At 47.8% G+C, this 71,025-nt stretch overlaps 2 protein-coding genes across 4 annotated transcripts in view; both read left to right on the forward strand.

The window, feature by feature from the left end:
* Window positions 1–2,935: 2,935 nt before the first annotated feature.
* On the forward strand, window positions 2,936–46,264 carry LOC129330648 (interleukin-6 receptor subunit beta-like). Of its 3 annotated transcripts, none has more exons than XM_054980776.1 (15): window positions 2,936–3,265; window positions 6,041–6,096; window positions 20,474–20,594; window positions 21,395–21,576; window positions 22,757–22,911; window positions 23,804–23,984; window positions 24,701–24,783; window positions 28,346–28,565; window positions 29,559–29,744; window positions 30,985–31,086; window positions 34,591–34,737; window positions 41,269–41,412; window positions 42,113–42,206; window positions 43,133–43,214; window positions 45,086–46,264. In XM_054980776.1, the coding sequence occupies exons 2-15, from the start codon at window positions 6,042–6,044 to the stop codon at window positions 45,629–45,631; spliced, it is 2,298 nt and encodes a 765-aa protein (XP_054836751.1). In that variant the 5' UTR covers window positions 2,936–3,265; window position 6,041; the 3' UTR covers window positions 45,632–46,264. The 3 variants fall into 3 exon arrangements, with proteins under 3 accessions (XP_054836751.1, XP_054836752.1, XP_054836753.1); XM_054980777.1 differs by having other exon boundaries at window positions 41,272–41,412; XM_054980778.1 differs by lacking the exons at window positions 2,936–3,265; window positions 6,041–6,096; window positions 20,474–20,594 and having other exon boundaries at window positions 21,523–21,576; window positions 22,347–22,911.
* A 20,682-nt stretch (window positions 46,265–66,946) lies between these two features.
* Window positions 66,947–71,025, forward strand: part of PLPP2 (phospholipid phosphatase 2) — a 21,122-nt gene continuing 17,043 nt past the window's right edge. Inside the window, exon 1 of the mRNA XM_054980123.1 lies at window positions 66,947–67,079. Coding sequence (XP_054836098.1) covers window positions 67,028–67,079 — 52 coding nt within the window. The 5' untranslated portion in view covers window positions 66,947–67,027. The remainder of the gene's footprint in view (window positions 67,080–71,025) is intronic.

A 71,025-nucleotide genomic window follows, 5' to 3' on the forward strand; every position in this document is an offset into this window, starting at 1 on the left:
GAGGCCTGAGCACTGCCTGGGATGAGAGCTGCTGTAGCAGAGTGGTCAAGTGGTTGGGTTGAGAATCAGCACTCTGCTGGTTTGACTCCCATGACTGCCATGAGCTCAGCAGTGGCCCTGGGTAAGCCATTCTCAGCCCAGCTGTATTGTGGGGATAATAACAACACTGACTTGGTTCACAGCTCTGAGTGGAGCACTAATCTGTCTAGAAGAGCAGTATATAAGCACAGATGGTTCTAAGGGTGCTCCTGTAGCATAATGGTTAAGTGGTTGGGTTGCGAATCAGCACTGCTGGTTCGACTCCCATGAGCTTGGCAGGCACACAGGGTATGCGCCGCCTCTCAGCCCCAGCTCCACTGCAGTATTGTGGGGATAACAACACTGACTCTTCACCACTCGGAGTGGGGCACTAATCTGTCTAGAAGAGCAGTACATAAGTGCTGTTATAATCATTGCTGAAGGATCTCAGGCTTTTCCCAACACAGCCTCTGCATGGGGAGTCTTGGGCATGTCTCTCAGCCCTGCCCAGTCAGGAGGTGGGCTTTCCCACTGGTTAGAACAAAGCATGTTCCTGGCCCACGCTAGGCCCCTCCATGCATGTGGGGAAGAGGGGAGGTGACGACGACACTTCCCAGAGTGGAATCCATTGGGGCTTGTGAAGTGGGTGCCTGGCAGGGCCCAGAGGGCCTCTCCATCCTCCTCGCAGATGCCAGAGGGCCCTGTGGGGGTTAGCTCCATTAATATTACCTCCTGTCCCATCAGCGGAGGCTGAGGGATGGAACTTTCTGGCCAGGGATCGTGCTTCTGGGATCCCTCGGTGCTTCTCAGCGGTAGTGAGGGGGGGCACCGCAGAACCCCACTATGCCTTTGCAGTGCTGTACGTGGAGTGGGCACTGCCTGCATCCATCATGGTGGCTCACATTGTCAGGGTGTTCTTCAGCCCTCGTGCCACACCTTTCTGCCTCCAGGCGGGCAGTTTGGGAGGCATAGAATTCTGCCAGTGAATTGGGATTAGTTATTGATTTGCATGTTACACTTTGCCTGTTAGCAGGAGGTGTGCAATACTCTGAAACCACTCCTAAGCTGAATGCGTTTTTGTTTTATCTCTTGGGATCCCATGAAAAAACCCTCTTGGGGGCTCCTTTCGGCACAAGATCCAAGATGTGCCGCTTACTATTTGGGGTGCCACGTAACGGCTGAGAAGAGTCACAGAGATTCCTAGAGGAAAAGCAGTGAAGGGGGCATAATTATTTTTTGCAGGTACGACAAAACAGCCTCCAGGGTCGTCACTGATGTTGCTACTCAGGCCCTTGGTTCTGATGCACACGTCTTCTCTCTTTTAACTCAGCCGAGTGTTTTCAAAGAAGGTCAAAGTCCACCGTTTGAGTGAACCCAAAAGGATGACAACTATTGACAAAATACGGTAAATCCAGTGAGAAAACACAGGAAAAAACCCTCCTACACCTTTTCTTGCTTTTGAAGCCTCACCCCCCCCCCCTTTACCCCAGCCCATTTAGCACTAGCCCTCCCATTTTGGGCTGTGCCCCTTCTTTAAAGATGTTATGGGGAAGGTGCCCTCTGAGCACAGACAGAGTGCCTTTAGCACTCAGCCACTGGCACCCTAAGTCCTTGGGGTGGGGAACAAATCGAAGCTGTCAGTCAGGTTTGTGAGCGAGACCTTGGTAACATTGATTCCTTACTGCATGCATATGTATGTATGCATGCACACACACATAACCCGCCTCCTCTTGGTGACTCCTTTGCAAAAAGTGCTTGAAGGAGGGTGGAAGAGTCATGCTTGGCTCCTCCCTCATCCAGAAGTGGCTGGAGGAGGCATAGAGAGAGAGAGAGAGAGAGAGAGAGGAGCATGCACTCCTCCAAGGCTCATGCTGTTGGTGCGGGAATCAGGCACTGGCATCTCATGCCCTGCAGTTGGCTTGGCAAGGAGCCCCGCTGAAGTTTCGGGACCCAGATAACTGCCTAATCACACCAACCTCTGCTGCCGTCCTTGTTGCCACATGTTTTACACGTTTTACATCTAGCATCCACATGTTTTCACATCTAGCAAATGCAGCGTATTGCATGACGTCCTCCGTGTGGCATTCATAACCTGCGAGCAGGACGAAGGTGGAGAAATGTGGTGAGACCAGACTACGCCTTCCTTTTTCTGGAGAGGCACTGACAACTGGATGCAGAGCTGGATGCACCCTCTTGTTAGAAATTAAGGGTGGGCCCACATCTCCCGTGGCAGCCTTACAGGAACATGGGCCAAACTTGAAAAACGTTTTCAAAATGTTGTTCTCAAATTGCTACTGAGCCATAGGATTGAACCAAGTGATGAATCTTACCGTTCATCAACTGATACTTCTGCCCTGCTCCTCTAAAAAGCTCAAAGCTACTTCCATGGATTGAGGAAGAGCAAATGTTCCTGATTTTTAAAAAATATATGGGGGGGGTGGGGGTTTAATGATTGCTGCCCACCACTGCTGTCGGTTTTGTCGATTCGTTTATGTTACAGATGCACCCCGTATGGTCTTTAAGCAGTATTTACGCATACATCATTTATATCTACAATGATGTTCATCTAGTGAAGACAGCACTGGGAAGATTTGATGCAACAAAAGAAAAAAACAGCAAGAACATTAAGCTTAATGACTTTAGTTTGCACAAGAGAATCTACACTGAAATAAGGATTTTCAGGTCAAAATGGCAGAGATGAGAGATTCAAAATCAACTTCGAAGTACATCCTTTGCTGATCTCCCATACAGGCTTCCCTCTGCTATGGTATCAGGTATCCTTCCAGCAATTAGACCCTGGGGCTCCTCCTCCTTCCTCCTGATTGGCCACAGGCCATAGGCCACTCCCTTTCACAATGCAACTAGTGAGTCTACCTTTCCCGTTCTCTCCCACTCACCTGTGGGCTTCATCCTTGGGCACTTCTGGAGTGCAGGCTGAAGGGACTTATCCTGCAAAGCCAAATTAGAACAGAGTATCCTCCTTAGCTTTATTAGTCCCAACAGAGATAGTCCCAGTGTCTGGTTCCAAGCCAACCTAGATGAAAATACTTCTGAGCAGATGCAGAGTGCATTTCCCATACTTCTAAGGAACTACAGAGAGCCCCCCTTGGGGATTAAAGGGGACGGTCACCAGATCAGAGATTCCCAGCAGGCTTGAGTCCTAGGAACTCTTTGTCTAGGTAGTAAGGACTATTGGAAGGGCAAGTGAGAAACTCATTCAGAAGGTCAACAGGAGCTCGTCTTGGAGGTGAGTGCTGGCTTTTGAACTGTCCAACTGTGGTGGGAAAAGTGGAATTGATGGTAGGAAGGAAAGGAGACGCTAGAGACAGCAGCTTTGCTTTTGGAGAGAAATCAGCAGGAGCAAGGCATTTGTTTCCTGCAATGACCTTGCATTTCTGTTATTCTTACTGTCATCTCTAGTCAAATAGATTGTGTAGGTTTGTTTTCAGAGACCCTGCAAGATCTGTTTTCCAAAGACGGCTACGGAGAAGCCTGGGGCACCTTTATAACTTTGCAGAAAAACTGTGTGTCGCCTGTTGATTGACAGAATGAAAGCAGAAATCATGAAATGTGTCTGTGTGTAGGGATCAGGAAGAAGGAGCACAGGGTTCTCCCCACTTCCATTTTTCTCACAACAACCCTGTGAAGTAGACTAGGCTGATTCAGAGTGACTAGCAAAGGATCACACAGCGCGCTTTACAGCTGAGCGTAGAACTGAACCTGCTTCTGCCAAGTCCTATTCCAATACTCTAACCACTACACCATGCTGCCGTGCACTCTGTTCTAGAGCCAACAAAAGCAGCACCTTTTAAAAAAACCTCAGGACTCCTTTGGTCTGAAAAATTTTTTCCTGTTGAGTGTCTTGCCAGTCGTTGAGCTGTTAAAAGGGCTGCTAGTGGGAAAAAACCTCTAGGTGGCAAGCAGCAGCCTAGAGGAAGGCGAGTAAAAGATATGGAGCAAAGCTGGAGCAGTGGCGAATTCAGCAGGGCTCTCCAGGCGGGGTGCAGCGCCTGGTGTACAGGAGCCTGCTCTAGTCCCCCTTCAAATGAGGAAAAACGGGCTTAGGATCTCTTCTGACTGGGTGATTTCCCCACTAAACAAGCAGACGAGGGCAACCACAACTGCAGGGATTTCTTCCTCAGCTACAGAGGTTCGTGGGCACCTAAGCAGCCGGTGGGCTGGATGATATCCTTTGCATTGTGAATGCCTCTGTCCCTTCCCTCGAATCATTTTCATTTCAGGCTTACTAGATCCTTAAGTTTGCAATTAGGAGGATTGCAAACCAGTACCAAAAGACTGGATTGATCCACTTGCACTGGTGATCAAGAGCCCCGTGGTGCAGAGTGGTAAGCTGCAGTAGCCTAAGCTCTGCTCAGGACCTGAGTTCGATTCTGGGGGAAGCCAGGTTCAGGTAGCTGGCTCAAGGTTGACTCAGCCTTCCATCCTTCCGAGGTTGGTAAAATGAGTACCCAGTTTCCTGGAGGTAAAGTGTAGATGACCGGGGAAGGCAATGGCAAACCACCCCGTAAAAAGTCTGCCAAGAAAACATGATGTGACATCCCCCCATGGGTCAGTAATGACTTGGTACTTGCACAAGGGACTTTACCTTTACCTTTTACTTTACTGGTGATCAGCAAATCAGGAGAGATTAGTCCGGATGAGTTATATAATCCAGGTTAATTATTGTGAAGTAACAGCTGCATGATCATTCTGCTTACTGGAGTTGGAAAAGACGCTTGTAGCCTGGCTGGTTCTTGATTGACGTGCTATTAGATAAGCCGTGCAGTGTATGAGCCTGCACACGCTGGTGGGTGGGTGCCTGGCATGTGCCTGCTACATTTGGAGCAGAACTTGAAGTTTAACTAACTGGAGAGACGGAATAGGAGGGGAAAGGATGAAAGAATTTGCCCAACTTTATTTCTGCCTGGTTCTTCCTTTTAACGGCTAGTCCTCATGAAAATGGTGAAGGCACAAAAGCTGGTGTCGGAAATGAACACACACACATAGCTAGCTATCATTTGCAATAGGTAGCTGATAGGTGAAGTAAATGGAAAGTTGGATGGGTGTCTATGTTTAGAATCTGTATGTTTGGCAGAGAGCCAAAGATGAGTGAGAAACAGAAAAGGGGTTGCCTGACTCCAAATCGAACACCACACCTTTAACAATGGATGTGCAGGAGTGGAGAGTTCCCTGGTGCTGCGTCTGCTGCCCTTTGCCTTCCTAGGCAATCATCCCCCTGTTTGATATGCAAAAGATCCTACCTTCAATCTCTGGCACCTCCCGTTAGAAGTATCTTGAGTCCCAGGGCTACGACAGGCTCCTACCTTTGTGCTCCATTCTTTCCTGAGTCCACTAGGGTGAAGTCACCAAGTCTCAGGTCAGCAGCCAAGGTAAAACTGAGCTGGCGCTGTCCTTCAGCTCGGGAGCAGGAGACTAGGTGTCTCCAGCAGAGGCAGGGAGCACCTGGAAAGCTGGTGTCCCTGCAGGAGAGAGCTGTCCAGACCAAGTGGGTTTGTTGGAGATGTTGCATCAGCAAAAGTTTTTTTATAGAGAGAGAGAGAAATTTTTATCTTTTTATCCTGCATTTTATCTTTTTATCTTTGCATTGAGTTACCTTAATTTATCTTAATTTTAACTTAAGTAGTCAAAGAAATCCTTCAATTCTTCCCAAAATTCAGCTATTGGTCTATTATGTACTTAAGTAGTTAATTTGGCCATTGATGCATATTCATAGATCTTACCTCTCCACGCTGACACATCAGGGCACGTATCTGTTTTCCATTTCGGTGCATATAACACTCTTGCTGCTGTCACCATGTAACGAAAGAGGTCTCCGTGTTCTTTTGTTACATTATTTGGTAAAATGTTTAATAGCATGTTTTTTGGATTTAGCGCAAACCTGAGCTTGAAAATAACATTTACCTAACGCCTTCCTCCTCTCCCCACACACTTCTTAAGGGGAAAAAAAATCAGAAGACTTTTTCTTGCCTCTATCCAACCTGATGCGCTTTGTGACTTTCAGAATGCAGCTGATTCTGGGGTGGATCATGGCTCTCCTTGAACCCATCTCCTGCTCAGGTAAGAGTGGAAAGGAAGAGAGTTTTTAAACTCGGAAGGGATCTATCCATGAAAGTATTTTTAAAAAGTAAGCCAGAGTCGCTCACTCTTGGCAGCTTAAAGGCTGATGTTGAATTGATCGACACCACAGAAAGCCATTCTCTTGTTCTTTGGGCATATTTTGCAACTAAACACTTTCCAATTAAGCATTGCAGCAACAGTATATTAGTAAATGTGTTTATGTCTTGCACTCTCCTGAAATTCCGCCCAGGTGGTAAGAATGCAAAAAAATCCAGAGCGGCAGCAGTGTGAGTAATCAACGGGAAGGCCCTTCTTCTTTATAGATCGGCACAATGATCCTAGATTTCCGTTGTGAACATCTGGAGGTGGCAAAGCAGGAAAATATTAGCAGGTTGGGTGAGGCACAGTCTATGGGACAAACTTTCTTCTAGGGTGAAACTCTAACCAGACCAACAGGTCTCAAAGTACCCTGCTCTCCCATTGAGACCCGTTTTGGGGGGCGGGGGGTAGAGAGGGAATACTTTGGAGAAGTGGGCAGTTGTGAACAGGATGCAATTCAACCTAGATAAGTGCACAGTATTACATCTGGGCCACAAAAATGGGAAGCACAAATACTGGATGGGGGATACACTTCTGGGCAGTAGTATATGTGAAAGGGATCTTGGGGTAAGAGTGGACTGTAAACTGAATATGAGCAGTCAGTGTGATGCGGTGGCAAAAAAAGGCAAACTCGGTCTTGGGTTGTATCAAAAGGGCCATTGCATCGAAATCGCAGGAGGTCATAGTCCCTCTCTGTACTGCCTTGGTCAGGCCGCACCTGGAGTATTGTGTGCAGTTCTGGAGGCCTGACTTCAAAAAGGATGTGGACAAAGTCGAGAGGGTGCAGAGGAGAGCAACAAGGATGATCAGGGGTCTGGAGACTGAGCCCTACGAGGAAAGGCTGAGGGCCTTGGGAATGTTTAGTTTGGAGAAGAGGAGATTGAGGGGGGACACGATTGCTCTCTTTAAATATTTGAAAGGCTGTCATTTGGAGGAGGGCAAGGAGCTGTTCCAGTTGGCAGCAGAGGGTAGGACTCGATGCAACGGGCTTAAATTACCTGCAGAAAGGTACCAGCTGGATATTAGGAAAAACTTCTTCACGGTCAGAGTAGTACAAAGGTGGACTCAGCTGCCTAGGGAGGTGGTGAGCTCCCCCTCACTGGCAGTTTTCAAGAAGAGGCTGGAGATGCTTTAGGCTCATCCTGCATTGGGCAGTGGGTTGGACTGGAAGGTCTGTACGGCCCCTTCCAACTCCGTGATTCTGTGACCACCAGAAACAGTGAGGTGGAGGGCAATGTAGCAGGAGGTGCTTGGGGAATCTGTCCCCAAGGACAGAGTGAAACTGCAGAGAGAAATTCTCCCACTTTGCGGGCAGCGGAGAAGTCCTTTTTTATTCTTGAGCTGCTTTGTTTGAGGCAAAATGACTCAAACTGATGTATAAAAAATGTAGCACAGAAACAGTCCTTATATCAGGAACTAAGGACGCCTCCCACCCACCCCCCAGATATAAAATAAATCCGCACAACTTGGCCAGCCATAGCTACAATGTAGCATTCTGCAAACCCAGGAGAACCTCCAGGCTTAAACAGCAGAAAGATTTGTAAGAAAACACAGGGAGAGATGAGAGCAAAACAAAATTAAATGGTGCAGACAAAGAAGAGGCAGTGCGTACCGTTCAGTGTTGGAATATTTACAGAAATTTGTGCTGGGATGTGTTGATACTATACACCTCCCTAAATGAAGGGATAGCTGGGAGTAAATGATTGGGCAGAGTGTAAGTTGTGCATGGTTAAATTTTACTGGAAGTACTTCTTTCTGACATTGGCAGCCACAATACCAATCCTTGCTTCCTTCTCTCCCCTGTTTGCGTGTCCAGCAACCAATGCCACCACACAAAGGTTGTCATACTACAGAACTGGAAGCAAAAGCTCAAGGGCAAACTTGGGAAGCATAGTGATGGAGGGTACCAGATGCAACTGAGTGGCAGTGTAACTTTTGACAAATAGGCAGGATGAAAAATCTAGATGACAGAAAGAATGGAGGAAATGGGGGCCGAACAGATGAAAGATGAGTGAAGCCCCCAGGGAAGTGAAGCTGAGACTGGGAAACCTCCCATGAGACTGCGGCTCTTTTTACAGAGCATTTCCTTAAGCATATGAACATGCTCATCCTCTAAGAATTGCATCAGAGGCTCTGTTGTGACTCCTGCCAACTTTATAGATTATCTGGTTAATGATAATCTATCATTATGGGCTTTTCTCAGTGGTAACACCACTGTTGTTAGAATGTACTCTCTAAGGATACATTGTCAGTTCCTTTATGACATCAGCAGCCATGACATCAAAATGCATTCTCAGCACCTCTTTCCATGCTCAGCGACCAAGGCTAAGACATAACAAAGGCTGCCATACTTGATGAACCTCGAAGCAAACGGCCCTAAGAAAACTTGGGGTGTATTGAGACCAGCCACAACCAACACAGTGTGGTGTAATGGTTGGACCAGAGTGTGGGAGATGTGGTTTCAAATCCCCATCCTGCCATGAAGGTCACTGGGCGATGATGGGCCCAGCCTGCTTCACAGGGTTGTTTTTCTGAGAACAATGCACAGTTCTCTGAGTTTCTTGGAGAAAGGGCAGAATAAAAGTGTAGCAGATAGTTTTAAAAATATACTGTACTAGCTACAGAGCCCATTTTTTAAAAAATGGACCCTAGAAATCCCAGGGATGCTGGGCTTGCTGTGGCGGTGGCTCCCTGTGGAGGGGCAGGTGGGTGGGCTCACCTGGCCATCCTGCAGCGGTGGCTCCCTCCGGAGGCTGCATTGGCTAGGGTGCACTTTTTATCCTGGTGCTCCTGCGCAGGCACACCAGAATAAATGTGCATTGTTGGAAACACGGTTTCCCTTTTATATTGAACGATATATGTACCATTAGGTGTTAGGTGAAGAGAAGATATAGATTTCTTGGTTGCATTTGCCTCCTATACATACCTTTATTACTCTTTTTATAGGGTTTTAAAAACTAAGGCTCCATCCACATGGACAGACTTCTCTGTTTCATGTTCATTGCTACTGATAATGTAGATGGTGCTGCCACACAGCATTTTTTCCCTACCACACTACCAGAGCCAGGGCTTTTTTTCAGATGGAACGCGGTGGAACGGAGTTCCAGAACCTCTTGAAAATGGACACATGGCTGGTGGCCCCGCCCCCTGATCTCCAGACAGAGGGGAGTTGAGATTGCCCTCCATGCCGCTCCGCGGAGGGCAATCTGAACTCCTCTCTGTCTGGAGATCTGAGGTGGGGCCACCAGCCATGTGTCCATTATCTCCGAGGGCAACCCACTGAGTTCCACCATCTCTTTCCCCAGAAAAAAAAGCCCTGACCAGAGGGCTTTAAAAAAATTATTACTATTGTGTTATAGTTTCAGTTTCAGTTTATTGGACTGCAAGCAGGCTCAGGGTGGGTCACACAGCACGAGTCTATAATACAATAATTGAATAAAGCTTCAAACATATGGTAAATATGAATAAAACATAAACAACAATGCAACCTAGTTTAAAACCAAATCGTCATAGATGCTGCATTCGTAATTCCTCAGACTATATATCCAGTCACCCAAATACCATGGGGTGCGACACGGCAGGTTGACCAGATCAATTGGCAAAGAAGGGCAGGCCAAAGGAAGCCCCAGCAGGAAGGCTGGCCAGATAGCTCATCTACACCTCAACCACAACCATAGGCCTGGTGGAACATCTCTGACTTACAGGCCCAGCGGAACTGTAACAAGTCCTGCAGGGCCCGCGTCTCAACAGAGAGAGAGTTCCACCGGGCCAGTGCCAGGGCCGAGAAGGTTAAAAAGGCCCCAGCCCTGGTTGAGTCCAAACAAACATCCTTTGGGCCTGGGATTGCCAGTAAATGTTTATCAGCTGAACAGAGCATCCTCCGGGGAACTTAGGGTGAGATTGATACAGCAATTACAGATTTCTTAGAAAAGCTCTAAAAAAAAAACCTCTGGCAGTGTGGCAAAGGAAATGGTATCCCCATGGCTGACGGAAGGAAAATAGCACCAGTGTGGGCTGGGTAGGATGCTGAAAAATGCATACCTTCCCATCCAGACTGTGTGATGAAACACTTAGCATGCGCTCGTCCCAAAAACATTGCAATGAAGCAAGTTCTGGCATATGTGTCTGGAGGATAGGAAAAAGATAAACGGAGCACCCTGTTGTATTTATTTTTATTTAAGTATTCATTCTATTTGTAGCCCACCTTTCTCACTGAGACCAGTAGCTGATAACACAGTGCAAGTCAATAAGAACAACTGCTGGGACATTTAGTGAACAAATACAATACGATCAAAAGCTAGAAGGTAGCGCATGGGTTGCAGAAACCTGAAAGGGGCCTAAACCAGAAACGAAGGGATGAACCGTTGCTGAAACAAAGTGTAAGTAATGCACATGACATCTTGAATGACTTGGAAACTACCTAGTAGGAGCATATTTGCATCAACGAATAGAGCAGCCTGCAGACTCTGCCCCTGCCCAAGAATCCGTTCTTAACAGCGCAGTCCTATTAGCTGAGTAAAAAAGCCTCCTGGAATAATTCAGATCTGCATAGTTTGTAGGAAAACAGCAGGAGTTTTCCTGACCTCTTCTTCAGGCAGGCCGTTCCAGAAGGTGCGGGGGGGGGATACCACAGAGAAAGCAGATGTGCGGGCAGCTGTTGATTTTTCCCAGCTGCAAGGTGGTATCCACAGAGGGTCCTGCTCAGACGGGCCAAGTTGCCATGGTAGAGCAGGGGGAAGATGCTACCTTGCAGATATGAGTGGCTGAGGCCAAGAGGGACTTTGTGTGTGATAGCCAGAACCTTGAATTGAGCCTGGGAAGCCAGTGGAGTGGCTGCAGAAGGAGAGCAATATGCATGCTCTGCCCAGCCCCTGCTAATAACTAGGCAATGGTGTTCTGCACCAGTGGGGTCTCTGAGCTGACTTTGAGGGGAGACCTTTATACAGCGCATTGCAGTAGTCTAGCCTAGATGTTACCGTGGCATGAATCCAGGTGGCCAGAGTTGCCATGTCAAGGCAGGGGGCCATCTTCCAGGCTAGAACCACATCCCATAGAGCCCTAAAAGATGAGGCTCGAAGGTCGGATTTTGAACAGTTGTGTGTTTACCAAAGGCAGGGAAGTAGCTCCCCCCTGCCCCAGCCTCCTTTCACAAGGCCTTGCAATCCAGGAGTTGATAACGCAAGAGGGGGGGGGGAATCGCCTGGTATCTGATGCTGGACGACAGAGGCGGAAATGGATGTTTCTTGGAATCAAACATTTTGCACCACCCAAAAGAGAGCAAGTTGCAAGCAGTGCTGGGGGAGGAGGCAAAGAAGGCTTGTGGGTTCTTCAAGCTCAGGTGGCTGCCACCGCCTCCCTCCCCACCAGGGTGAAGATGCCCCTTTGCCCTGCCCCTGGCAGGCTGCACAGCTTGGCTGCTCTCTGGGTGCCCTCCTCCAAACCTGGCATGTTTGTGGTGACTTATTTTTCTCCTCTCAAGCCGTGATAGGTGTTCCATATTGCAGAATTGTTTTTTTCCTCACTGAAGCAGAGAGAACATTGTGTCCAGAAGCTGAAAATTGCTGGAAAGAGGCCAGCTTTTCTCTCTGGTTCTTTGGGGAGCTGTGTTTCATCAGCCCCCTCCCTCCAGGGGTTCCAACTGGCTTTGTGGAAGCGAAGTTTGAGATGGGGAGGGATAAACGGGCAGAAACAGCTGGGCTTAACTGCTCATCTATTGATGAGCAGAGAACGTCTGCTGAAGCCATGTGAACAGTTGTTCCCTGACAGACTACAAGAAGCAAACGGATGGAATAATTGAAACTACCAGTGGAAGAAGCTGCCCACTGTGTCTATGCACGAGTCTCTGCTCTATCAGTTTATGATTGATCTCCGTTTCCCAGCCTTTTCCCACGGATAGCTTATCCTCCTCTTTCATTTTAGCCTCACAACCACCCTGTGAGGTAGGTTAGAGTGAAAGAGAGAGAGTGACTGGCTCAGAGCGAGTTTCGTGACTGACTGGGGCTTTAGACTTGGGTCTCCACAACGCTGTTCAGGTTGAGATGGCCTTTCCTCCTCAAGTTCTGCTGTGGGCAAATAACTTTGCCAGCATTTGGGGACACCTGAGTTATTCTGTCTCTCCTAATATGAACATGCAACTGAATTGGGAGAGGCTACCTGTTGTATCTCTGCATGAACTGTGGCTCTGGAGTGGCCAGTCAAGTGACATGCCCAGAAGTGGGACTTGTATAAAAATTCAGGAGGATGGGTGTCTGTTAAATCAAATAATTCCTCCTGTAAAGTGAAACCCTGTTGCGTGTAACATAAAGCATGCACCCTCTTTTAATTTGGGTGGGTGGGGGGAGTGGCTATCAGATGTTTGGGACATGAAGTCGTAAGAAAAGGCACAGACCTTCCTGTCCTGAACCTAGAAATACATATTGATCGGAGTGTCAGACTAAGATCTGGAAGTCGCAGGTTCAAATCCCCACTCTGCCATGGAAGCCCGCTGGATGATCTTGGACCCGTCACATGCTCTCAGCCTACTTCACAGCGTCATTGTGTGGATAAAACATAGACGAGGGAACCATTGTCTGAGCAAAATATACTAGATACAAAGATGTACAGGCTGTTGGGGAAGCAGCTGAAGAGTTTTTGGAAGGCAATTCATTTGATGCTTCTAATTCTGGTGTGGTATAGCATCAAAATAGGAGTTTTCAGTCCAACAAGCCCTTGGTTCAAATCTTGCCTCCAAATCTGAAGACAGAACCTTAGTTGGGGTCTTGTCTTTCAATCACAGCCCTCATCCAAATCTGCAATAATGAAATCAGAATACTGCCCTACCTTACAGCACTATTGTGAAATTTACAGTGCATGAAATACATTGCCAATTGCTTTGAGCTCTTGAGTCATACTCTGTGTCGATGCTAAGAATTATAATTTATTGGATTACAGTTGAGGGGTTCTAAGGTCCACCTGTGTCCTATAAGCTACACAGATTGCAGGCTTATGGGAGTCTCTGCAAAGGATCTCAAGTAGCTGGAAACATCAGTGGCTGCCCAACTGAGAGACAGGGCTGTGTGCAAACAGTTCTAATAGGAAGTAGATAAAATACCTTTATAAAAATCTGTCACACCTTAATGTGACCAAGACAAGGAGCCCAGGTCAAGGCAAGGCGACAAAGGGGTTGCCTCAATTCCCCTTACCCTGATGTGGGTAGCCCAGGCAAGGCCGATCTCGCCAGACATCGAAAGCTAAGAAGGATCAGCCTTGACTAGGAATTAGATGGGAGCTCTCCGAAGAAGCCCAGGGTTGCAGAGACAGACAATGCCAAACCACCTCTGCTATTCTCTTGCCTTGAAAACCCCACCAGGGGTAGTTGTAAGTCTGCTACCCTTAGAGCTCAAGCACATCTGGCCATTATAAAATATTGGATAAAGAATAAAAATCTTAGACATGATTCACTTAGTCAACAATCTTTCAATTTTTTGATGGCCAATAATCAGCAGCTCTGCTCTGCCTAATGAGATATTCTTAAGGTACTCTATCCCTGACGATCTTATAGGGTCTCTGGCTACCTATCCCCAACTTAGGGACTGGATTTTTAACTCTGATGCGTTGATCGATCACTCTCAGGGCCAAGCTACAAGTGATGAATGACACTTGAATGGCAAGTGAACAGGCTCATGCGTATTCCTCCCTGTTCACTTGCCATTCACTTGCGCTCCACGTGACCACATAGTGATCAAGTGGAGCGCAAGTGAACAGGGAGGAATACACGTGAGCCTGTTCACTTGCCATTCAAGTGTAATTTGTCACTTGTAGCTTGGCTCTCAGATTCTAAACTTCAAAGCAGTACCGTGGTTCAAATTTATTAAATTTGATCACATCCGCACTCCTTATCTTGTTAACATTTCTAATCATAATCTTAGAGAGCATCCTTTACCCTATTGCAATTCCAATCTATGCCCTCAGCAATATCATCTGGTCGTTATTCTCAAACACCTATAGCACAAATGCTCTGTATTTGTGGATCTCACACACTAGAGGATTTACCTCATTAAATCCTTTTATACCTTTTATATTCTGATCCCAGATCTAAGTTTTTGGTGGGAATTATATCCAGTTTAAACTTATATACAGACATGGAGAAAATCTCATTGTTGCTCTCTGATATTGATGTGTATATTTCATACAGAGTTTCACTTTTTGACTTTGCTGCTATGAAGATAAAGTCTAATGCAGCAAAGAAAGAGGTTGTTGCAGCTGCAGTTAATCGATTGATTTCTGGTTTTAATTGACTTCTGTTTTAGTGGAATTCTCCCCATGTTTTGGTAAATCTGTATTGTATACATAATTGTATTTTGCTTAATTTTTAATTTACTTAATTTTTAATTTGCTTATTGTGGTCTTTGTAATCCTGTGATGGCCTACGGCTATACCCAATAAACTCTGACTTACTACTAAGCAGGGGTTTTTTTTTCAGCGGGAACGCGGTGGAACGGAGTTCCGGAACCTCTTGAAAATGGTCACATGGCTGGTGGCCCCGCCCCCCGATCTCCAGACAGAGGGGAGTTGAGATTGCCCTCCGCGCCGCTCGGCGGCGCGGAGGGCAATCTCAACTCCCCTCTGTCTGGAGATCGGGGGCGGGGCCACCAGCCATGTGACCATTTTCTCCGAGGGCAACCCACTGGGTTCCACCACTTCTTTTCCCAGGAAAAAAAGCCCTGCTACTAAGTCAGCTATAACTTGATGGCATTTCCGCTGCCACCAATTCCCATTAAGTTCTGTGGGCTGTGGCCGACCAATCTGGAGGAGGAAGAGCAAAACTAGTTCTTATGCCTCAAGAAATCGGCCAATACGTTCCTTCTCAGTCTGTGAATGGGGGTGCAAAGAAGGCAACGGCAGCTCTGCTTTAATCTCCTCCGTGGTAGTTTTAGGAATTTTGCGCAAGTGGGGTACTTGACTGCTGGAGCCAACACAGCAGAACCTCCCCTTCTACTGCATGTGTCTTGTGCTGGCCTCGAGTTGACAACTGGACACACCTGCCCTCCTCACACACCCCCTAATGACAAGGCACCTTGTTCTGCTCGTGTGCAATTGTTGGCGAGGGGGGAAGCAGTTTGTCTGTGCAAATCAGCATGCCTCCTCCAATCTGTTGCTTTCCCCCCCTGCCAAGACAGCTGCTGCCGAGGGTGACCGTAAATGTCCCAATCTCACCCTCCGCTTTGGTGCCCCAAGGAACACCACAGAGAACACTGACATTTCCCCCGGAGCAATCGCCAGTCTCCACTAATCCTCCCATCTGTCTGCCTCCCTGGCAGAATCTCTGCCACCTCTCCAATTCAGTATTAATTGTCCTTTTACAAAAACAGGCTATGTTATTTGCTGTGATTGTTGTATTACTCTTGGCAGTGATCTTGGGCAGGAGTTTGTTAAAAGCCTGTTGAAAATGGCAAGCACAGAGGATCTCAAGTATGGCTGGACCTCCTCTTGAAAGGAACAATTGAGCTCCAGTCCCCACCAGAGTGAGGCCTCCGACTCTGATTGGCTGAGCAAGTGTGAGGGTGCAGGATGTTCAGAAACATTACAACTGCTCAGAAAGCACAGGTGTCAGAATGCTTGCAATCTGTTTTCTGGGATGGAAGAGGAAGTTATCAGCTTGGCTGGCATTAAAACTCACACCAATGGACAGGAGAGCATTGTGGAGGGACAAGTCAAGAGGTCTTAGGAACCCAAAAGCAAGCTGGTTCTCTTTTTAATTTGTTTTGACTTTTGGGGCTCATGACTGCAGTGCTACAGGTTGATATACTGGGGGCTGGAAGAGGTCAAGATCCAGGAAATGAGCAGTGGGGCGGGGGGCGGGGGACAAGGTGAAGGAGGGAATGTAGATGCTTTGATTCTCTTCTCCTTTCTCACAGTTAGACAGGGAGGCAGTCTCTTCCAGGTAGCCTCGCAACCCACCTGCAAGAGAGTTCTGACCCATTTGTGGGTGATAGGGTTGCCAGCGTCCAAATGGTGGCTAGAGATCTCCTGGAATTACAACTGATCTCCAGGCCACAGAGATCAGTTCCCCTGGAGAAAATGGCTGCTTTGGAGGATGGACTCTATGGCATTATACACCATTGAGGCCCCTCCCCTCCCTAAACTCCACTCATTCCAGGCTCCACCCCCAAAATCTCCAGGAATTTCCCAACCTGGACCTGGCAACCCTAGCAGGTGATGATCCACAGTTGAAAGCCAGTGGTGCAGACGTTTGAAACATAAAGTGACAGGAAGGACAGAAAGTGGTGTTCTGATTTTTAAAAAGGTAAAACTGAAACGAGAAGATCCTCTTAAGCGATTCATTAAAGCACTTTAGACCCAATAAGGGTCTGATTACACAAGATGTAAATGTGTGAACACACTCACCTTCAAAATGGTGTGCAGGAGGGGAAATGCACGAGGGGGGCATAGAGAAGGCTGTTTGTCTTACTGCTGGGGACACGTTTGTCCTGGGCAGACATCTGGAGTGGGCAGTCCACCCTCCAGGGCCCTTTTCTGTCTGCAAAAGCACTCTGGAAATTTTAGGGTTACCAGCTCCAAGTTGGGAAATTCCTGGAGATTTGGGGGGTGGAGCCTGGAGAAAATGGGGTTTGAGGAGGGGAAAAACCTCAGCAAAGTATAATTCCTTAGAGTCCACCCTCCAAAGCGGCCATTTTCTCCAAGTGAACTGATCTCTGTGGCCTGGAGATCAGTTGTAATTCCAGGAGATCTCCAGCCACCACCTGGAGGCTGGCAACCCTACGCTGGATGGAAAGTGTAGAGATGGATCAATAAAGCATCTCTTGCCTACACATCCCTGCTCTAGGGCACATCTCCCCCACAACCCCACATAATTTTTTGGGTTAGTACAGTCACAGGTTGAGCCAGAGTTGTTGGGTTTTCCCCCCATCCTAACTTGCGTATGTGTTAACTAGAAAGAACGCAGATTGTTCCCTTGACTTGTCTCCTCTTCCACCCACTTCCATAACCTTGTATCGTTTTTTTTTTAATTTAGTAAATTTTTATCCTGCCCTTCCTACTGGGAAGCCAGAGCAGCATGCATGGTTCTCCCCTCGTCCGTTTATCTTCACAACTCCCCTGTGAGGTAGGTGATGCTGAGAGACAGTAACTGGCCAAAGGTCAGTGAGGATTTGAACTTGGGACTCCCAGATTCTTGTCTAGTCACTACACCGTGCTCTTTGGAGCTGGGACCGGTTTTGTACTCTCTAATGCACGTTGATTACTACTGTATTACTACTACTACTAATAAAAGTACTCCATTCTTACATGGAGGAGGGAGACAGGAATAGCTAGAGGAAGAGGAGCAGAGAAGGCAGTAGGCTCAGCCCACGAGGACTCCATGTAGGGGGAGCAAAGAGAAAATGGTAACTGGGAAACCCCTACAGAGGATCTAGGGACAGACAGACAGAGCTGGAGGAAGGCCTGCTGGGAGGTGGGAACCATGGGGATAAAAGTCTGGGGATTGTGGTTATAAAGTTGTCAAGTTTGGGTTACGACATTCCTGCAGATTTGGGTTGGAGCCCAGGGAAGGTGTGGTTTGGATTGGAGACCTTAGCAGGGTATAATGCCGCGGAGTCCACCCTCCAAAGTAGCCATTTTCTCCAGGGGGATGGATTTCTGTCATCTGGAGATCTCCAGGTCCCATCTGGAAGCTGGCAACCATGCCTGGTTAGTGTGGAGGCCTATGAAGCAAGCAAATCATGGAATTTGCTTTTGATGTGATGGGTTGAGCTTGGGTGGTTTGAGAGGGGAGCTGAAAGAATAAGTAGATGGCTGCTCTCAGTAGTTCTGCCCCAGCTCAAATTTACTGTCCTTACAATGTTGACAACTTTGAGGAAGCAGTAAGAGTCTCTCTACACAACAAGATATCTGACATGTGAAGAACACCTGTCAAGAGATGCAATGGTAGCCAGGAATGGTAGTTTAAAAAGACAGAGCCAATGGCAGGGCAAAGGCTTTACACTGGAGCTGTGTGAAGGGGCTGTGAAATGCCAGAAGGGAAACTTCAGCCCATTATAACTTCTCCAGATCCAAGCCCAGCTCTGGAAGGCAGCTCCAGCCCATTTCCATTCCTCGCTGTCCTCTGGTTGTGATCCCACACAGTTTTAGACTGGAGAGATTAAATTGACAGAGCCTTGAAGGAGGCGAAGACGAAATTAACAAACCTCTGGAGAGTAATCTCAGCCTGCTCTGTCTTTTAAAACTATGCTTCCCAGCTAACATTGCATCTCGCTACACTTGACGAACACGCTCGGAGGCATCTCATGTAGAGAGGCTCTGAGAGGTAAGCTGGGGCAGGATTACATTTCCCTGTTTGAGCCAAACCCCAGAGAAGATGGCCTCTGTCCTGAGACAGCAGGACAGAGAATCGCTAGCCTGATCTACACATGAATGAGTTTGGAATGAGGTGGTAGTACAGTCCTGAACAGACTGTACTTTTTTGGACTGTGGGTGGCAGTATCATTTTTCTAATGCTTCCCCCCACCACCACCACGTAAATAAAACTCCCCACAGGTAGAAAATTATGACATCAGGGAGTGGGCTGAGTTAAGACCTTTTTCCTTGACACATTCCTCTCTTCTTGAAGTGAGTTTGTTTCAACATGAAAGAGCTTCTGCTGCATAGGGGATAGGCTTCCCAAGGATAAACCGTGCCCCCCACCAACTCGAGCAGACTTTGACATGGCATCGCCAGGGCCCTGCTCCACTAGCCAGCCAGATGATAAAAGGGAGAAAATATAAAGTTTAAAACTCATAGTGTCTTTCTATACTGATTGGCCACAGCTGGTGAAGTCAAATTCAGAGCTCTGGCTAAGGAGTGAATCAGACCCAGAAATGATGAACTGGGATAGCATTGTGCACAAAGCCTCCTGAGGATCCCCTAGCGTTCTCTCTTGCTGACGTTTCCCTGGTTTGCTTCTTGGCCCCGGGAGCACGTTCAAAGCGAATTCTGCTAAGCCGTGAATAGCAATCAGCCTTCTGGCAATGTGTGAGCACAAGGATAAGAGCGGAGCAGATTGTGCCACAGGCAGGGCCCGGGCCCAAAAGCACACTCCAGCATCTGGGGGGAAATCTGTTGTCCCCCTTGCAGGTTATAAATAAACCCTGGCAGGTTGTGTTGTTTTGTGCAAAGGCGTAGTTTTCCAGTTACAGAAACAGGATGCGTTGTCTGCTTCGTACCTTGGCCATGAAGTGCTTGTCTGCTACATCTGGCCTGTAGGTACTGCCCCCTTCCCACCAGCAAGGCTGGGACCAGAGGCAAGTTTGGTGAGCTGAGGCAGTGCTTGGAGGCTGAGAAGTGAATGAACACCATTTGTTTATCAAGGACTGGACGCCATTTATTTATCAAGGCTAGTCTTCTCTGACTGGCCACAGCTCTCTAGGCTCTCAGGTGGAGGTCTTTCACATCCCCCACCACCTGAGCCTTTCAGCTGGAGATGCCCGGGAATTGAACCTGGGACTTTCAGCATGCCAAGTAGATGCTTTACCATAGAAACTCCCTGTGGGTCAAGCCAGGACAGAGAGGGGATGTGAACGGGTGCCTTGTGGGTAGATCTTGGCTGATTCCAGGGCTTTTTTTCAGCGGGAACGTGGTGGAATGGAGTTCCGGAACCTCTTGAAAATGGTCACATGGCTGGTGGCCCCACCCCCTGATCTCCAGACAGAGGGGGGTTTAGGCAATCTCAACTCCCCTCTGTCTGGAGATCAGGGGGTGGGGCCACCAGCCATGTGACCATTTTCTCCGAGGGCAACCCACTAAGTTCCACCACCTCTTTTCCCAGAAAAAAAGCCCTGGCTGATTCCAACAGAAATTGTTGGCACTGGAATATTAACAAGGTGCTTCATCGGTCAGGAAGGTAAAAGGTTAATTTGACTGGTGGAAACCTTACAAAGCACTCGGAGAAAGGATGGATTGTGTGTTGTTGTCAGGAAAGGGGATGGAATCCAGGGTAGGACTCTGGTGGGTACGGAGAGCCGAGGAGGAGGTAAGATCAAAGTCAGGATGACAGAAGGGGACGGGGCAAACTTAGCATGGAATGTGGAGGAGGGAATTCTGTGAAGGAGCTCAAGGGAAGAACCAGCTGATCTTGGCCAGTGTCAACAGTCATCTAAATGCCTCCAAGAAGGGCACGAAGACAATGGATCTTGCATGGTGTTTGTTCCCAGTATTTGATAACCAAAGATAGACTGCCATTATACATGGAGGTTCTGTTTAGCTATCTTAACCACAAATTTCTCCGCTTCTCTGTTTCTTTAAGTGGCTCCAAGAGACCTGAAGATCAAGTACTGTGTCAGCTTTTGGGCCAAAAACATCACTTGCTACTGGGATCTCGTGCCAGAGACATCTCTCCTAACTACGTACACCCTCCATATCACAGAGTAAGTTCTTTGGTTGGGCAGCGGAAGGTGGTTGCTGGGCAAAATTTCATCTCTGGATGCACTTCCCCCAAGGTACCACAGAGAAGTCTGCAGAGCTGCCATTTTGGCTGCTGAACACTCACCCAGAATCTCTCAGTTGGGGACTTCCTGCCAGTCAACTTGGAGGCCCCTTTTGGCCATCAAAGCTCATCAACAATGATAAACCCAGCCCCCATAAATCTGTCCAAACCCCATTTTGAATTTCATCTAAGCCAGGATCCGTCACCATATCTTGTAGCAGTGAGTTCTGCAAGTAAACTGCCCATTGTACTAGTAGTAATAATCAGGGCTTTTTTTCAGTGGGAATGTGGGGGAACGGAGTTCCGGAACCTCTTGAAAATGGTCACATGGCTGGTGGCCCCGCCCCCTGATCTCCAGACAGAGGGGAGTTGAGATTGCCCTCCGCGCCACGGAGCAGCACAGAGGGCAATCTCAACTCCCCTCTGTCTGGAGATCAGGGGGCGGGGCCACCAGCCATGTGACCATTTTCTCTGAGGGCAACCCACTGAGTTCCGCCACCTCTTTTCCCAGAAAAAAGCCCTGCTAATAATAATAATAGTAGTAGTAAAAATAATAATAATAATTAACATTGCACTTATATACAGCTCTTCTAGACAGATGAGTGCCTCACTCAGAGTGGTGAACAACGTCATTGTATTATTACCCCCACAATACAGCTGGGGAGCTGGCCCAAGAGCTGCTGCTTCTTCAAGGCTGCCTGCTGAGCTCAGGGCAGGAATCAGGGTGTGTTTCCATTTCAGGGAAGCCGGGCGCTGCCGATGGGATTTTGGCGGTGCCAGGAGCTGCATCGCCGCCCAGGGAGACCGGTCTTGTGGCATTCCAGTGGAGAACCTCTTTGCCTTTTACAAAATCATATTGACTGCAGAGAATGAGCTAGGCCAGACTACCCAGGAGGAGAAGTGCATTCATGGATTGAGCATTGGTAAGCGTGGAGGTGCCCTGACCTAGAGAGCCCAGGTTAGCTCTTTTTCATTAGACTTTGAAAGCAAAGCAGGGGCGGCCATGGTTAATAATTGGATAGGAAACCACCAAGGAAGAAGAGGGTTGCTACGCAGAGGCAGGCAATGGCCAACCACTCTTTTTAAAGTCTCTTGCCTTGAAAGCCCCAGCCAGTTATGACTTGACAGCCCTTTCCACTACCAAGCATGGGGGCAAGTCTGGCAACATTCAAATAACACCATGATTTTTTGTTTTATATAATCTGACAAACAGCTGACAAATGAGACATCTTACACAGGGATGCTCAAGTGTAAGGAGATGCAATGTTAGCAGGAAAGCATAGTTTAAAAAGACAAAGGCTCTGTCAATTTCACCTCCCCTTCTGGAGGCGAAGATGAAATTAACAAACCTTCTGAGCGATCTCTGCCAGTTCTGTCTTTTAAAACTACCCTTGTGTAGAGAGGTGGAATTTGACAGAGCCTTTGGCTCTGTCTTTTTAAACTACACTTCCTGGCTAACATTGCGCCTCCCCACACTTGAGCGTCCCCATGTAAGATATCTCGTGTAGAGAGACTAAGGTGGCTCTTTTTAAAGTGTGGCGCTTTGGTTACTGGTGGGAGAGTGCTTTCCAGAAATCTCTGTTACATATATGGCGTGTGTCACTCTATTATACACAAAGAGGTAGGAAAGGTGGAGGGCCCAGTGCTCCAGACCAGTGAAAAGCATGAAGCAACTGAACAAGGGTTCCCACAGGAAAAGGGATGAAGGTAAGAAGTGACACCTTTACAGAAGACGACTGATGATGTAGCCAGGATGAGAAGAGCCATCCACAAGGAGGTAACTACCAAGCTAGGTGTGAAGAAGATGTACCCGGTCTAGATGCTTCTGGATCTTACTGACGTGGGGGAGGTAGACTGTGTGGGAGGATGTGTTTCACAGGTGGGGCAGTCAGGGCTTGGCACCAATCATGCACAGATTGCATTTCATGGAAAATGGAGTAACCACCTCCAAGAAATGGTGTGTGGACGAGGGTTCACAAGGCATTGTGCGCCATCACCCATCTCTTTAGAAATCAACGGGCATGCACTGTGCATCTGTGTTGCAAAAGATCTCTGGTGACAGATCCCCACACGCAGTCTTCTTCCTCCCGTTCCACATCCCAGTCAAACTGCATCCACCTGAGATCTACAACCTTGTTGCAAACCAAAGCCATTGCTTCCAGCTGGAATGGCGTCTCTCGGGGGATGAAGTCCTGTTGGCAGCTGAGGCCCAGTATCAGATTGGATACCATGACCTGGCAGAGACCGCCTGGACGCAGGTGAGTCGAGTGGGGCTGGTAGCAGGGATACTGGGGAGGCTGGTTGGAACGAGACTGCTGGTGGTTAAGGATAGTAATTTATTTATTAAACTGCTCATGTTGCCCTGCACGCTGTGCGGGAAAGGAAACTGGCAGGCTAACAAATTTATTTTATATTGACTATAATCAATCTTTTTTGCAATGTGGTTTTGCGAATTTTGATTATATTGATTATGTGATTCCTTTATCTAATAGCCAAAGGTCGCCTCCTCTTGGTATGGATTGGTGAATCTTAACTCTGGGGCCAATCACTGCTATGATTTTAGAGTTCAGGGGCATCTTGTGTTATTTATGAATTTGTTACTTGTAAGGTTATTTGACAAATTTACATAAACGTATTCACCAATTGGTATCTGGCTGCCTTTTTCCTCTGGCTGAGTCAGAAATAAGAACAAACTTGATTCAGCAAAATGGAGGCTCAGGTTTTGAGACCATTTAATTTAAGTTGCTTTGGAAACTCCTTTTCAACTGTGGTTGTTGTAGATTCTCCGGGCTGTATAGCCGTGGTCTTTTCAACTGTCCAATTTTCTTTTGCTTTCTCTTTTTGGGGGGCAGCAGGAAAAAATAAGTTATAAATGAAAATATACTTACTTTCCTTTTTTGGAAATTGCCTTGTTATACTTTGTGACTTGTGACATTTGGTGGTGACCAAATAAGCTCCTACCTAACTAAAGCTCACTGGGTATCTCTTAACATTTCTTGCATGGGCAATCCACATGCACACACACACACACACCGTACCCACGTTCCTTTGAAAATACTTTTAGCTAAAATTTCGTCAGCAACTCAACTAAAATGCGGATGAATGTGAGAACATGTGCTAAACATGCTGCCCATCTTTCTTCTGCCCAAGGTGAATTTTACAGCGACCGAGAATGTGCCAGCTTCAGCAACCATTTGTGGGGCATCCCCCTTCACCAACTATTCTGTCCGGGTGCGAGCAAAATATCTCCCCAGTTCTTCCCTCCAAAGTGAAGAGACTCCCTTCTGGAGTGAGTGGAGTACAGAGAGATTTGTGAGAACCCTTCCTACAGGTAGGGAATTGGAGCCGTATTTAGAGGAGAAATCCATCTATTCATGCCCTGCCTTTCCCTCTGAAAAGCAGGCTCGTGTTACCTACAATGTATAAACATGCATAAAATTGACAAAGGTTAGCAGCAACCAGATATAGACATAGTCTTAGAGGAACTGTCCACTGTCCATCAAAAACCTAGGTTTAGTCAAAAAACTGTTTGCAATGCTTTCTGAAATGCAGATGTTCTCCTCCAGTAGTCTGTTTTTCAAGATGGCTGGGATGGAAAGCCTACGATTGGGCAGCAGGTGAGCACGCCATCCTACGAAATGGTACCATGAGCAAGGACCAGAGAGAAGAATGAAGCTTTGGCCAGCTGGGTTTTAGTATGGTCAGTTCCAGGGCTTTTTTTCCACTGGAACATGGTGGAACGGAGTTCTGGCACCTCTTGAGAATGGTCACATGGCTGGTGGCCCCACCCCCTGATCTCCAGACAGAGGGGAGTTGAGATTGCCCTGCGCACCAGCGGAGGGCAATCTCAACTCCCCTCTGTCTGGAGATCAGGGGGCGGGGCCACCAGCCATGTGACCGTTTTCTCCGAGGGCAACCCACTGAGTTCCACCACCTCTTTCCCCAGAAAAAAAGCCCTGGTCAGTTCCATAAGGGAAACAACGAAAAACTACTCACTTCATAAGCTTTTGGTGAGTTTGTCGTCTCGTTCTATGTCTTCCATCTCAGCTCCATCCAGAGGCCCAGCTCTTTGGAGGAAAGTAGGACCACCTGGTAGTGATGGGAAGAGAGAAATTGTCCTAATGTGGAAGGTAGGAGTGCTTACCCGTATAGTTTCTTGACGGTCTGTGGGGGGAAATGTGGGGGGAGCATTTTTCCTGCATTGATCCCCCACCCCACCCCCCACCCCGTGGACTGTTTAAATGTTTGAATTCTTTCAACAGAAAAACAGGACATTTGGGGGACTGCTAAAAAAAAACCCTCCTGTGAACTATTTTGTTTTTTGGAATGAGTGAAATCCTTTTTAAGACAGTTTTACTCGCTTAAAATGTATAAAATGAACATTTTAATGTAAGAATATCTATGGTATTAAATCATGATAATTGTTGTGTGTTTGTGTGTTTTTAGCTTGGGAACCGTTTTATGAAATTCGTTTTATGCCCCTGAGTGTTTTGTGCCGTTGTATGATCTGGATGGGTTTATAATTATTAGTCTGTATTGTGTTATCTTTTTATTATGCTTAATTTTGTAAGCCACTTGGGAGCAAGTCTCCTTAAGAGGCGGCATAGTAATTTTCTAAATCAATAAACATAAATACCCCCACCCCAATTTCTGTTTTGTTTTTGGGAAAAAACCCTCCCCTCAAACTTCAAAATTTCTAGAACTGTTGCATATCTATATCTACATCCTTCCCACCAACTGCAGAGGGATGGCAGAATGTCCCTGCCCTAACAGCTAAGAGGAGAACACCCCAAGTCTTGACTTCCTCAAGAGCCAGCGCTGCATTCTCGATTTCATCAGGGCATTCAGCAGAGGCCCATACTCTGTACTGTTAGGCTGGAGACAGACAGTATTATCTGACTCTGCCATGAGGATCTCAGAGGGTGGTCCTGGATCAGTCTCCCTCTCTCTTTCTCTCAGTCCAACCTACCTTACAGGAATGCTGTGAGGCTAAAATGGGGAAGGAAGGTCTTGTTATGTTGCTCTGAGCTCTCTGCGGAGGACTCGGATAGAATGCTGATACCCTCAGCCTCCTCCATGCTCATATTCCCTGCAGAGTTTCCAGGGAATCCTTGCTTGAAGCCTGCCGAGATTTCAGTGCTCCCTACAAGGCTACATGCCCTGACCTGGATAGCCCAGGTGAGCCTGATACCATCCGATCTCAGAAGCTAAGCAGGGTCGGCCTTGGTTAGTAATTGGATGGGAGACCTCCAAGGAAGATGAGGGTTGCAGAGGCAGGCAATGGCGAACCACCTCTGTTACTCTCTTGCCGTGGAAACCCCACCAGGGGGTCGCCGTAAGTCAACTCTAACATGAGGGCACTAGTCCCTACCACCACCACACAACTACACAAGGTTATACAAACATGCACCCTGCTCTTCCTTCCTCCCCACATGACATCTGGGTCTGTTGTCTAGGAAACATGATGAGTTGTGAACGATCCCTGACTGGTTTGGGAACCTCTCCTTCATTCCCCGGTGGCTCAGATCCACTCCTGTACACCTGTGTGACCAGAGACTATTGTGGGACAGAAGAAAGGAGCAGTGTGCCATTTTTAAAACTTTCTTTAATGCTACTGGGCTGTATCCTGCCACTCTGCTCCGCTGAGGCAAGAGGCTCTTCTACTGGTAGCTGGAGGGATGTCAGAGGCGGATGCCACCTTTCGCTGAGCAGAGAGAGAGAATGCAGTCCTTTGTCTCCTGCCACGAATGAGTGTCACAAGCCCTCCAAAGGGTCTACAACAACCATTCATCCTGCACCAAGAAAATCTGAAGTCACTTCAGTCTCTGATTAGTTGACATTCAAGCAGTGAATAGGAAATTAGAAGAATACATGCAGCCTCTTGGTGAAATCAGGAGCCTTGGCGGCATGGCTTTTTTTTTTTTTTTTTGTGCTAGGGTATGTGATCATGTCGGCAGCAGAAGCAGAGTGCACTGTTCTATAGAGAAACCCATTGACCTGCGTCTGCCCCAGGGGAATACAGATAAAACTTAGAACAAAGGCAAATTCCACAAAATTCTTCTCGAGTGCTCGCGTATTTGCTGACTGTTGGCCAAACACTTGCATTTAGAATCATAGAATTATAGGACTGGAAGGGACTTCTAGAGTAATCTAGTCCAACCCCCTGCAGAATGCAAGAAATTCACAACTATCCCCCCACGACTGTTCCAGTGACCCCTGCTCCATGCCCAGAAGATGGCAAAACACCTCCAGGATCCCTAGCCAAAGTGGCCTGTAGAAAAACTGCTAACTGACCCCCAAGGTGGTGATCGGCATTACCCTGGGCATGTAAGAAGGGCCATGAGAACTAAGCACTGATGCAACCCCTTCTGCCCTCCCCCTCATGGTTCACAGAATCAGCATTGCTGTCAGATGGCTATCCAGCTTCTGCTTAAAAACCTCCAAAGAAGGAGAGCCCACCACCTCCCGAGGAAGCCTGTTCCACTGAGGGACTGCTCTAACTGTCAGGAAGTTCTTCCTAATGTTTAGCCGAAAGTTCTTTTGATTTAATTTCAAGCTGTTGGTTCTGGTCCGACCTTCTGGGGCAATGGAAAACAACTCCACGATATCCTCCATATGACAGCCCTTCAATACTTGAAGCTGGTTATTGTATCACCTCTTAGTCGTCTCCTCTCCAGGCTAAACAAACCAAGCTCCTTCAACGTTTCCTCATAGGACTTGGTCTCCAGACCCCTCACCATCTTCGTTGCCCTCCTCTGGACACGTTCCAGCTTGTCTATATTCTTCTTAAATTGCGGTGCCCCAAACTGCACACAATACTCCAGGTATTGCTTTAGCCTGCTGCTGTCAACTCTGCCGGCTGAGGGTGAGCAGATCAGCTCTTGCCACCTGGAATTGCTTGGCTCAGCTGGCAGCTGCACAGGAGAGCCGAAGTCTCTCACCACACAATTTTTTTTTACCCTCATGAGGTGCAAACCATCTCTTGATAGAAGAGCTTCATCTTGAAAGTGTAAGCCATGGTCCAAAAAACCAAACTGCTCCTGATGACACCGTCTACGTAGACAGTCATTTATTTGCAGCATTCTTCTTTCCCTTCCTAAACCATGGCCTATGACAGGAAGGACTGATGAAGACACAACCTGGGCTCCCAGGTCCTTAATCTTTTTACCCAGAGCCACATAGTCTCTTTTAATGCGTTCTGGACTGTGCCGGGCGATATCATTTGTTCCCACATGCATCGGGAGGAAGGGATGATAATCTGTGGGTTTGATAAGTCTTCCTCCCCTTTCTGTCACCTCCTGGATGCGTACAGCTGGTAGACAGCATACCTTTCAAGAGGACAAGTCTAGTCAGCACACTTTACCCTCTACCCCTTTCAGTAGGGAGTCCCCAATTACCAGCACACGCCTTCTCCTATACTGAGGAATGAAAGCTCGAGTCTTCACATCCTGAGAAGCTCGAGTCTTCACATCCTGAGAAGCTCGAGTCTTCACATCCTGAGAAGCTCGAGTCTTCACATCCTGAGAAGCTCGAGTCTTCACATCCTTTCTCAGGGGCCTGAGAAATTTCTTTTAAGGTTCGAGGAGTCTGGGGAAGTAGCTCTTGATCCAGTGGTCCAGAAATCAATATCTATGGGGAGATCCTGGAACTGATTGCTTAGCAACAGATGATTAACCCCTCTTTCCCCCACAGCCCTTGAAACCCAAGGAAGCCAATGGCGAGATCCTAGCCTACAGCCTCCATTCGCAGAGAGAGGGGCAGCCTGCTATCCCACAATGCTTCACTCAAGACTTGCAATGCACACTCTTCCTCCAGGCTGGGGAGGGGTTTACCTTCTTTGTTACAGCCAGCAATGCCATGGGCACGTCTCCCTCAACCAAGCTTGTGGTACCACCATCTGGAGGCCAAGAAGGTGAGTGAGGTTCAGAGTGTAAGTTCTATAGACCAGTAGTGGATATGGTGTTGGATCCATTCCACTCATGGCCCTTTCTTCAGCTAGTACAGGAGGGCTTAGTGAGCTTCTTCGTTGCGGGGAAGGTTCTTTGTGCTGGAGGAAAGAGCCACCACTAACAGAATGGATCTGCAGGATCTGACCCCATATATTTGCTAAGACCAGATATTCATCATTTCCACACACTCTTTTAGGGGTGGCCCGCTCATGGAGCGCTGGCAGCTTTCCCCCAGGAATCCAGATGTCTCTGTTTTCAAAACTGGTTTGTGCTGCTTGGCTTCGGTTTGTTCAGTGCCTTTTCTAGGAATTCATTTTCCACCAATCCAAAAAGGGTGCCAAAAAAATGGAAGCCAAACAGCCCGCAATCATTTTGAAAACAGAGACGTCTGGATTCCTAGGAGAAAGCTGCCAGCTTTCCTTGAGTGGGCCGTCCCTATACGAGCATGTGGAAACAGCCCTCGTTGTCTTTACCCACTGAACTGGAAACAAATGTAGAACCACAAGGGAACGTGGATGATCCGACACACCTCTGGTTGAATGCCTGGAATTGCCAAGTCACTTTACTGGACATTAGAAAATCTTAAGTGTTTTCAGACATTTACCAGACACTTGGGGGGTTCTCAATACCTTCCTGCATTTTGGATATTCATATTGATATATAGGCTGGTTAATTTTGACTGACAAATGCTGCTGCTGCCACTGCTGCCACTTTTTAAACTCCTTGGATCCAGGCTGCTGATTGTGAGCTGTCGGCGGCTGCTAGCTATATCAGCTCCTCACCCTGGTCCTGGTCCTATCCCTCAGCCCCCCTACCTTCCCTGATTTTCTGCTTCTTCTCCCTCTTCTTCCAAAGCCTTGTGTGAAGTTGCACTGATTTTATACTTTTCATTCTATAGCTCGCCCTTTCTCTTCAGCAGCGCAGAATATTTGTGAACATTCCATTTTCTCTCCTAGCACCACCTTCTCAGCTGCCGCTCCTGGTATCACCAGCAAGTGACCACAGCCTCCTCTTACAGTGGTCCTTCCTCAGGTTCCCAAGGATGAGCTATGTCTTCGAGTGGGGCCGGCTGCCCAGAAAACCAGGGGAAGAACGCTGCTGGCGTTATCACCCAGGGTCCGTCGATCATGTGGTCATTTCAGGTGACTGAGCTGCAGATCATAAGCCCACCCTTCCACTTTGGGCCCCCTGTTCTCACACTGTCCTTGTCCCAGACTTTGCTTCTTCCTGTTCTGCAAATGTCTCCTGGCCCTTCAGTGACTCCCTTGCTTCCCCTTGTGCCTGGAACTCCCGCCAAGATCCATGCGTGTCTTGCTTCTTTCTCTCCACAAAACTGGCTGTGAAATCTTTGGCTTTACCCTTTAACTCTCACCTTGTACACAGAAAAAAATTCCCGCCGGTTCTCCTGCCATCGCCACCCACACGCTACTCTTTCTTCCTACGTGGTCTCCCCTCTGTTGAAATTTAGACTGAAAACTTCTTGGGGCACAGACTTGTCTCTCCTGCTTATGCTGCCCTGCCAAGGGTGACATACTTTGATGGTGCTCTAGAAATGCTACTAGTTGGTGGTATGTGCTCCCAGTCCCCCAGAGGGTAAGCTCAGGGGCAATTCTACAGGAGTCCTTTGGAAAAGACCCTTGGACACTTCTGGTGTGTTTGTAGTGTTTGCTTTGTCTACTAATTGGACTATAAATAAAATAATCATAATCATCACCATCCTTCGCGGGAGCTCGGACTCTCGAAAGCTCATATCCTGGGAATCCAGTTGGTCTTCAGTGTGCTACAGGACCCGACTCTTGCTCTTCTTTTAAAGACCAATTCATCTATGTACCTGAATCTATAATTATAATCCTGTTTCAAGTTCCTACAGAGCAACAACTGAGCCTTGGTCCTCTCGAAAGCTGTATTTGAGTTTTAGCAAACCCCAGCTAAATACTTTCTGCCTCTGTCTATGTCCAAATTGTAACTGCCTGACTGTTTCTAATCTGCCACAGACCGAATACTGAACCCCCACTTTATAGGTAGACATCCCAGAATTATGGAAGGATCTCATTTTTGTCACCTCCCATCCAGTTTTGTCTCATCTTTATTGATAAAGCGTTCTGTTGGGAAAAAACTTTGCAAGACATGAGCTGTTTGGCTCAAAGCAAATCTCTGAGCCTACTCATCTCTTTTCTGAACCATTTAAAACAGGATCAGTGACAACAAGTGCTGGATCAAAATGCAAGGGTGCTGGCATGGTCAGCATTTTTGCAAATTTAAAATAAATTCTGCTAAACCTGAGCAGCTAGACAAGAGGTCAAACCTGTGGTGTTGACCTGGGGACACACAAATGAATGTACCTGAATATCTCTGTTACAGATTCCTTTCCTTTCTTTGCAGAGGCCATTGAGCCAGGATACCTCTATGACTTGGAGATCTTTGCCCTCATCGATGGCCGTGTCTGGGGCTTAGGTTCAACCACAGCTTACTCAAAACAGATTGGTAGGTTGGGGGGGCACCATTTGTGTTATTTGATACCTCTTTCTGCTCTACCACGTATTCTGCCATCCATGACCAATGGAAGTGATCAAGAAAAATTAGATGTATTATCTGAACACATTTTTCTTCTTTTTGTTATGTTTTTCATTCCTCATGTGGCCAATATTGTTGGGCTGTACCACCAGAAACCCCAACATTTCACATTTCCATATTCCCTCATACAGATCTCAAAGTACCCATCCACAAAAGAGGCCACCTGCTGGTCTCTGTATGATGCTGTTCTTGGCAGAGTGAGTTAAATAGTGACTGTCACACACAGATCAAAGAAGAGAACAGGAACTTGATTTAGAGAACTAAAATATTGGATAGAAAAGGAGGGAGATAAGGTTAGTGTGCTTAGGGTTGCCAAACTCCAGTGGGATCAGGAGATCTCCTGGAATCACAACTGATCTCCAGACTACAGAGATCCACTCTCCCGGAGGAAATGGTTCCGCCCCCAAATCTCCAGGAATTTCCCTTCCGGGAGCTGACAACTCTAACTCTGCTAGCTATCTGGCTTGAGCGAGGGAGACTTTAAAAAGGAGGATGCAGCCCAAAATCAGCATCCTGGGGGACACACCAGGAAATGACACTTTAGTAGAGGGAAGAACGTGGAGAGAGAGACTCACTTTCTGATCTGACTAGTTTTCCAAATGCTGCCCCCTGCAGGATCTTATTCTCTTCTTTTGCACTCCATACATTGCATATCCCAACAGCTTAGCTCTTGCCTTGCCTCCTTGCCATTGCCCTGAGGAGAGGAACAGGTAAATCTGTTGCACCCCTGTGTGTGGGGAATTTGACCATTCAACCAATCGCACTGCAGAAGCACGGCAAAACTCCCCATTTTTACTTTCAAAATGGCTGCAGAGGTTCGAAACAGGATTGGACTGTGGCACCAGGAGACAGAAGTAGCGCTACTCTGGCATTGTTTCCCCATCAAAATCACCCCCACCTGAGACAGCGATGGGGAATGGGGAGGTGTGGGCCTTTGCTGAACCTTCCTTTTTCCTTCACTGCAGCTAAAAACAACTTCTGATAGTAGTTTCCGTGGGGAAACGGTCCTGGGGTGCAGGGAAGAAGGCTTAATGGTGCTGAGGTCTCAGTCCAATTCACCTCCCCCATCTGCATCTGTGTTGAAGGGAGATCCCAGCACAGCTCTCCCACAAACTGTGCAGCTGAGCCTTTAAAGTAAATGTTTTTGGGTGTAAGTAAGCACATCTCCATTCAACTCCAAGGAAGGAAAAAATATGTTTCAGCTACTGGAAATTTTGGGACATTTCACTTGATTCCATCAACCAGACTCTGATTGGAAAGTGTGGTGTTATGGTAGAGTATTGGCCTAGGATCTGGAAGGTTCAAATCCTTATTCTGCTATGAAGTAAACAGGGTGACCTGGGGCCAGTCCCTCATGAGGCTAAAGGTGGTTTCCAGTTCCTCGTTCATGAATCTGAGCGCCATTATTGATGATACTTAAAAAGCTCTGCACTTCTCAATAGGCTTTGGACTACCTCAAGTCATACACTCCCAGACTCAGGGAACCTGTGCTGTACTCTGGTCTAAAGCCTAGCCTTAGGGCTAATGGGTCCAAAATGAGGTGCCCCCCCAGTGCTGGAGAGTGCCCTCAAGTCACAGCTGATTAATGGCAACCCCTGGCAGGGTTTTCAGGGCAAGAGAGTAACAGAGGAGGTTTGCCATTGCCTGCCTCTGCAACTCTGGTCTTCCTTGGAGGTCTCCCATCTGATTACTAACCAAGGCTGACCCTGCTTAGCTTCTGAGATCTGATGACATCCAGCTCACCTGGGCTATCCAGGTTGGACTGCCCCTCGGTACAAACTGAAAATTAATAAACTGAGAGCATCCCCCAAACCAGCTCAGGACCACCCAAAATCACACACCCCCAGACCCTGGCGACTGTGCCCTACAACACAACGTGGACTATTCCTTGGCCCCAAATCTGATTCTGATACCAAGAGAGTCAAAGAGAAGAGCCCTCAGGATCCCATTGAATTGCATTGTATTGGTAAAATGCAATCCAATCTAGAATCCAAATGCCAAGGTCTGATATAATTGGATCAGATTTGTATGTAATATTCAGTATACTGAACTGTGCCTTTTTTTGTACTGGGGATAAGTTATACCTTTTAAAGATTCACCTTATACCCAGATACTTTGCTGAAATCCTGAAGTTATTTTTAATTTTATAAGCATGGAAAAGTGGTTGTGTTAAAAAAAAAGAGAAATGTCATTCTTATAAAGTGAAATCCTAAAGCTCTTGCCATCTGATGAACTCCCTTTATATCTATATTATTCCTGTTGAAAATAGCTGAAGGTTCTCTGGCCACCCTCTAGATTTCCTAGTGTTATGGACCCTAATTGTCTTCCTTTTTCTGTTTCCTGCTTAATCTTGTTTTCTCATGGCTAGCCATAGAATTCCCAAAAGGATAATGAACTAATTGTTTATTAGTTCCTTAGTTCACAATTTCTTCTTTTTCATGGGGGAGGGAAGAGAATTTAAGTGCTGCTTTTCACTTTGCAGCTTAAGTAATTTCTTATACTTTAAAAAACCCCTTTAATTTATTATGCTATCTATGACAATAAAAGATGCTTTGACTGCAAAGTGAAGGTACTTATTTATCCCTCCCTCAGAACAACACCTAAACAGTAACCACTGTGTGATCGTATGCCATGGCCAGCCGTGGAGCGAACAAGATGTAATTTATTGGGCTGCAAGAAGCAGAAACTTTGCAGGACAGGACATAACTCCAATTACGCATATAGTTAGATCTTGCCTGTGCGGAGGGCTGACAATGGCATTTTTATCTGCGCTTCTCCTAAGAAGATCCAAGCAGGGTACACACTTCTCACTCCCCACTTTTGTCCTCACAACAACCCTGTGAGGTAGGTGATGCTGAGAGAGAGTGTGAGCACCGTGGTGAATGTCATCGCTGACTGGAGATTTGAATCCAGCTCCTCAGCCATTTAAAGGGCTATGCCAGTGGTCTACTGCTGGACCCTCCTGTGGGTCAAAAACCATGAGCTGCTGGCCCCAAGTTCCTTCTAGAGTAACATTATGTGGTTTTTTTCTAAGGACCCTGCCGCTAGAGGGCATGTCTAAAGTGCAAAGGCGCCATGTCTCCTGCCTCTCTTGCAGGCCTGTTGGTGGATGGCGAGGTGAGGTGCGGTCAGTTGGTGGAGAGGACTCCTTTTTAGCACAGGCCAGTTTACAGACTCTCCATGCAATCTCGAGCAGAGTTGACCCTTCTAAACCCCCTGACTTCAGTGCACTTGGAAGAATGTAATTCTGCTTAGCCTTGCCGAGTCTGGCTCCTTCCCTCTCTGCCATGTTAACCTGGATATAACCAACCCACTTGCAGGCAGCAGCTGCTATCTGCACGCAGACCTTGGACCTGCGTAGAGGTCTGACTCTGCAACTTTTGTCCACTCCCCCTTTTTTTTGCTGCCTTCCAGCTCCTCGGCGTGCCCCAGTGTTAAATCCGGCCCAAATCTGGAAGTCCCAAGTGGAGCTGCAGTGGGACCAAATCCCATTGGAGGAACGGGGTGGAGAGATCCGAAACTACACCATCTGTTACGAGGAAGAAGGAAAGGATGGGCAGTGTAAGTGGACTGTGTAGCTTATCGGCAGCTGATAGAAACTGCAAAACCATAAAAGCGTATCAGCAAGTGTTCTGTAAGGAAGGTGCCAAGACCCAGAAGACCCTGACAAATTTTGACTGTGAAGGTGAGCAAGCACACACACACACACACACACACACACACACACACAAAGCAGCTTTATACTGAGTCCGATGCTTCATCAGTCAAGGTCAGACTGGCATCACTGTCAGACCCAGACTGGCAGTGGCTCTCCAGGGTCTCAGGCAGAGGAGTTCTCATCACCTACTGCCTGGTCTTTGTAACTGGAGATGCCGGGGATTGAACCTGGCACCTTCGGCATGCAAAGCAGAGGCTCTTCCACTGAGCGACAGCCTCTCCCCTGCCCCATCCCTTAAAGCCACCTGCCTCATAACCCAGAATAGAGGCACATGCACAGAGCCCCAGATGGTCAAGCACGTGATAAGGGAGGAGGTGGGATCAGGCACAATACTTGGCTTCCCAAGAACATCCCCTCATATATCTCAAAGAAGCAAGTTTTTACCCCCTTTGTAAAAAAAAAAAAATGTACTTGGAAGTGCTAACATTTCAGAAGCCCGAGGAGGTTTTGGTGATGGGGGAAGACTGGCAGAGTTCAGCATCCCCAAAGAGGGCAGAAGTTAACAACAACAACAACAACAACAGTTTAAACCCATTGTTTTGAGTCCTATCCTCTGTTGCCGACAGGAACAGCTCCCTTCCCAGCCTTTTAAATACTTAAAGAGAGCAATCATGTCTCCTGTCAGCCTCCTCTTCTCCAAACTGAACATTCCCGGGTCGCTCAGTCTTTCCTCCTAGGGCTTGGTCTCCAGACCCCCTGATCATCCTCGTTGCTCTCCTCTGCACCCATTCCAATTTGCCCACATCCTTTTTGAAGTGAGGCCTCCAGGACTGCACACAATACTCCAGGTGGGCTTGACCAATACTGTATATAGTGGGACAATGGCATCCTGTGATTTGGATGTTATATCTTGGTTGATACACCCCAAGAGTGCATTCTCCCTTTTTTTGCTGCTACATTACACTGACTACTCATATTTCATTTCCCATCCACCCATAGCCCAAGATTTGTTCACGCACACTCCTGCCCAGAAGTGTACCTCTCATCCAGTATGCATGCTTTGCATTTTTGTTACCCAAGTGGAGAATCTGGCACTTATTCATGTTAAATCACATCTTATTCAATTCTGCCCACTTTCACAGCGTGTTGAATTCTATTTGTTTCTTCAAGGGTGTTTGCACCAAACCTCCCAATTTGGTGTCATCTGTAAATGTAATGAGTAATCCCTTCACATCCTAATCCAGATCATTGACAAAAATATTGAAAAGCACGGCCCAGAACTGAGCCCTGTGGCACTCCACTGGATACCTCTCTCCCATCAGGCATGATCCCGTTGACAACTGCTCTTTGGGTGCAGTTATCCAGCTCATTCCCTATCCATCTAACCCTCTTAGAGTCCAGTCCACAGTCTTCCAGTTTACCCATTAGAATGTCATGAAGAACCTTGTCAAAAGCTTTACTGAAATCCAGATAAACTACATCGACAGCATTCCCGTGATCCAGTAAGCCTGTCATTTGGTCATCGAAGGAGATGAGGCTGGTCTGGCAGGACCTGTTGGGGACAAATCCATGCTGACTTCTCCGTATCACCATGTTGTGATGCTGGCAGATTAACACCTTTAATATCTGTTCCAGTATCTTCTCTAGAACAGAGGTCAGGCTGACTGGCCTGTAGTTCCTAGGATCGTCTTTGTTCCCTTTCTTGAAGATTGGGATGACATTTGCCCTCCTCCAGTCTTCCAACATATCACATGTCCTCCAAGAGGCTTGGAAGATGATCACCAAAGGGTCTGCAAGCTCTTTCGAAAGTTCTTTAAGTACTCGCAGGTGCACCCCATCTGGACCAGGGGATTTGTACACATCCAGTACATCAAGGTGCTTCTCCACAACTTCTCTTCCCATGTCAAACAGCAGCTCCAAAGTCATGCCATGCCTACCACCATCTCCAGGTGGGCCTCTCCTTCAGGGAGAAAACTGAGGCAAAGTAGGCATTGAGCCTTTCTGACTTCTTTCTGTTCTCTGTCAGAGTTTCTCCATTTTTCACCTAGCAATGGGGGTATTGCCCCCTTCACCTTCCATTTGTAGATGAATGTAAATGAATTTTTATTGTATTTTAATATGTTGTTATCCACCCTGAGCCCACTCGTGGGGAGGGCGGAATAGAAATTTGAAATTAATTAAATAAATAAATAAATTTGCTCCTCATATAATCGGAACACCAGTAAAGGCAGAATATGAGATTCAGCAGCTAAATACAACATGATGGCCTTAAAATCATATTTGCAGCAGAAGGAAACAAAATGAAAATGCAAAGCCAAACAAAAAATCGCCTGCAAAACCCTGTGCTGATTACCAGATGCATAGAGAATAGAAATGCCTCCAGAGAATATCTGTCTATAACGTTTTTTATCCCATCCTTTTCCCAAGGAGCTCGAGACAGCAAAGAGGGTTTCCCCCCTCCCTATGAGGCAGGTTAGCCTGAAAGAGCAACTGGCCTAAGGTCACCCAGCAAGCTTCATGGCAGATTCAGAATTTGAACCCAGTACCCTGGGTCTTAATCTGATTCCCTAATCACTGCAGCACACTAGCCCTGAATAGCAGTGGGGGAATTAAGTTGCTGCCACTGAGAAGACTGCCCTCGAAGCTGCCCAGTCTCATGTCCAAGAATGGGTCATGCTCACTTCGATCCTTATTTGGCACTGGTATAGTTTCAATCTTAACATTTCAATATTTGCAGTTTTGCATTGTAACTATTATTCATGTTGACTAATACATAACTTAATTGAAGCAGTCCCGGCCTCGTTGTGTTCATCATCTGCATTCCTATAGTGAGGGAAAGGATCTCCATTCTGAGCCGCCTCTCAGTTCTGCAGTACAAACCAGAAGACGTGGACTAAGGTGACGCTCTGGTCCACCAGAGCTGAAGAATCGTTTTGTGGTGCTTGAGATGGTGACGGAGATGAGAGTGGAAGGAGAACCACAAAAACCTGGAGGAGGGAGTGAAGAGGGCATGGGGCCACACGGAAGTGGAAGAAAACGGAAGATGGTGGTCATCGGGGACTCTCTGCTCAGGGGTATGGAATGTCATGTGTCCAGGCCAGATCCCCTACTCCGAGAGATGTGTTGCTTGCCAAGAGCCAGAATTCAGGATATTACAGACCAACTGCTGAAACTGATCAGACCGACCGATCAGTACCCGTTTGTGCTGGTGCACGTGGGAACAAATGACATGGCCACGAATATCATCGCAAAAATTAAAGAGGACTGTGAAGCTCTTGGAAGGCAGTTGAAGACAGTGGGGGCACAAGTGGTATACTCTTCTATCCTTCCTGTCAAAGGAAGAGGAATGCAAAGGGAGCAGACCACACGCGAGGTGAATCGTTGGCTGAGGTGGTGGTGCCGGCAGGAGCGCTTTGGGTTCTGGGACCATGGGATAAGTTTTCTTAGAGAAGGCCTTCTAGCATATGATGGGAAGGTCAGGGAAGAAAATGTTTGGAAAGAACCTGGAGAGCTTCATCAGGAGAGATTTAAACTGATGCCGCAAGGGGAAGGGGACGATCAACATGGGGATTTCAATGAAGAAGTGATAACAGCGGGGGCCCACCTGGGTAGGACAGGTCAAACAAAGGTACAAGGCTACAAGTGCCTACATACCAATGCCCGAAGTATGGGTAATAAGAAGGAAGAGCTTGAGCTTCTCTTGCAAACAGAGGGCTACAATATAGTAGGAATTACTGAGACTTGGTGGGATGATTCTGGAGAATGTGGTTGACAGCCCAGTGGAAAGTATATAGATGGAAATAAGGGGAGGAAGGACAAAGGGTCTTGTTGTTGGAGTCTGTTACAGACCGCCAGTCCAGGGAGAGGAAATGGATGCTGCCCACCTTGAACAGATTGGTAAAGTATCCAGGCATCAGAACCTTATAATTATGGGTGACTTCAACTTCCCCGATGTGTGCTGGGAGACAAGCTCAGCAAAGCGACAAGACTCACCCAAATTCCTGACCTGCCTGGCCGATAACTTCCCTTTTCAAATGGTAGAGGAAGCTACAAGGGGCTCAGCCATACTAGACTTAATATTAACCAACAAGGAAGAATTGGTAGATGGCGTGAAGGTGGTGGACCTTAGGGGGAAGTGACCATGTCCTCCTTGAATTCCAGTTGCTGTGGGAGGCCAAGGAAGTTCGAAGCCAGACTCGTAGGTTAGATTTTTGTACGGCCGACTTCAATGAACTCAGGTTTGATAAGAGTAATTCCTTGGGGGGAGTGTGCTGGAAGGGAAAGGAGCGAGTGAAGGGTGGGCTCTTCTCAAACATGAGCTTTTGCAAGCTCAAGCCCTCACTATTCCAGCAAGACAGAAACATGGTAAGGGCTCCAAGAAACCGATGTGGATTAACAGAGAGCTCCAGAATAAGCGAAGGGAGAAAAAGGAAATGTTCAGGAAATGGAGAGAAGGACAGACCTCTAAAGAGGAGTATATGAGGGTTACTAGGTACAGCAGATCAGCCATCAGAGAAGCTGAAGCTCAGTATGAGCTGGGTCTGGCCAGGAGGGCTCGCTACAATAAGAAAGACTTCAACAGATATGTGAGAAGCAAGCACAAGGTAAAAAAGGCAATTGGACCGCTGTTGGGAGTGGAAGGAGAAACTCTGATGGACAGAGAAAAAGCAAATGACTTTTTTGCCTCTGTTTTCTCCCTGAAGAACTTGAGCCCATCTAGAGATGGTAGTAGACATGATAGGACACCTGGGGGGCTAGTTGACATTGACAGAGAGGTTGTGGAGAGGCACCTGGCTGCACTGGATGAATACAAATACCCTGGGCCGGATGGTGTGCACTCAAGAGTGCTCAAAGAACTTTCTAGAGAACTTGAAGAACCCCTGTTCATCATCTTCAAGGCCTCCTGGAGGACTGGAGATGTGCCACAAGATTGGAGAAGAGCGAATGTTATCCCAATCTTTAAGAAAGGGAAGAAGGACGACCCGGGAAACTACAGGCCGGTCAGCCTGACTTCTGTTGCTGGGAAGATATCAGAGCAGAATTTAAAGGGATTGATCTCTAAGCATCTGAAGGACCACTTAGTGATCCGGGGAAGTCAACATGGTTTTGTCCCCAACAGATCTTGTCAGACCAACCTGGTTTCCTTCTTTGATCGAGTGACCATCTTATTGGATCGTGGGAACTCTGTCGATGTGATTTCCCTGGATTTCAGTAAAGCTTCTGATAAGGTTCCCCATGACATTCTAATGGGTAAATTGGAAGACTGCGGACTGGACTATAGGATAGTTCGGTGGCTAGGGAACTGCATCCAAAGAGTGGTGGTCAATGGCATTTCATCAGATTGGAGGGAAGTATCCAGTGGGGTGCCACAGGGCTCAGTTTTGGGCCCGATACTTTTCAATATTTTTATCAATGATCTGGATGAAGGGGTAAAGGGGCTACTCATTAAATTTGCTGATGATACCAAATTGGGAGGGGTGGCAAACACCCAAGAAGATAGAGTTAAAATTCAACAAGACCTGAATACTCTGGAGAAGTGGGCAGCTGTGAACAGGATGCAATTCAGCATAGATAAGTGCACAGTATTACATCTGGGCCACAAAAATGTGAAGCACAAATACAGGATGGGGGATACACTTCTGGGTAGTAGTGTTTGCGAAAGAGATCTTGGGGTAAGAGTGGACTGTAAACTAAGTATAAGCAGTCAGTGTGATGCAGTGGTGAAAAAGGCAAACTCAATCTTGGGCTGAATCAAAAGGGCCATTGCTTCGAAATCGCAGGAGGTCATAGTCCCTCTCTATACTGCCTTGGTCAGGCTGCACCTGGAGTACTGTGTGCAGTTCTGGAGGCCTCACTTCAAAAAGGATGTGGACAACATTGAGAGGGTGCAGAAGAGAGCGAGGAGAATGATCAGGGGTTTGGAGACTGAGCCCTACAAGGAAAAGCTGAGGGCCTTGGGAATGTTTAGTTGGGAGAAGAGGAGGTTGAGGGGGGACATGATTGCTCTCTTTAAATATTTGAAAGTCTGTCATCTGGAGGAGGGCAAGGAGCTGTTCCAGTTGGCAGCAGAGGATAGGACTCGAAGCAACGGGCTTAAATTACATGAGAAAGGTACTGGCTAGATATTAGAAAAAACTTTTTCGTGGTCAGAGTAGTTCTAAGGTGGACTCAGCTGCCTAGGGAGGTGGTGAGCTCCCCTTCACTGGAAGTTTTCAAGAAGAGGCTGGATGAATATTTGTCAGGGATGCTTTAGGCTGATCCTGCACTGGGCAGGACGTTGGACTAGAAGGTCTGCATGGCCCCTTTCAACTCTGTAATTCTGTGAAAGAGTGCTGGTAACTTGTGCAAATTACAGTGGCCTCGACTTAAGGGTGGGCCTAAAATTCGCACAGCTGTCAGAGGCCTCTGGAACGTCCGCTCCTTCTGTTTTCCAGCAGCAGTGGTGCTGGACAGCTCCGCCCACCACTACCTCATCGAGAGCCTGGGCCCTGGCTCTGTTGTCCAGGTCTACATTGTGGCCACCAATGACGGAGGAAGCACACGCGGATCCACTCTCTCCATTCGCACCAAAAACTATGGTGAGAAGATGTAGGGGTCGGCAGATGGATCAGAGTAAGACGGAAAGACCCTCTTTCTCTCTGTTTCCATCCCATGGGGTTGTCAACTGTTCAATTAGCCACAGTGCATGCTTTTTTAATGGATGTTTGATCCACGTTAGCCGGTAATTGTAGCCCTGTTCACGAGTTACAGTCAGCAGCACACATACAATCTGTGTACAGTGATTTTTTAAAAAAACGCGTGCATCAAGTAATTCTCATGTTACGTTTATCGTGCGTATGGTTCAAACCTCCCATTTCCCCGGGCCCTGCTCCCAGGTTTCATTTGCAGAGTGAAGACACACTGGCTCTTCTTACAAACAGATGTATACAGGGACGCACAGGCTGTATGTGCACTCACGATAATATGAAGAGGGTTTCTGTTTTTCTCCATGCTGGGAAAAATTTTGGCTGCTGATTTTAAGCTGTTCTTAGAGCCACAAAGGCGAATGTGGTGGTTATATTTCTGGTCAGTTGTCAACTCCACAGTACCTAGGCACAGGGTTATGTAGATGAGGGGGGAGGCAGCTTTAGCTCCAACATCTTCTCTCTAATTTGAACAGAGACTTTCAGAAATGGGATGCATCGGACCATAGGGATGAACAATGTGGGTGTGGGTGTGAATATTTCCGCCTTGCTTTGAACTCCTGGAAACAGCATCCTCTCTCTGCTTTCTCTACAGACAACCTTGAAGCGGAAGTGCTGTTCTCAGCTCTTTGTGTGGGATTTGTCCTCATCCTCTCTGGATCTCTGGCCTGTCTCTGCAAACAGCGATTGTATGCCAATAAGTACAACAGTCTGCTCTCATCCCCTCCCCCCAACCCTGGGTTTCCACTACCACAACTCCCCTCCCACTTCTGTCTGACAGCAACCACTTTGATTTCTAAAATACTGACCCAGAAGAGGGGTTGTAAACTGTAGGGGGCAGCAGGCGGTGTGTCATGTCCGTGTTCAGTCATGCCATGATTGTCTGTATGTTGTAACCACAATGCTCTTTTTTAACCTGATGTATTCTCTCCTTAGTACAAGTGTTACTTTTGAGACCCAGAATGGGCCTCTCCTGTTATGAAATATGCTCCTCCAAGTTAGCACTGACCTTGGAGCATCCAGATGCCAACGGTTGCTACTTTGCCCAGATGCTGGGAATGTATGATTGTATACTGAATGTCTAGCCATAACTAAAAAGGGTTCTCACAGGACCCGTGTAGACTGCGTGCCAAAACCTTAACAGTTATTTGAGCGTGGGAAAATCAAGTATAACATAGAACTGCTTGCCTTGCCTTATCACTTCTACCAAGCTCTGTGATGGAGTGCAGACCTGAACTGTCAAATCCTAAATAAAGCTTTTCTACTGGAACCAATGCGTGTTCACTGGAGAGGGGCTGAGGGATCTACCTGCCAGGAACTGACACAGTGCTTTGCTGATCAGAAGCACTGCTCTGTAGGTCACAGACACAGCCTTACAGTTCTTGTGGGGTGGTCAGTAGGTTTCCAAAAAAAAAAAAGGAGGAGAAAGCATCTTTGGTCTAGGGTGAAGCTGACTGTCCTATAGTAGTTGCTTGTGATAATGTTTTTCTCTTTAGAGTAGGACAAATGGATGGCAGCTCAGAAACAAGTTTGTTTTCTTTTAACTTCATAGCATCCTTTAGCCTCATATGTTTTCATAGCCTCCAGGACTGAACCTTGTACGTGTCTTTTGTAGGATCCAGAACTACCTGTGGCCACAAATCCCCAACCCAGCAAAAAGCAACCTGGCCTTGTGGATGCCACAAAAAGTGTGTCTGGTGAGTCAAATCTTTAACCCCTAGACTGCAACGTGGGGCCCAGTGAACTGCAAGCAAGCGACATCAGGGTCATGTGACAGGAAGGGAGGAGCCAGAGTCTCTGAACCAGCCTGTGCGAAAAAGGAATGTTCACCACCAAGCGACCTTGGGCCAAGCTAGAAGTGACGAATGACACTTGAATGGCAAGTGAACAGACTCACACGTATTCCTCCCTGTTCACTTGTGCTCCACTTGCACTCCACTCAGTCACTGATCGAGTGGAGTGCAAGTGGAGCGCAAGTGAACAGGGAGGAATACGTGTGAGTCTGTTCACTTGCCATTCAAGTGTCATTCGTCACTTCTAGCTTGGCCCCTTGTCTTGCAGTCTTGTCTTGCAGTCTTAGCATGCATGCAAGAGAGGCAGGAGGCACAGAGCATATGCACACTACAAGTGAATACACTAGCAGCTTGTCCTTCAAAAAAGTAACAAAAATGGCAATTGATAGGGAAAAGACCCCAAGACCCTGGAGAACCACTGCCACTCTGGGCAGACAATGCTGACCTTGATGGCCTAATGGCCTGATTTGGTGTAGGCAGCTTCATGCGTGGGCTACAAGTCTTGGGAGGAGGGGGAAGCAACACAACGGAAGCAACACAACTGAAGATCAGCACCGCAAGCCTAAGCAGAGTTACACCCTTCTAAGCCCATTCAGAGGACTGAGAGAGGTGTAACTCAGGAGTAGGTGACAGAGTTGAGAACTCGGGGTGGAAAATTCCTGGAGATTTGGGAGTGGGCCCTAAGGAGGGGAGGGACCTCAGCAAGGTATAATGCCATGGAGTCCAGCCTTCAAAGCAGCCATTTTCTCCAGAGGAACTGATTTCTATTTTCAAGAGATCCAGTGCAATTCTGGGAGGTCTCCAGGCTCGACCTGGAGGTTGGCAACTATAGTACACAAACTTTTGGCCCAAATGCCGAACAACAATGCAAAGTCCATCTGCAAAGACATGTTGGCCAACAAAAATGGGGGGGGGGGGTGAGGTGACAAAGGCTGAACACACAAAGAGCAAGCCAAGCCCTGGACGTGTTGCCAGCTTCACAGGGACTCGGCTGGGGGCTGTGCAGCTACAGCCACACGGGAGTGATGCCTCCACTTTGGGGCGGTGGTGGGGAGATGGAGCCTCCATAGGAATTTGTGCTCTTTCTGAGGGCAACAGATGCGTCTCCTGGTTTTTCACTTTTAACCTGGAGGAGCAGAATATCCTACTTTGCTCTGACTTAAAGGGGAAACAGCAGGGGGGCTGCAGGCAGGGAGGCCAGGGAGGCGGGTAGAGCAGACCTCTGCCAGAAAAATAGTTTTTCTTCTCCCCCCTCCCCTTTCAGTCCTTTAATGGGCTTTTTAGTTCAGAGGGCAGAAAGGGAAGAGGGGGCTGCCAGGCTGCGGCTGAGATTCCAGCAGGGTTCTCATTATATCGGCACTTCTGTGCCAAAGCAGAGGGGAGCTGGGAGCAGCTGGATGGCAGCAGAATGGGGCAAGCGGACTCCTCTAACCTGCTTGCTGCTGTTGCTTCCACAAAGTGGGCAGTGAAAACATTGGCACCAAACAACCAGCAAAGAGAGACAGCCTAAAATCCAGAGGAGTTAACTGTGTTAGTCTGCAGTTGCGAAATAGTGAAGAGTCCAGTAGCACCTTTAAGACTAACCAACTTTATTGTAGCATAAGCTTTCGAGAGCCACAGCTCTCTTAGTCAGATGCATCGTCTGGCCATGCATCTGACTAAGAAAGCTGTGGCACTTGAAGGCTTATGCTACAATAAAGTTGGTTAGTCTTAAAGGTGCTACTGGACTCTTCACTATTTTACAGCCTAAAATGAATTCTTACATTTCTGTGCAGGACTTTCCAGCTCGTGGTGCTGAGAAATGGAGCACCGGCTATCTCGGTCTGACCATCGGTGACCTCTTGAGAGTCCTTCCATCGAAGCAAGAGGAACCAGACCCAAAAGTGCTCACAGAGAATAAGTGGCAGGTTGAGGTTCCTGGAGCCTGGCACAAATACCCCCAGCCTACTCCCGTCATTGGAAACAGGACTTTGTCTCGGAAGCAGGGGGAGCTGCCCCAGAAATTCCCAGAAACCTGGAGTGAGGTGGAATATGCACGGGTTTTCATAATCCAAAAGAACAATGACCCTGAAGAGTCACAGGTACACCCGACGGGGTCCCTTTCCAAACGCCAGGCTCCTCCAAGCTCCTGTCCTGGAGCAAAGTTTGGCAAAGGAATCTGGCTCCAGAATATGACCTATGAGGCCCTGCTAGATGTTGGGTCCCGCAACATGGCCTTTGAAGTCACAGGTGAATTCCCCCTTCTAGTAAGTCTGGCCACAGTGGCAGGAGATGTCTGGACTTCTGAAAGTCCACAAGGGGACTCCCAGAAGCAACCCTAACATATCTTGTGTGATCCTAGCAGGACCTTAGATCTGAACTATCTGGCAGCTCCGGTTTCACACGTTGTTGTTGTTTTAAAAAGTAACTGGCAGATAAGCTTCACTGCAGGAGCCCTCATCTACAGGATTTGAAAGTTTAAAGATAATTCCAGGAATCTGTTCTACTAAACTAGCTCAAATCCAAGGTCCAGCAGAGCGCTTAGCTTTGATCTAGCTTGCTTTTGGACTGCTTGTGTTAACTGCCAATAACTTCATGAATGTCAAACTAGCCAGATCAAAGAGGGAGGCTTTGGAACTGACATTTCAAAGGGGACCCACAAGCCAAACCTGCCTCATAAAACGTCGGCTGATGGTTCCAACACCTCTACTTGCTTTTGACTCTTTGATGTCAGGATTCTCTAATGTGGGGTGGGGGGATCCATAGCTTTCCTTAGCACCAAACATATAAGGTTCGGTCCTTCAAACATTGGCCAAAAGGTTATGAAGCCATAAGGGCTAGAATCTGAGCAGGAGTGGAGGTTAACAGACATTCTCATCATGTTAAATTCTGCATCCGGGATTGATTTCTTGGGAACATGGAGCGCATACTGGTTGGAATAAGCTGCTTTTACAGATTCCTTCTCGCTGGAGCAAACTAGCTTATCAATTCTAGAAAAGAGCAAAAGTCAAGTAGCACCTATAAGACTAACAAAATTTGTGGTAGGGTATGAGCTTTTGTGAGTCACCGCTCACTTCATCAGATACAGCTAGAATGTATTTGAAGAAGTGAGCTGTGACTCACAAAAGCTCATACCCTACCACTAATTTTGTTCGTCTTATAGGTGAAGAAGTGAGCTGTGACGAAAGCTCATACTCCCCCACAAATTTTGTTAATCTTATAGGTGCTACTGGACTCTTGCTCATTTCTGCTGCTACAGGCAGATTAACACAGCTACCCATCTTGATATAAATTGTCAATTGTTTTTTTTTTAAATTACATTTAAATTCCTTGCATCTAAACCTTAAGAAAAGACGAGCTGCTTGTGATAATATTCAGTCTTGCTAATCTGATGGTGAGAGGTCATTGGCAGGAAGAGAGCCTGCGCATCACAGACAAGACTCTCAGGACCCTTAACAAGTGTCCATTTCCCAGGATTCTTTGGTGGTGGCAGAGCTGGCCTCAACCTACCCTGCGTTTGGGCAGCTGCCGAGGCCCACATCTTCCCAGTACGGCTCATTGCTACTGCCCCTCACTCACTCGCCTCCCCTGTGGCCCTCACAACACCTACACTTCCAGCGTCAGGCACTGCTCAGCCCAGGCAGGGAAGGGTATGCGAGCAAGCGGGAGGTGTTTAGATGGATGGATGGGTGGGTAGGTAGTGGGGGAGGACGACGTGGGATGATGGTCAGGGGTATGTGAGCAGGGAAGCACAGTGGCACGCAGAGGAGGGAAGGGGGGGCGTCCTGGACACACTCAGCCCAGGGACCACCGAAATCTGGAACCAGGTCTGGGTGGTGGGGTGGGAACCAGGACTGACGCATTGCGGTGACACTAAATATTTCTTAGTCTTGAGCTCTTGAATAGTGTTTGCAATTTGGGTAGAATGGGAATTTCTCCCCCAAAAGATTGTGGTCCTCTGGTCAGGCCAGGCCTTCTATAACCAGTTTGGTGTAGTCTAAGAGTGGCAGGACTCTAATCTGGAGAGCCGGGTTTGATTCCCCACTCCTCTGCTTGAAGCCAGCTGGGTGACCTTGGGCTAGTCACGGCTCTCTGGAGCTCTCTCACCCCACCCACCTCACAGGGTGTTTTGTTGTGGGGATAATAATAACACACTTTGTAAACCGCTCTGAGCGTGGCATTAAGTTGTCCTGAAGGGTGGTATATAAATCGAATGTTGCTGTTGTTAACAGCTCAGCCAGTCACAGCCAGGGGTATGACAATATGACATCTTCAGTCCTGTTTGGCTCCATCGTCCCCTTGAGTTGATGCTGCTTCAGAGACATTTCTGTCACTCACACATATGTACAGCTGCTTCTTCCATTTCCTTCCTCGACTGGTCACGTGACGAGTGTTTCTGCTCAGTGGGGGATGATGTACTGGATAGGAGGACGCCAGAGCCCAATCTGCTCATCAGATTTGACTGTGTAGTGACATCATTGAAGGAAAAGTGAAGGCAACTGAAATTGAGGGTCATTCAGTAAGTGACTGTGTTTTGCATGGGAGGATCGTTAGTCACTCTTTGCCAAAAACTATCAATCTTTTGCAAGATTGTGAGGAAATGGGGGTGGGTTTTAGCCCTAGATTGGTAGTCGGTGCTGTCAAGTCATAGCTGACCCTGGAGGGGTTTTCACAGCAAGAAACTAAAAGAGGTAGTTCGCCATTGCCTGCCTCTGCAACCCTGGTCTTTGTTGGAGGTCTCCCATCCAATTACTAGCCAAGGCTGACCCTGCTTAGCTTCTGAGATCTGATAAGAACAGGCTCACCTGGGCTATCCAGGAAAGGGCTTTTAGCCTTAGGAGGGTAAAAAGAAAGAGTCCAAAGTTGCAGGACTCACAGTGCTGTTCTAAGGAGAGTTACGCCCTTCTAACTTAACCGAAGTAGCCAATGGGTTTAATTCAGCTCAGGACAGAACTGTTAGAAGCTAACTTTTGGGGAAGGTACACACCAACCATAGCTTTCCCACTTTCTCCCAACGAAGAGGATGCCCCCCCACACACACACACCCTATATCTTACCCTTTATGCCATCTGATCCAAGTGGCAGGGCACGGCTACGTGGGGAGAGTGCCTATGTAACCCTTTCCTGCTGAAAATCACCTGCGCCCAAACGACTTGATTCTACTGTGGAAACCGGCAGGTTTCCTGGCAGGGTCAAAAGCATCTGGGGGAAGGGAGAACGGAGTGGGTTTAGCAGGAAAGGAGCCCCCTCCCCCCTCCCCCCTCCCACAAAAGCCAGTATTCCCTTTTTAAACATCAATTGTAATGTCTGCATTGTACAATATTATAAAGAGTCGCTTTAAAAAGGATTGTGGTAATCCATGTGGTAATACGCAGGTCTATCTTAGAGTCTCTGTACACAAGATATCTTACATGATGAGGCTTAAGTGTAGGGAGATGCAGGGCCGGATTGAGGGAGGCAGGGGGGGTAGTCTGCCCCCGGCGCCACCAGGGAGGGGGCACCAGGAGCAGGGGCCAGCTGCCAGAGGGCGCAGGCAGCAGCGCGGGCAGCCTCGCAGCCCCCCACGCTGCCTTTCGCCTGCCCTGCAAGACAGGGGGCGGCCGGCTTGCTGCGCACCCCCTGTCCTGCAAGTCAGGCAAAAGGCAGTGTGGGGGGCTGCAGAGCCACCCGCGCCATTCGCCTGCCCTGTAGGACAGGGGGTGGCTAGCCGCCCTGTCCTGCGGGGCAGGCGAATGGCATGGGTGGCCTCGCAGCCCCCCGTGCTGCTTTTGCCAGCTCTGCAGGGCAGGGGGTGCGCAGCAAGCCGGCCGCCCCTGTCCTGCAGGGCAGGCGAAAGCAGCATGGGGGGCTGCAAGGCTGCCCACGCCATTTGCCTGCGGGGAGGCGAATGGCGCGGGCGGCTTCCCAGCCCCCCATGCTGCCTCCGTTCCGCCCTGTGTGATGACGTCACCAAAGTGACATCATAATGCAGTGTGGGGAGTGCGTGCGTGAGGTGGCCAGCCAAGGGTTGCCCCGGGCGTGGGCAACCCTAGATACCGCGCTGGGGAGATGCAATGTTAGCCAGGAAGCATAGTTTCAAATGACAGAGCCGGCGGGTTTGTTAATTTCATCTTTGCCTCCAGGAAGGCTCTGTCAATTTCACCTCTCCAGTCAAAATTGTATGGGATCACAAGGAGAAGGCAGTGAGGAATGGAAATGGGTGGAGCTGTGAAATGCTAGAAGGGAAACCAGCCCATTATAATGCCTCCAGGTCTAAACCTGGCTCTAGAAGGCAGCTCCAGCCCATTTCCATTCCTCGCTGCCCTCTGGTTGTGATCCCACAGTTCTAGACTGGAGAGGTGAAATTGACAGAGCCTTCCTGGAGGCAAAGATGAAATTAACAAACCCTCTGAGAAGCAATCTCCGTAGGCTCTGTCTTTTTAAACTACACTTCCTGGCTAACATGGAGAGTCCCTACACTTGACAAACACATGCCGAGGCATCTCATGTACAGACTCAGAAACTCTTAGAGTTACAGTCTTGCACACTTATTCAGGAGTAAGCCCCAGTGGATACACTAAGACTTACTTCTCCTTCTGTAAATTCCCTTTGCCAACGTGGTGCGAAATTTCTGCCCTCTGGCTCTGTTCTCCAGCCAGAAGGGCACAGACTCAACTTCCTTGTAGAATTCAGAAATGTGTCATCTTCTCCCCCCCCTCACACACACAGAGCATAAGTGCAGAATTTGGAGGGCTCTGACTTGCATAGGCTCAAGAGGCTTTAAAAAAGAAGGTTTATAAAGAGGAAACACTTGAGAAAAGAAGCATAAAAGGCTAGATCTAAAAATAAAAAGGAAGGGGGGAGAGAATTACATACAAAGGAATGAGTCACTACTCTAGGGAGTCAAATCAAGAATTGTGAGTCTCCTTTGTCGGGAGCTGAGCCCTGCCCCTGCCCTTGACTTTTAAAAGCTCCTGTGCTCCCAGGCTCGCTCTTACTTCTTCGGTGTGAATGCCTGTGTAGGGGGAATCCTGAATGGTCTTGGGCCCCCTTTATCGAGGACAATGGTGCAGAAGAAAAGAAACACAGAGAAGGATCTCTGCTCAACTGCCAAAGAAAAAGCGAATTCAACACCCATTGTGTTCCTTCTTTCAGCAAGGATGGAAAGAGACAATGCAGTCGAGGATTTTCAGCGGGGGCCACTGCGTATCAGAGGATGCCTTAAGGAAGGAAAGTAGGAGGACTTACTCAGAAGAAACAACACAGGAGGGAGGTCAGGCTTGAATGTTTCTTCCTACTTTGTCACTGGAAGTGAGGACGTAGGCATGAAACAGCTTGAAAGGAGGCATGCCATTCTGCATTCTGATCCCCTGGCCTGTGCCAAGAAAACTTTCTCTAGAGTAAAACACTCCGGAAACCAGCTTGACTCCTTGAAACTTTTCATGGAAGGTTGCGAGTAGTCACTTTGGTGCAAAAGTAAAAGTTGTGTAATACCTTTTATTTATTCATTATTTATGTCATTTATAATCCTCCTTTCTCACTGAGACTCAAGGTGGATTACACAGTGTGAGATGAGTACAGTCAATATCAACCACATTTCTATAAACAATGCCGTAGGGTAAATAAACGCAGACATAGCAGACAAAAAGAAGACATCGCATTAGCAAGAATCCAATACTGAGTTGAAGAACTGCTGAAACAGAACATAAGCAATTCTAGGGCTGACATTAGACCACATGAAGCACAAGTGGCTCATAGTGGCACATCTTTAAAGGAACAGATAGTACATAAGGCAACATAGTGGTGAAGTCTATGGTCCCTAACACATTACTGAAGCATCTGAGACCCCCTCCCTACAATACAACCCTCCTATCTGAGTAAAAAGCCTTTTTGAATAATTCAGTTTTGCATTATTTGCAGAAAGCCAGGAGAGGGGGGGCTCCCCTGACCTCCTCAGGCAGGCCATTTCACAGGGTAGGGGCCACCACAAGGAAAGGCCGTGTATGGGCTGCTGTTGATTTCGCCCTTGTGCAGCCTGGCACCTGCAGGAGACCCTGTTCAGAAGCGAAGTTGCCATGGAGGAACATAGGGAGGGAGGCAGTCTTGTAGGTATGCTGGATTTACCAAAATAACACAGTAATGCACCATACCAAAACAGTGTGAAAACTTTTGAGTTCCCCCAAAATTCTTTATCAGGCTGGATATTCGATAGATGAAATAAAGGGATTCGTGCACATGCGCATGCGTGCGTGTGGAGAAAAAAATAGTTTCAGGGCCTGATGGCAAAACCCCTCAGCTGCAGTTGTAGGAAGTAATTAAAATACCAATATCCCTGGAAAACCTCAATTGTGTTTGGACCGTCCATGCTGTGCAATATGATGCTAAGATTATGCATTAAGTCTGCAAAAATCACCACCAATCAGGCCTAAAAGGAAAGGCCAAAAAACCCAACTTGGAAACGAGGAATGTGTTGTGTTGCCAGCGATACTGCCTGAGTGAACAAGTGACGGCCATTCCAGAGCAAACAGTCAGTGCTGGGCGCAACCAGATTCTCAAGTTGCACTGAGCTGCAAGGACAAGGGAGGGAAATGTGCATTCTTCCTTTGCATATGTGAAAGGCTGCAGTCAGTTAAACCTGTCTGATACTAGAAATTAGACTTGCAGATTCCTTGCAAAAGAAAAATATGGTGGTCTTCATATTAGTGGTGGAGATTAATGGAAGGAGTTGACACAAAGAATGTCTCTCCACTAGACACCTTGACATGTGTTTGTTAAATGTAAGGAAACACAATGTTAGCCAGGAAGTGTAGTTTTAAAAGACAGAGCCGGGGAGATCGTTCCTCAGACGGCTTGTTAATTTCATCTTCGCCTCCATGAAGGCTCTGTCATTTTCACCTCTCTGGTCTAAAACTGGAATCACAACCAGAGGGCAGCGAGGAATGGAACTGGGCTGGAGCTGCCTTCCAGAGCCAGGTTTGGAACTGGAGAGGCTATAATTGGCTGACGTTTCCCTTCTGGCATTTTACAGCCCTTCACACAGCTCCAGTGTATAGCAAAGCCTTTGCCCTGCTGCCAACTACCCTTCTCAGCTAACATTGCATCTCCTGACACGTGTTCTTCACGTGTCAGATGTCTGGTGCAGAGAGACTCTAAGTAAACAGTCATTAGAAGCCACATTAGGTAATATTACCAAGTGGATGGAGGACAAGCAGCCACTAGAAGCAAAGCCGCATTCGGAGATCTTCCTCCAGCTGAAGCATGCGCGGTGTAGCCCATGTGCTGGGTGTGCACCGTGTAGCCCACTCCCATGTGCTGTTCTGGATGCACAATCTCAAAATAGTTAAAAGTCCAGTAGCACCTTTAAGACTAACCAACTTTATTGAGGCATAAACTTTCAAGAACCACAGCTCTCTTCGTCAGATGCATGGAGGGTATGAAACTGGCCAGAGCACCCTCTCCCCACTCCCCTCACCACCTATATATCTCTGGCCAGTTTCTTTATACCCTCCATGCATCTGACGAAGAGAGCTGTGGTTCTCGAAAGCTTATGTCTCAATAAAGCTGGTTAGTCTTAAAGGTGCTACTGGACTCTTTACTATTATGCAACTACAGACTAACACGGCTGGCTGACTCCTCTGGGTCTCAAAATGGGTGTTAAGGAGCTGAGAAAAGTGCTGGAAAGGGCAACCGAATTGATCAAGGAGCTAAACATGCGCAGCTGCTTTATCCTGAGCCAGAGCCTCGGCCTGTTGAGCTCAGTCTTGCCACGTCTGCAGGGTCTTCTGATTCCTTGAGTTTGAGATGCAGGGGACTGGACCTGGGCCCGAGAGGCTCTGCCACGGAGCTGTGGCCTCTGCTGCCAAGGGGTGCAGCACTTTTAGCAAGTCAATGAGAAATATCTTAAATAAAACCAATTAATGGTTTTTAGTTCCGGAGAAAAGACGACAAACATAGGAAGGGATATGACAGAGGTTTATAGAGATTTATAGAGATTTCTGCCCCTATATCTACCCGGGGAATACAATTACAGGACCCAATGGCATCAACTACACTGTCTCTGGCTCTTACAGCTGCTCATCCTCCAATCTGATATATGCCCTCATGTGCCAACAATGTCCTTCTGCTCTGTACATTGGACAAACCAGCCAACCTCTACGCAAAAGAATAAATGGACACAAATCTGACATTAGAAATGGAAACGTCCAAAAACCAGTGGGAGAACACTTCAATCTACCAGGACATTCCACCAAAGACTTAAAGGTCGCTGTGGTTCAACAGAAACCTTTCAAAACCAAAATCCAACGGGAGGCTGCTGAATTGGAATTCATATGCAAATTTGACTCTGTCAAGCGGGGACTGAATAGAGACTATGAATGGTTATCACATTACCACAGGTAACAGATTCTCTTTACAGAGGCGTGATCTGGGGGAGCCCAGTGACGCCTGGTGTGGGCTTTCGGGGACCACAGTTCTCTTTGTCAGATGCAACTGGCAGGGAGAGCTGTGGTTACCGAAGGCTTATACTACATAGGAATTGGACACCTTCACTGCAACAAACTGACTGCACACCAAAAGGAGATGTTTACATTTCCAAGCAAAGGAATGTTTTGATTGCCTCTATGCTAATTGCATTCTGCCTTCTTGTGATTTATGACCCCTCCCTTTTCTCTCTCTTTCCCCCTCCTCTTCTGTATCTGCCCAGTTTTGATCAGGCATCTGATGAAGAGAACTTGATTCTCGAAAGCTTATGCTATAATAAAATTGGTTAGTCTTAAAGGTGCTACTGGACTCTTTTTGATTATAGAGATTTAAGTTATATAGAAAGGAGGGTGTTTTTTCCCCGTCCCCTTTCTTGTAATGTATTTGAGACATTTATTAACCATGCTCTCGACTAAGTGCTGAAAAGCAGTTTTATAAAAATTAGTAATATGTTAAAATGCATAAAGAAAAATCACAATGAGTACTGTAAAACCGTTACTATGATCATATTTTAAAACCCAGAAGAATAAAAGTGTCATAAAGACAAATTAGCAAGGAGTGTACAACAAAATTCACCTTGTGAAAGGGTTTTAAAAAAAAGGTATCACAGGAAAATTAATTAAGAGCTTGAGCAGAAAGAAATCTAGCACCTAAAGTTTATTAACCATGCCAGGTGAGCTCTTGTGCTGCAGGTATTCTACAGCTAAGGCACCACCACAGAGAAGGCCCTCTCTCTGGCTGTCACCCCCCCCCCCACCCCCCATTCCTGCACTTCAAAGGATAGGAAAATGCAGAACGGAGTCTCTTTTAATAATAATAACTGCACTTATATACTGCTCTTCTAGATAGATTAGTGCCTCACCCAAAGCAGTGAACAAATTAGTGTCATTGTCCCCACAATACAGCTGGGGCGCTGGGGCTGAGAGGAGGGCCTTACCCAAGGCCACTGAGTGAGCTCATGGCAGTAGTAAAATAGTGAAGAGTCCAGTAGCACCTTTAAGACTAACCAACTTGATTGTAGCATAAGCTTTCTAGAGCCACAGGTCTCTTCATCAGATCCATAGCAGTAGTGGAACTCAAACCAGTAGAGCGCTGATTTGCAGCGGAACCACTTACCACTGTGCTACTGCAGATTTTAACTGGCAGGCAAGAACACAGGGTCACCCATTGAATTGTTTTGTTAGATTTTTGGATCCATAAAAGTATTTCTTCGTCTGTTGCTTCAAGAAAATTCAACAGCTGATAGCTTCAATGACCTTAACCCATGTTAAGTTCAGCTCCTCAAATGTTGGTATTATTTGAGAAAATAATAGAATTATTTGAGGAAATGAGAACAGAAATGAGCTGTGGGCCAGAGCCTCTTCACATACAGGGCACAGGTGGTCTGACCCTTCAGCTTACTTGGACTATTTCTGGAGGGCCACTCCTTGCTAAGGAGCAAGCCAAGTCCAGCACCAGAGTGCAGCAGGGGTCTCTCTGCTTAAATCCAGCCAGGAGCAGCAGGGGAGACTCATAGAATCACACGGTTGGAAGGGATCTCCAGGGTCATCTAATCCAACCCCCTGCACAATGCAGGAAATTCGCAACTACCCCCCTTCCCCACACCCCTAGTGACCCAGAAGATGTCATGGCCCAGTCTGAGAGTGAGGTCTCCTCTGGAGGAGAGGAGCCTCGTGTAGCCAGCCAGGACTCCTCAGGAGAAGAGGAGCCCTGTGTAGCCAGCCCTAGCCCTGATTCAGCAGAAGCCGGAGATCAGGAGCAACAGCTGCTGGCTGATCAGAGCTTGCAGCCAGCAGCTGAGACACCAGCACCCTCTAGCCCCTACACCACAGGGGAAGCTCAGCCAGGGACTTCTACAGGTGCAGCGCAGCCAAGAGCCTCCACCCCCCCAGGTTCACCCACGCCCAAGGAACGCCGCAGGCAGTGCCAGAGACTGGAACTGCAGGAGAGACGGCGCAGTGCTCGCCTCTTGAGCCAACGCCAGCTGCTGGAGAGTGACGATGAGTAGTGTCAGGATGGAGCCCTAGCAGCTGGCTGAAAACCACGCCTGGCTATAAGAGCCAGTCTGGAGGAACTGCCGGGCGTGGAAGCAATGTGTCTATTGCCTGCAACCACTCTGTGTTCTGTGAACCTTGCCTGTGCCTGCTTTTGGACCTGACACTACCGGTAAATGACCTTGGATTGTACCTGACCTTGCTCTTGGACTCTGGACTCACTCCTGGCGTTATCTCGTGCTCTGACCACCGGTTTGACCTGGCTTTTGCTCTTGGAACTCCCCTCAGACTCTGCCATTAAGGTTTGGACTTGAACCACCCTGCTTGGGCTCACCCAGCCCGTGACAGAAGATGGCAAAACACCTCCAGGATCCCTAGCCAAAGTGGCCTGTAGAAAAACTGCTACCTGACCCCCAAGGTAGTGATCGGCCTTACCCTGGGCATGTAAGAAGGGCCATGAGAACTAAGCACTGATGCAACCCCTTCTGCCCTCCCTCTCATGATCTGCCCAGGTTCACAGCATCACTGTCAGATGGCCATCTAACCTCTGCTTAAGAACCTCCAAGGAAGGAAAGCCCACCACCTCCCGAGGAAGGCTGTGACACTTTCTTCCATTTTGTCCTCCCAACACCCCTGTAAAGTAGGTGAGACAAAGGGACTTGTTCATGGTAGAGATCTGAGATGATGCCGATACTCTCATCACTGTACCACACTGGCTCCCAATTGATGCATAATATTTGCACATAGCTGATCCGGCCCTGGTTTAAGGTATATTGGACTCCACAGTGCCTTTATAGTAAAGGATTAAGTACAGTGTCCAATTGTATCTCTTAAGTATATGCTTTGGACTTGTCCAATTATTTGGTCCTTTTGAGAAAAAGTCATTATTCTAATTAATTTTGTATTAGAATACTAATTATTTTTGAGGATGTTTATGAACTTGTCTTGGAACCTATCTGATGGGCAATGGAAATGGATCCTCTGTGCCCTTCCAGTCACTAAAAGACTTGTACTACAGCATTAGAAAGACAAAAGCCCTCTTCCTGTCATTGGATTGAGGACCTTCGCATATAGACAGCAATTGCAAGTGGACTTATTTTCAGATATTTGGAAACCTTTATAGAAGCTTATGCATAGATTTGCAGACAGTTTTTGTTTGCTAGCAGTTTCCTCCAAGAAGCATGGAATGGCATATAGAATCATGGAAACATAGGGTTGGAAGGGATCTCCAGGGTCATCTAGTCCAACCCCCTTCACAATGCAAGAAATTCACAACTACCTCACTCCCGCCCCCCCCCCACACACCCTGTGTCCCCTGCTCCAAGCCCAGAAGATGACAAAACACCGTCAGGATCCCTAGCCAAACTGGCCTGGGGAAAATTGCTGTCTGACCCCAAAGTGGCAATCGGCCTTACCCTGGGCTAGTAAGAAGGGCCACGAGAACTAAGCACTGATGCAACCCCTTCTGCCCTCCCTCTCATGATCTGCCCAGGTTCACAGAATCAGCATTGCTGTCAGGTGGCCATCTAGCCTCTGCTTAAAAACCTCCAAAGAAGGAGAGCCCACCACCTCCCGAGGAAGCCTGTTCCACTGAGGGACTGCTCTGTCAGGAAGTTCTTCCTAATGTTTAGCCGAAAGCTCTTTTGATTTAATTTCAAGCTGTTGGTTCTGGTCCAACCTTCTGGGGCAGGGGAAAACAACTCTGCACCATCCTCTATATTGCAGCCCTTCAAGTACTTGAAGCTGCTTATCATATCGCCTCTCAGTCGTCTCCTCTCCAGGCTAAACAAACCAAGCTCCTTCAACGTTTCCTCACAGGACTTGGTCTCCAGACCCCTCACCATCTTCGTTGCCCTCCTCTGGACACGTTCCAGCTTGTCTATATTCTTCTTAAATTGCGGTGCCCCAAACTGCACACAGTACTCCAGGTATTGCTTTAGCCTGCTGCTGTCAACTCTGCCGGCTGAGGGTGAGCAGATCAGCTCTTGCCACTTGGAATTGCTTGGCTCAGCTGGCAGCTGCACAGGAGAGCCGAAGTCTCTCACCCTTGCAGCTGGTGGGCCCAAGCTGGGTGGTCCCTACTGGGGCTGCTCAGCTCAGCCTGCTCCGGGATGATTTAGCAGCCCCGTTTGCCTTTGGTTTGGGAGCTTTTGGGTCTAGGGAAAAAAATAATGAAGGGAAAGGATGTGAAAAATGTTTATAAAATTATGACCTGAGCAGAACACTTTTCCTTTCCTTCAAAACACCAGAAAAAGTCCCAAGTCTGAGCTGGTGAAACTAATTCCTATTTCCTACCGTGTGCTAAACATCCATCTTTCGTACTAAGGAAACCCACATTCTCCTGTAGGAAAAGTTGGATTCTGATTCGGTTTCGTTTTCTCAGCCATGCCGGACGCTCCTCTCGGCTGGTCCGGGAGGAAACGACCGGGCACCCTGACCGGGCGGCTGATCCGCAAGGATTAGCCCCCAGGACTCCCAGGGAGGGAGCCAGGGTCCGGGACGCGGCGGGAAGAACTCCCCGAAATCAATGCGGGGGGGGAATTGCCCGTTTGTCCCTATGGAGGCCGGCAGATGTGCGCGGCGCCTCGAGTGCCGCCGGGCAACGAGAAACGGCAAGTAAAAGAAACAGGCGGAAGCCTGTAAACAAGCGAATCCCTTCTGTTCTACAAGCGTTTGTGAAGGAGAGGTTGATCTGAAGAAGACTCGCTCTTCCCCTTCGTTGAGTTCCAGAATTTTGTTGGCGCCCCCCCCCCCCCAAATGGCAGCAAAGAAGCAAAGTCCCGCTCTCGGTAAGTCAATCTCGGCTACCTTGCAGAAGGGGGAGTCGCTCGAAGAGTTGGTACGCAGGGCGGTGGTGGAAGCTATAAAACCCTTTGTTGACAAGCTGAACGAAACTGATCAAAGGGTGGGCTTAATTGAAAGCGAGGTGAAAACCATTAAGGCAGCAACGGGGGGGGCAGAAAAGTCTGCTCTGGAAAGTGCGTCACTTGTGAAGGCTACAAAAAAGGAGCTGAAGTTGGTGGAGAACCAGCTGATCGGGCTACAGGTGGAACGAACGCAGACAATTTTGCGTCTCCAAAACGTTAAAGAGGAGGAAAATGAGGATCTGTGGGATTTGGTCTCGGAACTACTGGCGACACCCGCGAGGACGACTAAAGAAGAGGTCAAAAGCGCCATTTTGGAGGTCCGTCGGGCTTCTTCAAAATATGCAACAAAGCGACAGTTGCCTCGTGAGATCATTATTGACTTTTCATCTAAAAAGATTCGGGACACCATCCTATATAACTCATACAATGCGGATTTGGACTTTATGGGTTTGAAAGTCAAGATTTTGAAGGACGTTCCATTTCTAGTCCGGAAACGGCGTTTTAAATATAAAAAGTTTGCAGCACTTCTGAGGGACCATGGAATAAAGTACAAATGGTTATTCCCGGAAGGAATATGGTTCAGATATAAAGATCAGGCCTATAAGATATTATCAGAAGATCAACTAAAGGATTTTGAGAATAAAAACCCAGAACTCTGCTGCACCAAGAACGAAGAAAAGGAGGAGCCGGAGGGGGGGGGGAGGAGGAGAGCATCGCAACAGCAGTTGCACAGAGAGAATTGCGTCCGGGACCTAGAAGGGGGAGGAAAGTTTAATCAGAATTTGAAATGTTTATTCTCTGTATGATTAACCACTCCATCATTATTCTATGGAGCTATTTTTGTATTATGACAGTATGAAGGGAAACATTGAAGTGTAGTGTTTAGTGTTTGTAGTTCATTCCCCCCCTTTTCTTTTCCCACCCCCTTTGTCCCTTCCCTCTCCCCTTTCCTTGTGATAGTCTTGTGTAGTGTTTTGTAGCTATAATAAAAAAAAAAAAAAGGAAAAGTTGGATTCTGTGGGCTGTATACGTAAGATGCGCATGCACGTGAGTTTTTCACATGTTGTGTAATTAATTATGTTTCTGCTAATCATGTGCAAGATTCTTGATGAGTGGAAATGTTCTCCAGCACCTCCTCTGGCTTGTGTGATTCCTTTAAGAGTTAGCCACACGTTTTCAAACACATCTTCACTGCCAACAGGTATGGAAACTTGCTTCCGAAAGAACAGAGAGATGATGAGGAAACTGAGTCCTAGATCCACTGGCACGTCATTTATTTCTGCTATGCTTCCATGAAATCATGTCATAAGCACTGCCAACAGGTGCAGAACAAACAAAAGGAAGGGGTGTTTTTCTTTTGCGTGTGAGTGCGTGCGCATGCATGCAAGGAGTTGTTAAGCAAAGGAATTAATTGCCACATTTTTTTCAAAGAAGACAAATTCATAGAGAATAACCTATTAGCAGTCAAAAATTTAAGGCAATGATTTGATATGTCTAAAATGCCGGATGTGGAAGCCTTGTGGGAAGAGGTTACTTTCCTTGTGGGGCTGCTTTCGTGCCATGGATCTTACTGGCAGTTTTTGAAAAAGGATGCTATATTCAACGATCAGCCATTTTGAGCATCTGTTCCACTAAAGGCCTTTACTCCCATGGCGCTCCCGTGGGAAAGGGACAGGCCACGTCCTGCATGGAAACAATAGTGACGTAATGTACCAATGGTGAAAATATGCTCACGAGAATCAGGTGCACCAGTGAGGATGTGTCATTAATAATCTCTCACGCCACATGAGAATGATCTCTGCAGGATGAAGCCCACAGAGTATTTTCCTAACTACAAGAGATGCACCTCCTACATCACTTTGGTCATCTGCACCGAGTCTTTACACCTGTTTCAATCCAGTTTAACTACTGTGGCTCCCCACAGTCACGTTTGGTTTAGACACAGCCACAATCCATGGCCTGGTACTCTTGGGAAGCAGCCTTCGGCCCTCCGCTCTATGCAGGGCTTCTGCATCTCCCAAGGTTGTCAGGGTGGCCGTCTTGGCTTTTCCTTCCTTCTTTCATCCTCACAACAAGCCTGTGAAACAAGGTAGTCCGAGAAAGTGGCCGGCTCAAAGTTATCCAATGAGTAGCACAGCAGGGGATTTTAACCCAGATCAAACTTATTACACCACACACTGCCAGCTAATTACTTCCTTCCTTTTTGATAGCAAGCCATGGTTTGCCGTTAAATCCAAACCACAACTGGGAATCCTGGTTTGTAGAGAAAGTACATCATCACTGCAGAAGTAATGCCAGACTATGATCGAAATGGAGGCTGTTAATTAGTGAGCACTGTGCAACGGGGTGTGTGTGTGGGGGGGGGGAGGGGAAGTTCTTCAGAAATTGTACATTTGAAGCATGCTGTCATGTATGAGCCACAACACACTCCATTCAAATTTCACTTTAGCTATCATATCTCAAGATGGCCTTAAGAGATTCCAGACATTCTCTCTTCGCCTCCACCAGAAATGTCAGGACAATACTGTCCTTCCTTGCAGGACAGTTGTATAAAATTACGGGGATAATGTCTCTGAACTATTTTAAAAGCTCAAAAAAGGGCAATGGATTACTGTTGATAATGACGATCATATTAATGTCATTAAAGAATTCTGAGAACTATAGTTTTAGAAAAGGCCTTGGGGGTAAGGTTGCCAGATCGGTTCCGGCCTAATACCTGACCCTGGGGAGAGGCAGGGGTAGGAGAACTTCCCTTGAGAGCACGTGCACAGAACATGCGGTCCAGGAACAGCGTGATGATATCACTGTAGGAAGTGACATCATCACAGTGACCCCTGTCCCACACTTCCAGGCACCACTCTCGTGCGGCACCACACAGCTGCAGTAAGGCTGCCTGGGTGGTGCTGCACCACTTTCCCAGCCTGGAGGCAGCACTGCACAACCACAGGAGGCTGGGCTCTGGACTGGGTAACCAGCAGGGGAGGTGGAGGGGCCAGCCCAGGTGTCCAGTATTTGGGGGATATTTTCCCCAGACAGCCCCCAAAACACCGGACTGTCCAGGCCAAAACTGGACCATCTGGCAACCCTACTTGTGGGCAGAGCCTAAGCATTATTTTTTCAGACCCTGGGCAAACTTGAAAAATGTCCCAACACACTAACACCACAACCCTTCGTCCCATACATACAATCTCATGAACTTGGAAAAAGTTTGTTTTGGTTGTGAAATTACTGTTTTAAATGTCTGAAAAATGGCCAGTTTTGCTAGTTCTGTTTAATAGTAACACCCAGCCCAAGAGTCCTACAAGTCTGTTAACTATTTTTTTAACTTTTTGGCCACGGAAAAGGGATTATTCCGTCAATGTCTCTTTAAAAAGTTCGAATGGGCTGACAAGACTGGAAGAGATTAGGCCAATTTACTTTCACGCCTTTACTTTCCTGCCTTTGTGACTGCGAGATCGAGAACTCGCCCCCTCCCCCCACCCCCACCCCAGTCAATCTCTCTTGCAAGTTCACATTCAACAGGCAAGATGGCTCGGAGGCTTAACTGCCGAAGAAGACCTGCAACTTTTGAGGAGCGCTAGCTTGCCGAAACTCCTTCCAGCCTCTTCCAGTCACTGGCAATGCGCAAAGAATTCCTACGGCTATGCACGCTTCACGGGAAATTAGTTGCCACAGACTCGGTCTCTATACTGAAGTCATTTCTATCTTGACTGTATTTATCTGCTTCCCCAGTTACGATATTGTTGTCTGACTGCAGACAAGCCTTGGCTGATCTGAAAAGCTAGAGGACAGATTGGTTCCCTGTATTTATAGCCCCCGCCAGATGAGGCAGCATGGAAAATATGTTTGTGACTATTTATTTTTATTTATTTATCATATGTATACCCTGCCTTCCCTGTGAATGGGCTCAGGGCAGCTAACAACAGAAACATTTTATATTAAAATCATCAACAGTGATCTAAAAACACTATTTAAAAGCTCAGTACAATACAACACAAAATACTAAAGTGGCACCATAAACAGTAAACAGCACAGGCTAACAACATTTGATTTATATACCACTCTTCAGGACAACTTAATGCCTGCTCAGACCAGTTTACAAAGTATGCTATTATTATCCCCACAACAAAACACCCTGTGAGGTGGGTGGGGCTGAGAGAGCTCCAGAGAGCTGTGACTGGCCCAAGGTCACCCAGCTGGATTCAAGTGGAGGAGTGGGGAATCAAACCCGGCTCTCCTGATTAGAGTCTTGCAGTCTTAACCACTACACTAAACTGGCTACATTGAATTATCCACAGCTGTGATATGAGCCTGTGGCAGCCAGTGACAGAATACGTGTGGGGGGGGGGGACAAGGCAGGGGACAATTCGCTGGTAGCCAACCAAAGCCTGGCTAAACCCTTCCATTTTACAAGCTCTGCGGAACCGTAATAGGTCCCACAGGGCCTGGATTCAATTGGGAGTGTGTTAGGCCCTGGCTCTGGTTGAGGCCAGACGAAAAAGCTGCTTAAACACAGAGCACAAGGCCCTGCGGGGGGGCATAGTGGGAAAGGCAGTGCCGCAGGTATGCATATCCGTCTGTGAAGGGCTTTGAACACTAAAACCAGCACCTTGAACTAGATCCGGAATTGAACTGGGAGCCAGTGCCGCTGGCACAGCACAGGATGGATACGTGCCCGAATTGGCGTTCCAATCAGGACACGGTTTAGACTCTTAATGTATTTTTTGCCTGCAAGTCCTATTAGAAGCAGCAGCAGCAATTGCTCTCACTGTCTTCTGCTGCTTTGCATTGCCCTCCCTACCAGGTGCCCCTCCCTCCTGCCTTTGCAAAAGGAACTCTGGGATGGGTAGTTCTGGATAGGACAGACCTAAGTAGCCCAGAAGTTTAACATACTGTTTAGCACGTTGCTTGAGATTGCTGCTCTAACATCAATATATCAAATTCTCAACATGGCCAAATCTGCAGATACTAACATGTGGAGACTTGGAGCCATGAACAAACAAGGCAACTCTTTTTACAAATCTGAGGAAAGCCCCAGGTTTGCAGGAAAATATGAAATATAAAAACAAATACCCCTGCCCATAATAGAAGCAGGGCCCGTACCTTTAAGAAAGGAGAGCCCAGTGGCTATTACGGAGGTTAGCAGGCAACCAGAATAATATTGCCAGCCTTCAAACCTCGGTTTCCGTCACTAAAAAGAGGGGGAGGGCAAGGCTCTTTCCAGGGCTGCCCCTTTGGGACAGGCCTCATCACCACCAGGCAACTTGCTACCACCTGACTTGCACGACTCAGCCAGGCCCAGCTGCTTGCTCCTGTTGGGTGGGTGGAGAGAAATGAAGTAATAAATATAGCTAAAGATGAAGACAGATAAAAGGAAGATTGGCAGGTGGGTGAGAAGGACAGAAAGAAGCAGGGAATGATGATATGGGGGCTGCCTGGAGGAGGGAAAGAGGAAACAAGTGTGGAGAAGGGGACACTGGGCTGGCTGGTAGGGATCCATTGCTTTCACCCTCCACTCCCCACCTCCACTTACTTGGCCAGCGGGGGAAGGAGGCAGGGGAACAGGCCTCCTGGGCACGCTTCCGAGGTGGCACAACGACCTCACTGGCATTGTCACACCAGCCCAAGAGCACTCCCACGCTTCGCCGGAGGATGATTTGGGCCCCATGTGGGCTGAATTTGAGGTCCATATCAGCCCACTGTGAGGTGTGTGTGTGTCACTGGAAATGACGTTATTGTGCAGTCACGCGGGCACGTGTAAAACATCAAGAGGAGAAGGAGGAGGTAAGAGCCAGGTCTCTCCCCTCCTGCTGGCAGGGTAAGGGGACCGGGCAATGCTACTGGCAGGGCAGTATTACACCATTGTTTTCCTGGGTAGAGGCTGCTAGGCAAGGGAGGGAGGAGAAGTTGAAGATAGGAATGCAGATAAAGGTAAGTAAGCTGGTGGGTGGGAAGGAGAGATGGAAGCAGGAAATGGAAGTCTGAGAGCAGAATCACAAGTGACAAAAGGCACAGATTGGATACTTGTCAGCTTCCCTCAAGTTTTGATGGGAAATGTAGGCATCCTGGTCTCGCAGCTTCGCTCTCTGACTGCTGTCCAATGGACTTTTCAACTGTCACTTGTCCAACATTCCGCCAAGCTGCTTACATTTCCCATCAAAACTTGAGGGAAGCTGACAAGTGTCCAATCTGTGCCTTTTGTCACTTGTGGTCCTGCTCTGAGTGAGCTTTCAGGGAAAGGGGAAACAGCGGGTTGGGGGGAGAGGAGATGTCCATTGTAAAGACTTGCAGGTGTCCATCTTGTTGCCTCTAATAAATCTCTCAATATCTGGACAAGCAATACATAGATACAAGGAAATAAGTTCCTATAAATTTCCTCAGCCATGGGGTTGCCAGCCTCCAGGTGAGGCCTGGAGAGCTCCCAGTTGATCTCCAGGTTACAGAGATCACTTCCCCTAGAGAAAATGGCCGCTTTGGAGGGTAGATTCCATGGCATTATACCTGTCTGAGGTCCCTCCCCTCCCCAGGCTCCACCCCCAAAATCTCCAAGAATTTCCCAGCTTGGGGCTGGAACCCTTACATAAGCATGATCTGCTGTTTATCCTAATTTTTTCTCTCATGGTAATAGGTTCTGTAGCCTGGGTTGGGCCCACAGTAGACCTCCAGGTCCAAGTAAAGTATACCCTTCCCTGGCTGTCATATGGAGACCCTGCTTGGGGAACTGCTAATAGAAGATTCATTTGAAACTACAGTTCCCAGGATTCTGAAGGAGAAGCCATTCAGAGTCAAATCCAGATTTAAAGCAATTTAAATGTAGGGCATTGCTTTTAGTAGTCTCCTCCCCACAAAAAAAACCAAAAACAAATCCAGAGCTTGTGATATGGATTTGCTTTTTCCACAGCTGCAGTTTTCAGTTGTGAACTCTGGAGGGCCACCCCGCTCCATTTACTTCCTCATTTGGCTCATGAAATTCAGGTATAGAAATGGAAGTAGCCTGGCTGGTTTGTGTCCTGGTTTGAAACGGGTCAAAGGGCTTCTGAACACATGCAGAAAACAGTGTGCAAATGACTTTTTAAAAAAACTGTCAAGACTCTGTGCTTAGGAACACTTTGCCCTGGCAAATACTTCTTATGCTTAGGAGAAAGGAGCTTTAAAAAATAAAAAAAGATGGTGCTTCGTGAAGGGGATGGAGCACTCTTATCAAAGACACGCGTCTCTCTTAAAAATGGCAGGGTGTCCCTACTCTTGTTCTTGATGGTGGAAAGTGCCGTCAAGTCACAGCCGTCCTATGGCGTCCCCTGTTGGGGCTTTCAAGGCAAGGGACTGACAGAGGTGACTTGCCATTGCCTGGCTGTGCATGGCGACCTTGGTCTTCCTTGCAGGTTTCCCATCCAATTCCTGACCAAGGCCGACCCAGCTTAGCTCCTGAGATTTGCTGAGATCGGGATTGCCCGGGTCAGGGCAGTCTTTCTTTAATTTTTTTTTTCTTGCACTCGCAAAAGGCACTTTGTATGTGCTCAAAGGAGTCCCGGCCTCTGATTTTTCAATTGCTTCCTAACAGAAAGAAAAGGCACGTGCTCAACAGCCTTTTGTTCTTTGCTTCCCCTCCCCCACCCCCACCCCCAAGCAAACTGCCTGGAAAAGTCGCTTTGCTCCTATTCGGAAACACTTCCCTGGGGTCCTTCACGTATTGACTGATTTTCCAAAGAGGCTTCTATCCAGAGAGCGCTCAAAACGGCGTTGCTCGTCCCCCGCCCCCAACCATGCTGTCTGTGTGTGCTCAGAAGCCCGTTCCCCTTATGCTTTTGCCGGTAACAGCGCTCCGTTTGGCTCTCGGAAAAGGCTTTCTGCGCAGAGCTCGGGACGTCCCGCTGCGCCTTCCCCACTTCTCTCCCCTACCGTTGCCAACCTCCAGGCGGCGTGGTGGCTGGAGATCTCCTGGAATTAAGTTTTTTCAGACTCGAGAGATCAGCTCCCCCAGAGCAAGTGGCTACTTTGGAGGGAGGACTCTATGGCATCCTACCCCCTGGGGTCCTTCCCCTCCCCAAAACCCTGCCTTCCCCCAGGCTCCACCCCCAAATCTCCAGGAATCTCCCTACCAGGAGCAGACAACCCACTCCCAGCCCTCCGCTGCGCTTCGCCCTCCTCGGCCTGTCCCCCCAAACAGCAGCCTTCCTTCCGCACGCGTCCTTTGCTCCTACCCGCGCCCCGCACTCTGCACCAGCTCAGAGGCCGCGGAGGGCGGGGCCGGCCCCAGCGGCCCCTCGGCTTCCCTCCCCTCCGGCCCTGCCGCTCCCCACCCTTCCCCGGCCGACTCCGCCCCCCGCCTCCTTCCTTCCCCGGTCGAGCTCCAGGTTCGCGCTGCGCCGCCGCCTCCCGCTGCCGCCGCCTCTTGGCGAGGCGATGAGCGGCTGCCCTGATGGAGCGCGCCCGGCTCTTCGTGGCGCTCGACGTGCTGTGCCTGGTGATCGGTGAGCCTCCGGGGCGGGCGCGGGGCTGCGAGGGAAGGGAAGCCGCCGGTCCCCGGCTGGGGGTCTCCGCAACTTCCCGGTGGGCGGAGAAAGAGGGGCCACTTGGCACTCCCGGAGCGGCTGCGCCCTTGGCTGGCTGGCTGGCTGGCTGGCCCGCTCCTGCTTGGCTGCGGCCGGTGCGCGGCTTGACGTTGGGGGTCCTGCCTGCATGACGCGCCTAATGGGAAGCCCTGTGGAGATGCGGGGATGGCTTGGCCTTGTGGTTACTTTCTGGGGCGGGCGTCAGCCCAGTCTGGCTTCCAGCTGCGGAGCGGGACGCCGGAGCGAGAGTTGGCTCTGGTCTCTGGGCAGGGGGGCCATCTTTCTCCCTCACCCCTTTGGAAGGACTTCATTGCGCTTGATGTTTGAAGCCACAAACTGCAATCCTAAGAAGAGTTACTCCAGTCTAAGCCCATTACAACCAACAGGCTTAAACTGGAGTAACTCTTCCTAGGATTGCACTGACAGAAACATGGAGTTGGAAGGGAGCTCAAGGGTCAGCTACTCCAGCGCCCTGCACCATGCAGGAAATTCACAGCTCTCCCCGCCATGCCCCCAGTGACTGACCCCTGCTCCATGCCCAGAGGAAGGCAAAATACCTCTAGGATCCCTGGCCAATCTGGCCTGGAGGAAAATTCCTGCCTGACCCCAAACTGGCATTTAGCATTATCCTGAGCATATAAGAAAGAGCCACCAGAGCCAAGCACCCCCTTCCGGCCCTCCCTTTCTTTTTGTACCTCTAGTTCAACCAACCAGTGATCCCAGTCAGTGCAACCAAATAGTGACCTTAGTCTCCCCCTCTCGGATCCTCACTCACTTGGAAGCAGCTTTCCAGCAAGGGATTGCCCACCCTCTTACCCTGCCCCTTGGGAGGAGAGGTTGTGGCAGATCTCTGGACCCAACCCAGATGACACAAGCTTGAAAATAAGCCTCTCAAGTTTCAGTGAGCCAGGTTTCCAGGCAGCATGCTTAATAATATTTTGTAGAGTATGTAAATATTAATATTTCCATTGCTTTTTCAGTATTCAAAGCATGTCACAGACACTTAATAGGTTGGCCCTTACAACAGCCCTGTAGGGTAGGCCAGTTATTAACTCCCTAAACTGAGGATAAGGGATTGAGACTGAGGGAAGAGTAGCTTGTCAAAAGGAGTTGGTGGCTGCAGTGGGATTCAAACCAAGAGCTCCCTGCCATGCACTTGAACCGCTGATGCTATGCCAGTTCAGCACTGCGGCTTTGAACTGGTATAGAGCTTGAGGCCGTAAGCCATGTGGAACCAGTAAATTGTTACATCTGTGGGATTTTTTTAAAAGAGATGTGTATTTATAGGCAGGCCCCTAAGTTAGTAGACCAGTCCTGCAGCACCACGTAGAGCAGTCCAGTCTTCCACAAGAGATTACCTCTGTGGGCCTAATTTTTTTGTCCCAAGGGTTCCTCTCACCGCCATAGGCTGAGCCCCCTACCTCTATCAATGCTGTATGGGTCTCCCCGTGGCTTGTTGTGCCATTACATAGGGTCATGCAGCCAATTTGAGACAGCAGATCCATTTGCTTTTCATTATTACATGTTTTCCAAGGGGTTGGGGCACTGAGGATTTTAATAATAATAACAACAACAGCAGCATTTGATTTATTATTTTTATTTATTTTATTTATTTATTCAATTTATATACCGCCCATCCCCAGGGGCAATTTATATACCACCCTTCAGGACAACTTAATGCCCACTCAGAGCAGTTTACAAAGTATGTCATTATTATCTCCACAACAAACAACCTGTGAGGTGGGTAGGGCTGAGAGAGCTCTGAAAGAGCTGTGATTGGCCCAAGGTCACCCAGCTGGCTTCAAATGAAGGAGTGGGGAATCGAACCTGGTTCTCCAGATTGGAGTCCTACTGCTCTTAACCACTACACCAAACTGGCTCTCCGTTTTGATTTCTAGTACAGGAATGTTTTGAGTGGCTCCTGTGTTTTACCTGTTTATTGTGATTTCCATCAGCATACAAATCTGTGGACGAGTATATGAGACCACCCAGCTTGTGACCATTGTGGTTTTTGAACATAACTAATTTTGCATGCAGCCTTTACTGCTAATTATGTTTAAAATATGCAAAAGGGATTTATCAGGCCAGTGTTGTGATTTGCCCTCACAGCAGCTGTATGGGATACATCAAGATTACTCATGCAATACAGATGGCGAGAAGTCTGGGAGAAAGTGGTGAAACCAGGGCTTTTTTTCTGGGAAAAGAGGTGGTGGAACTCTCTATTATCACATGTGCGTGCATGCGCGCTCCCGGAAATGCATGATGACGTCACTCCCAGAAGTGACGCCGCTTCCCGAAACCCAGCACAATGCATTACGATGAGATAAATGTTAGTAAGCTTGGAAAATTACACTATTATGAGAAAGGGGTTTTTTCCTTTCTGTATTCTCTACAAAAAGTGAAATCTTCCATTCCCTTTCCTAAACATTTCATTTCTTTGGAATCATATTTTAAAATATGCAAGAAGGGGGTGGGGGGCTCTAAAAATCCAAAAGCCATCTCACAAATCTAAATTCTAACAGGTTCCCTCTGCCAATGTAGGGGGGAAAGTTCCAAAATTCTTTCTCAAAATTCCACAGAGTCTGAAATTCCTAATCTAATGAATATTGAATTTTCAAATTTTCAGGGAGGGTTCTGCTTTACTGGAGCAATTCAAAAGAAGATGCTCAACTTCAGCTGCGTTAGATTTATACTTAGTTTAAAATGGCTTTTTTGTTGCCTGCCAACTCTACCTTAGCAATAGCTAAGCTGTTGTGACACTGTGAAATGCTCATAAATATTACAGTGTCCCAGACAAACAATATTCATAAAAACTTCCTTAACACCCATATGTTCAGTGCAGTTTCAGTGATGTTAATCAGCTGAGGGTGGGGAGAACCATTTGAGTTACAGGTATTATATTGATGAAAGCCTTCTGTGACTTGGACATGGCTATACATTCCTAGCATAAAACTGGAATAACTATAACTAATACAAATAATCATAACTGATATATTTAACACAGAACCAATCTGCATTCAAAAGCTGTGGGAACCATAACAATGTCAACTTCAGTTAACAAAAGAATGAAAGAAACACACACATACATGCACAGTCCCACCCACCCCCATGAAAAGAAAGCAGAATGAACTCAAAGCAGCACACACCCCCACACACAGCCCCCCAAAAGAAAGCAGAATGAACTCAAAGCAGCAACCATACACACGCAGCCCCACCTACCCACCCCGAATGAAAATAAAACAATGAACTCAAAGCAGCACACACATATACAGAAACCCTTGAATGAAATGAAAGCAGAATGAACTCTCAGCAGAACACATACACGCACAGCCCCACCCACCCACTCCCCCAATGAAAATAAAACAGAATGAACTCAAAGCAGCACACACACACAGCCCCACCCCCTGAAAAGATAGCAGAATGAACTCAAAGCAGCTTAGCCTCCTCTGCAGAGCCCATGCTGGGCCCCAGTTCTCTCTCTCTCACACACTCACAGAGGAATGAAAAGAAAGCAGAATGAACTCAAAGCAACTTAGCCTCCTCTGCAGAGGCCGCAGGGCTGAAGGAGGAAGGAATCGTGGGCAGATTCCAGAGCTGCTGGAACACCGTTCCGGGGTGTTCTCCCTCAAGAAAAGCCCTGGGTAAAACCATGTAGCCACTTGGTTTCAGCTGTGGGATCTGAGCACAAGGATCCTGAATAAATCTCCCAAATAGGGTGTATAGCAGCCATTCTAGATATGGTTTTTAATCAATAGTTTGGACTTCTCTGTGTAAAATTCTTGCTTTTGCTTGAAGTTTCCTCATCTCTCAGTCTACAGTTTTGCCATTCACCTTTCATGAAGATCTAGATCAAAGTGTTTGTGTG

The sequence above is a fragment of the Eublepharis macularius genome, chromosome 5, assembly GCF_028583425.1.
Source record: "Eublepharis macularius isolate TG4126 chromosome 5, MPM_Emac_v1.0, whole genome shotgun sequence".
Lineage (NCBI taxonomy): Eukaryota > Metazoa > Chordata > Lepidosauria > Squamata > Eublepharidae > Eublepharis > Eublepharis macularius.

Excerpts from the sequence above, each read along its gene's own strand:
- LOC129330648 (XM_054980776.1), top strand. The coding sequence starts at position 6,042 with ATGCAGCTGATTCTGGGGTGGATCATGGCTCTCCTTGAACCCATCTCC. Across the intron at positions 31,087-34,590 it reads AGCTTACTCAAAACAGATTG|CTCCTCGGCGTGCCCCAGTG; the intron begins GTAGGTTGGGGG and ends GCTGCCTTCCAG. Across the intron at positions 34,738-41,268 it reads AGAAGGAAAGGATGGGCAGT|CAGCAGTGGTGCTGGACAGC; the intron begins GTAAGTGGACTG and ends TCTGTTTTCCAG.